Here is a 72,089-nt window from a genome sequence, read left to right as displayed (position 1 = left end):
AGTTGTGAAAAGGGAGTTTAAGTGTTTTGTTTGTTTGGTTTTTGTTTTTGATTTTTTTTTTTTTTTTTTTTTTTTGGTTGCTTTGTTCTGGGTTGGAAGCTCACAGGCTTCTCGAGATATCGCCCGTAAACGAAAGTGTTTAAAAAAAAACCTCAGAAATTTTAAATTTATGACTTTGACCTTTGGACCTCAAAATCAATAGGGGTCTTCTTTAAGCCATAGGCAGTTGTTAAGTTAATATGCATTGCAAAAGCTCAAAGGCTTCTTGAGATATTGCGCGGAAACGAAAGTGTTACAGACAGACAGAAATACAAACAGACAAACAGACAGACCCAAATATCCTCCACTTTCAGTGAAACCGGGGACAAAAATGTTACTTATGTTTACATGTTGATTTAAATTATTTTCTTCTTGTACACGGACTGGATTAAAAAGCCAGTACTTGGCAAAGTCCATAATCACAAACATTGCATTCTGGTGTTGAAGAATCCAAGTATTGATATTGCTTTAACGCATTCAAATATTTCATTTGAAAGTTTCAATGAAACATAGTAAAGGTTTGTATGAAATATGTGGAGATAACGAACAGTATTCGAGCTCAGAAGTCCATTAAACATTACAAAATAGGAGCAGAGCAAACACGGACCTCTAAGACATCAGAGGTGGGATCAGATGTCATGAAGGAGTGAGCATCCCCTGCCCACCGGTCACACCCGCTCCTTGTCATGACCGGGAAATAACTGGAAAATCCGTCGACAAATTCAGTGTGTAAATAATGGCCTAACAATTAGTATGAAAAAAGTCAGTCAGCATTTGACTTAATGATAGATTGTATTTGCTGACAAGGTCAATGTATCGACCATAGAACCTACGAAATGATGACTTTAAACGAGATTGCTGATATTCTTTTTCATCAACTTGTTTGTCAATAACATAATGAATGTGATGTTGACCTCATTATTAATTATCATATTGAATTAAATTTTCATGTAAATTACATGTAGTTTAATCTGATGGAACCAGCATGATAGTAGTAGCAACAGCCAACATTGCTTGACGAGAGGCGGTATTCCAAAAAAAAAAAAAAAAAAAAAATTGATGTGCATGATCTTTGCACGTACGTTAACCGTTTAATGTATTTGCATAAAAATTCAGCATTATATTAAAAAACTGTATGTGGAAAAGAAAAACATTGACCATTTTAATCGCTCTAAACCAATGCCAACAGAGGAGCAGCCGCGGTTGACATTTTCTTTTATATGAAAATTTTTAATTCAATAATAAGTTATGTAAGGTAAAAACAAATCAAATCTGACATCGTGTATGGTTTTTTGTATGATTTATGTAACTACAATGTATGCTGACATCTCGGTTCATTGTTGAACAATCCCATCACATTCACATTTGCACTTAGTGGGATGGAAAATTTCACACATTACCAACATGGTTTGTTGTAAACATAGTTTTCTGATCCAGTATTGACCTTTCGTTGTTTTAAACAAGTTAAAATTTGACTTGCTAACAACATTCGAAAACAAGTCAAACATGATTTTGGGACTATGCAAATAGAAGATGAGAGGTAAACATTTGAACAATCAAATGTTGAGAGATCTAAACCTGGCCTGTGGCGTGTACTGATAAATGATAGGCTTCCGAATCCAGGCCTTATAGAAAATGTGTATCAAAATACCAACCTCACTGGACGAAATTTTCATACTAAAATTTGAGTTATTTTGACTTGAAAATCGTCAAACGTTGTTTAGACCCCGGTAGTTCACTCGGTGGAACGCACGCTCTGTGATCGGAAGGGCTTTGGTTCAAACCGAAGCCGAATTGACTAAGTAGATAAAAAATAGATAGCAATTGTTCCCTCGCCAAGCGCTCGGCACTTTGAAGTGAAAGTGGCGGGTCTTTTGGATAGCCCCGTGTCTCGGCAGGCATTTGTACGATAACGATTCCTCACTGCTTCATGGCCCTGAGTCTAAATGTGGAGCCCTTCACAGGTATAAGGTGAATTCTCTTTATGAGTGATAAATTCTCGAATGGGACGTAAAGTAATATACAAACAATCAAATCTATGGACTCATTTATGATGGTTCACTGTACAAAGAAGGTTTGAAATAAACAATGGAGGGTCATCAACATCTTATAAAATTTCATTCTATTCTTTCAGTGAGTTAAAATTTTGAAAATAAATACTATCAAGAATTATTATGCTTCCTGTCAGTTTGTCTCTATATAATCAATACCCAACTATTTTCGCATAGTGTTCTAAGGATTTATATAGCGTAAGCATACTATGCCGAAATAGTGCACGGCTGTCTTTTCTAGAGAAAATGTAATTAGCACCCACGCTGGGGATCGAACTCACGATCTGGAGAACGTCAGTCCAACGCGTTACCGATTACGCCACAAACACCGCTACTTTTCGGAATGTATTTTCAAGTATATAAACGTAGTTTTTATACATTTGTCACAAAACAAGAAATAAATGAATATAATTTCTAAAAGACTGATATTATTGATAAGGATCTTAAAGAAAAATTCTCTAACAAATAATCGAATTTATCAGTAACCAAAATTGCAACGTAACATGAACTGGTTCTTCGGAGTCAATAAAACGCTTTTTGATATAACGCTTGCTTAAAGAATGTTCAAGAAAATTTTCATTTAGATTTAACGTTTGCAAACAGGTTTGGGGTTGAGAATTTAATTAAATTGTCGTATACAAACAACAGTCAGCATAATAATTATAATAGTGTTATTATTTGGATGTACTATGCCGAAATAGTAGTCAGGGTTTGACACATAGTGCACTCGCCTCCGGCTCGTGCACCATGTGTCAAACCCTGACTACTATTTCGGCATAGTACATCCAAATAATAACACTATTATATAAATAGACTCACTTTAAGTACTCCATTCCCTGGACAGGCCCGTAGGAAGCGATTTCAGTTTAAGGGGGCAAAGCCATACATTTTCAGTTGAGGGGGCACTACCAAAAATTTCCCGACAAGCAAAAAAAAAAAAAAAAAAAGAAAAGAAAAGGGCATCAACTACCAAAAATTCTTTAACAAGCAAAAAAAAAAAAAAAAAAAAAAAAAAAAAAGAGGCATCAGACGTTTTTATTGATGGCGCACAAGCCTATAGTATCTAAGTTTACAATAGTAATCTATATATCGGCAAAATTATTGGGGGGCACCCCCCCCCCCGTGCCCCCGGTCCCTGCGGCCATGCTGGAAGTCTAAAGAAATAAATAGGTGAGGCTTTTTTATAGGTGAGGTTTCTATATAGATTATTGATTTGTCATTCAGGACAACCAGAACAAAACTTTCTTATAAATGTATGACAATGCACACATTAGATTATGCTAACAGTGAATTGCTAAAATATACAATTTACATAAATGTAACAGTATTTAATTGTGTAATCCGTCAATAATGAAATATGAGTTGTTTATATAGTTGTTTAATATCATACTGACATCTGCTCTTAGAAATCGTTAAATTACTGCTATTAAAGACCACTGTTGCCCATCTTTGGCGATTACGGAGACTGGACTAAGTCTAGCTCTTTCTGCTGTACTTTCCTTTTTATCGAAGTGTAATCCAGTTGTTCCGCGTAACCTGCTGAACTCGATCATGATTCTGCAGAGGTTCTTTCCCTGACTAATTATTTGACATTTCTTTCTGCGAATTTTTGCTCGTCACAGCAGAATATGGAGATAAAGAACAGTAATCAAGCCCAAAAGTCCATTGAAACAATACAAATCGGGAGCAGAACAAACAGGGACCTATAAACATCAGAGAAGGGATCAGGTGCCATGGAGGAGTAAGCATCCCCTGTCGACCGGTCACATTTACTGTGTGCTCAATGTCATGATCTAGCAAATGGAAAAATCCGTAGACAATTCAGTGTTTAAATAATGACCCAACAATTAAGAGCATCAGTCAGCATTTGACATAATAATATATTGTATTTGCTGACAAGATCATTGTATCGAACAGAACTTGCATCATGAATACTTTGAACGAGACTGTTTATGTCCTTGTTTCATCAACTTGAATGTCAAAGCTTGCCTTGTTTTAGAAATTGTTGGTACGTAGAGCATGCTCTTGTGTATCGAATCAACTGGAAGATATCAACCCCATATGCAGGTAAAAAGGGTAAATTGCCACATAAGCAAGGAAAGTTGACGATAGAAAAAAAAATGAAGTCATCACTTTAATTATAAAGTTTTGTTGTTAGGTTACCATTAACGTCTTTTCTGGTAAAATATCCATATATGAAACAGATGTGATAGACTCTTTGGTATCTTTTCAAGTTCACTGGATTATATCTAGTCGATATATGAAAAGAAATAACTATTGGTAATTGATAATACGTAGTCGATATATCTAAATGTCGAGTTGAAGTCCACATCAAGTGTTTTCTTCTCATGTATACGATTTTTATATAAATTCTGCTTCATATAAATACAAAAATAGGTCTGCTTATAACGGGGTGCAACATGGCACCCATTGGAATTCCAACAGATCGTCGGAAGACCTGATCTCTCAAAACAACATAGACATTGTTAATCAGAAATTCAAGAATCTTTTTATATTTACTTCAGAGTACTTGTGTGTACATTCAGAACGTTTTTTAACAATATAATTTTACAAATGACCAATGACAAGGTAAGTATATTCACGAGTTCCATTTTTATTGAAAAGGTAGCTGTCTATGGTGTCAAAAATCCTGGACTTTAATTTATCGTGGCGAATGGTTGTATAAAGTGTTGAAAAGTCGTACGTTTTGATGCTATTGATATCGAGAAGTGGTAAAATTTTCTAAAAAGTTCCTTCGAGTTTTTATGCATCCACATCTGATTTACACCACTTCTCGAATATACTGTTGTACAATACTCCTGAAGTTTCCTTCACTGCTGTAAATATTTTAGTGAGGAGTAAAGAAAGAAGTTTGGTAGAACATACTAGTATACTGGTACCTGCTATGTATCTTTGTTTGTAAGGATTTTTATTGAGTTTTGGAATCCAGTATAGGTTTCGTAATTCAAATTCATTTTGATTGTTGGTAATATTAAAAATATTTAAAACTGACATATGGTTTGGAGGATTTTTTTCCTTAGAAAGGGTGGATGGGTATAAGTTGGATTTTTCACTTTCAGAATTAAATCCTAGTTCCTCTGAAATACACTTCAAATAATGAGCCTTACAAACAAAGACAATGTTGTTACCTGCTTGCTCAGCGTGGACCAGTATATACTGATCGTGTAATCTATATAATTCTTGTTTCACTTCTGCATTGTCGAAGACAGAAGGATAGACGGTTTTTCATAATGCCCTTCAATCGCTTATAGCGCGATTTCACATCCATCTGATAATTTTAATCCATTTTGACAAAGTGTCAAAGTCTTCATTTTTCTATTTGGTCTTTCGTCTGGTGTAATCTATATCTTCTACTGAATTCATAATATTTATTAGAATTATAACGCCAGTTGAAAGATCGGGGTTCCCTAAACTTTGGCCCTCTTATAATAAGTGATTTAAGGTCTTCATTATTTACTATATTTACGTCGCCAGTAATGACGTGTCTAGCAGGACTATAGTTGTAGGCTGAAGAATTTGAACATGTTGGAGAATTACGTTTCAAATGTTCGATTTCTAGGCACTGAAAAGAATTTTTTTAAATAATAATAATGTTTGGAAGCAATTATCGATGTATATTTGTAAGAAATACAGGGTGTGAAATATGGTATAATACAAGACTGGACCTTTTTTGTAACTAGACCATTTGACTTAATCTCATTTAGAAACTGATGATGGTGATTTTAAGATTCTAAGCGTCTAAAAGGCATTATTCTTTTTTCGTTTGTTTCTTTGGTCGCCCGGGTGGTGCAGTGGTGAGAGCGTCCGCTCTAGAGTCGCGTAGTGAGCAGTTGATCTTTACGTCGCGGGATCGAATCCCACTGTGGGACGTGGAGACCGCCCCTTCGGATGAGACCGTATAAACCGAGGTCCCGTGTCGCAGTAGGTGCTGACACGAAAAAGATCCCTCGCTGCTCAATTGCCCTGAGTGCCGACAAGTGGTGGCGTCTCCATATGAGTGAAAAATTCTCAAAACAACAAACAAAATTATTTCTCTGATTTTATCTCCGTTTTTTCTAATGTTTTCAATGTTCTCTTGCAGAAAGTTCATGAATACTTTTGTATTTTCCTTTCACTTGACATACCATTCTTTTTTTTCTTTCTAGGCACTTCCTATAATATTTTCCGGAATATTTTACTTTTTCTCCTTCCAGATCCTGGATCATTCCGCTGTACTATGTAGCATAATGACTGGTATTTGACAATTACTTGCGTCAAAAACGGTTTTGCGTCGGGTTTGATAAGTAAAACACCCTATTTTTTTTCTTCAAAATTTATATATTTGTTGTTTCTATTCGCTTTTTCTTCTCTTTCGTGTCTTGCATATTGCAATCCGTGGCTGCAGTAAGTATTAACATAAAGGTACCAAATTTATCAATTGTACTTAAACATCTTTATTGGTAAAATCATTGAAATCAAATATACATGTAAAGAAAATATCAAAATATCATTACCCAAAAGATATTACCATCACCGACACACATGTTTGACAATGACCGTTGTTGTAGTAACAATATTACGTTAACGTTTTTAATGACATAAGGGGCAAGATAATTCTGTTCTGATAGCATTGGTAATAATTACTTGTTAACAACTTTATTTTGCGTTAGAAGGTTGTTTATAATATGCAAATGATGAACGCAAGGTATTGTATATCGTTCAGTAATGACATCGTAATAAATATAATAAATAGATTCGTGAATGAATTTTAAATATGTTAATAACAGAGGAGAAATTAGAACCTATAAGGGACAGGCAGGAAATGTAGAGGCCAGACAAGGTGGTTTAGCAATTAATATTTAAATTATACTTCTGTGTACAGTCTAATTTTGCTTATCACAAAAGAAAAAAATTTTGAATATATGTCTTCAGATTTTTTTTAAATATTACAAATAATTTCGTTTCTCGGAGCATAGGAACAGATTTATTGGTTAAGTTGAAGAATCATCCTGTATTAAATGTTTCCATTTTCCGCTGAACTGTTTAGAGTATAACAAGTGCATAAAACAAAGTGTATGTACTTTAAGAATACTTTTCTTGTTGGACATCATTATTCTTTATCAAGATTGAAATTTTACTTACATTTAAAAAATCTTTTGTGAGATTCAAGATGGAAAATATGATGGACACACCCGATTTTGTGCGAATGAAGCCATGTTGTGACGCAGGCACTTGAAGCGTGGTTACTGGATAAAATACATATCGTAATTAACGAGTCTCTATTTTCTCGAAAATATGTGATTTTTCCGTCAATTCCACGTTTATGTCAATCTGTGCAATCTGTTTGTAATTTTATTAAGGGTTGAGATTTGGCATTTACAACATTAAAAAGAAAACACACACAAGGAAAGAAACAAAATTTATAAACAAAAGGGGGATTCCCGCTTGGAGGCTGATTTCCAAAGTAACAAAAGTGTTACCTATTAAATTTTTTCAACCAATCTGCCATGGAGACGTACCCGTACTAGTGTCTTTTACTTAAGCCCCATCCGTAGTGTTTTATATGCTGTAATCGGACGATTCTATTATTCGGATAAATAAAATTTTAAAAATTGAAACGTCTAGTGTACGCCAATCTGTTTCGGGTATCTGATTGGTCAATAATTTAAACTATAATCTGTCGACCAATCAGATGAAGCGAAATGATTGATTGATTGACTGCTGATTTACGTCTCCTTCGAGAATTTTACACTCGCATAGAGACGTCATCATTTACTGGCCGAGCGCTTGGTGAAGGAACCTAGAACTTGCTACCTGATCGACTTAGGTCAGTCGGTATTTGAACCCACAACCTTCCGATCACGGAGCGAGACCTATACCAACTGAACTTCCGTGACGGTTGTGCGAAACGAATAGGTAACACCAAAACCTCCTTCATTGCTGTTAACGAAAATTATGTATCCTATTATTAATTGCCCGATTACGACATATAAAACACTAAGGATGGTGTTTAAGCTTAAAGGGTTTAAGTTAAAGAGACTGGTAGGACTGTCCCCCTATGAGTGATTACTAAAGCATTGAATTCTTATGATAATTTGTCGGCATGGACAGGTGCTGTTAAAGGACAGACGACATCCAAAAATAAGACTTTACTGCTTATATTTACATTCTCTAATTTTCTCTTATTAATTGTTAATTTCGTTCTTTATTATGAATTTAGCGCCTTTCAGTATAGATAACTATAAGTTGTGTTTCATGTAAATTTAAATAGCATTTTAAAGATTTGTACTTTCAGCTATGTTCTGAATAATTAATTGTTGTAGCAATTATTCTATTCCATCAGATAGAATAGAAACAATAATCAATGATATGCTTGTAAAGAGGGTGGTACTAATTAAGAAATTCCTATCTTTCTCATTAAACAGATCCCTATCTCTATCATTAACTGAGTTATAATCGCTTAGTCATATAATGTCATATCATACCAGGACATGACAATAAACCCAAAAGTTCCTAGGAAAGTGTTAAAATTTTAATTATGACATAAATCCAAAAGTTTCTACGAAGGTATAACTTTAATTATGTCATAAAACCAAAAGTTTCTAGGAAGGTATTACAATAATTACAGTTAACAATACTTTTTAAGACATTATTTTAACTAAATTCAGTGTGAAGAATACGATGTTAAAAAGATGCATATATTTGTTAATTTACAAGAAAATCGACAGTGTCTAAAAATCATATCAGTGTCTAAGAGATATTAATTGAATGTATAGGTGGGGTGTGTTATTAGATTTGTAGTTTTAGACACGTTTCTCGAAACCTGCGAAGACACACACGTGATGAAACAAATCGTGAACTTAACTGAGAACCTACTTAATACAGCATACTAAACGAATTAACACATTTTCTTACAATCGTGTCTGAAATGTTATTATATATCTCTTGAGTAGGCAGAAATATAAATAGTAAACATCTCTTAAAATATATTTTTACTAATAATAAACAGTCTACCACGGTTTGGGCACACTCCAGTCAAATGGGGAATGTACACTTTTTAGACTAAAAGTCTCTCAGAATGCTGACGTGCGTGATTAATATTTTCTGAAGAATAATCCATTTTTCTTAGAAATGTATGTCAAATTAGTAACTTTTAAGCCCATTCGCATTGAATGGATAATCAGATCAACTTATTTTAATATCCCTGATAAACCAAGCTTTGAATAACTGCTAATGTGGATACACTGTATGTAAATATTACTGAAACTTTCATAACAATTTGTCATATGTAGAATGATATACAAATAATTAACATGCATAAGATTACCTTCAGTGGGAATGATTTTGAAATTTAGGACTTATTTAATACAATTATCAAGTTACATACTTTACAATATTATTTTTAATGAAATAGGTGAAGATAAAGAAAGTGATAGATCTTAAAAAACCTAAAAACGAAACAAATCTTTGACCAGGGCATAAAACACGGACACCTGGAAATTCCAGAGGTAGGGTCAGGTGCCTAGGAGTAGTAAGCATAACCTGATGACCGGACACACCCACCACGAGCTCTATGTATTGATCGGGTGGACGGATTAATCTATAGCATCATTTAGTATAAAGACAAAGGCCTAACAATTGGTATGAAATATGTTAGTCAAATTACGACACAATCATAGGTTATATATGATTAAAAGGTCATTATAACGCCTATAGAATTTACGAAATGCTGACTTTGTTGAAATCCCTGTAACATCAACTTATTTGCCAGTAGCCTGCCTCAGTTTTAAAATTGATCGTACTCGGAACATGTATAAGGAAATGACGGGTTGAATCAGACACACATTCTGGCTGTAGGAGCCTGTGTTGGTCAACACAAACACTAGCTTGCTTTCTGCAGTTGAAGAATCTAAGTATAGAATAACCTGGCTCATCCTTGCCAAGTGACGCGGAGTGTACGAAGCAAAACAGGGACAGGGAACCAGGCTAAGTATAGAACTGATTGACCCTCTTTAAGTAACCCATTCAAAAATTTCATTGAAACCGAGTAAAGTTTAATGCGAATGTGATTCAGACCTAATTGTTTATTGACGTAAGGCAAAAGTTGATCAAAAGAGACATCATGTATATTTGTCTATTGTGTGATCGATGTTCATAACTCTGCCTATGTCTACGTGTATTGTTAAAAGTCTCATTACATACACACTTGGATATTCTGGGCTTTAAAGATTGTCTACATAACTTATGTGGTCGTTGCAACCATACGGAAATGCATTGCCTAGTTTTCTGATCCCAAATTGTTCTCCTTGTCTACGGAATGGAGTTCTTAAAGTGGAACTTTTAGTTGCATGATTTATTTTCACGAAAATTTTAAGCCTCATTGAAAATATAGAGTGGTCAGACGAACTGAAATATTTATACAGGTGATGATGGTCCCTATTATTTATTGCACACCTATGCCCCGACATTTTTCTTATTTAGTGAACCCTTTGCTTCCCCAATATAAAACAGTCGGCAGAGAATACATACTAGACAATGTTGAAAAGAGCTAGGTTCACATTATCCAATAAATTGTCCTGCCTCTGTACCAATTCACTGACCAAGTCTCAATGTCCCATTTCAAACATCAATATGACGTAGAGACTCAGTGCTTTCATTTCCATTAAAAAGTTTCCTCTGAGAGTCCAGTTATTGAAAAACAGGCTGTGTGAATTGCAATACTCTTGAATTCTGAAGAAAATGGGTATATTCGAGCAGAGAATTAAAATATGAGCCTACCCTTCGATCCAAAAAAATATAAATAAATAAGATAAAACATGGATTATATTCTTCTGAAAAAGTTCTTTTATCATATAATTGAGTATTTTGGATCAGAGGCTGTGCTCTATGCAAAATATTGAAAAGCAGCTTAAAATTTTGGCCATTTAAAAAAAATTCAGGTTTTGAGGATAATGACACAGTTCTTTACATCATAATACATGGACTAGTAAGAAAATTACGTCATTTTAATAGATATGCAGTCACCAAGGGACCAAGTGAAATTCAATGTATTTTCAACTCAAATTGAGCAGTTCAAGTTATGAATTTTCAGAAATTCAGAGGGCCAAAAAGGCCCATAGTAAACCTTGTTTTATACAAGCCGAGTTTCCCCTAGTCTTAGTATCAAATAGGTGCTATTATATCAAAGCACCACAAGTTTTACAATTTTGGAAATTGAACACATGGGGTCTGAAAAGGAAATTAAAAAAATATCTATTTTGAAACCTTACACTTTTTTTTTATTTAAGTGAAGGTAAACTGTATGGTTTGTTTTATACCAAAAGCTGGTTATATGCTGATTGTTTAAATGTCAAATTTATTTGCAATAAAATAATTTATAAATTATACGCTATTTAAAGAACTGACAAATGGACGCCGACGAGAATGTTAATACACTGGTAAACAATTATCAATTCCCATTTAATTTAAATCAGATTGATAGAAAATTGAATATTATAATGAAGCAAACATCATTTTTGTCACTAGCTTGAGAATGATTGATGTCACTCGAGCTAAAGAAGTTTTAGCTCCTTGAGTATTTATTCCAGGACTTTTCTCATGAGTTAATCAAGTAAAAGCAGAGAAAGGGAGTTGAATAGTCGGCGTATGCACATAAAAGGTTTTTGGTTACATAAAGAATAAACTTGATTGGTTGACTAAATATTTCCCAAATTGTACAAGGAATGAGAAGCATTACCATGGGCAAAGTTTTTCAGCATAAATTTGTTTATCTTTGAGTGATAAACTAAATTAAAAAAATAATTCTTAAGTCATTTTTCTTTTCTGAATTTTGTACTAATTACTTTTTTTTTTATTTATCAAGTAAAAGGGCTCCCGACGATTGTGACCGGTCGGCAGGGTATTTTTACCCTTTCATGGCATCTGATAGTACATCTGATGTTTTCAAAGTTCCACTTTTGCTCTGCTCTTAATCTGTATTTTTAATCGGCCTTTTGAGTTTCAATACTGTTCGGTGTCTTAACATTTCATTTTACAAATTTCGCCATTAACGTTTGTAGTTATATCTGCCAACCTGTTAGCACCATTAAATAGCAATAGTACAGTTAAGTACATGTATTCTTTTTCGAGAGTCTGTCACTCCATTTGAAGTCTAGATATTATGTAACTTTGCTGTTTTTCTGTTTTGCAGCTGTTAAATTTTTGTGAAGGTGTCGTTCTCAATTTAGTAAAGATCATCTCCCCTAACATGTAATTTTCTCTTAATCCTCATAGGCAGTGTTAAGTTCAAACTCACAATATTTCTGATATGAAAAAGGACATAAATCTATTTTTTTCATTTATGTGTCAAAAAAGATAATTTTCAGCCTTTGTGGTAGAAATTTCAATAATAAAGAAAAAAATACAGACGCTTTAAATGAGGTCAGGACTTTGCATTTTTTAATATGAATATCAACTTATGTACAGTTACATGAAAAACAAAACGTATCTATCTATCGATTGAATGAGATTATATCTAGATATATTTAACATACACTATTTCAAAACTGAAGAAAGACATGTTCATTTCTCGTCAAAATCGTTTGTGAATCGAATATAATCGTATCGTGTGACCATCCACCAATCGATTATGTTCGTGCGACTGCATTATAACATTGCACCTAACTCGTAACTGGTTTAACTTCAAATTTTCTATTTTTTTGTAATTAATATGGATTCATAAAAAGACCAGCAATCTCTCTCTCTCTCCTCTCTCTCTCAAACACCCGCTCTCTGTTACATGAAAAAAAAATGTTCTCACGGTTGGCTTGTACAATCTTTATGAAACTTCACAAATCCATTTAAATTTAAAAAAAATCCATTGCCACGGAAACGGTTGGACAAACTTTTTCATAGTTAAATATTAAATAACGTCTACAGTTCGAGTTTTTTTTCTTCCGGAAGGTAGAGAATCTGCCGTCACATGATCATTATGTATGGATCATAGTGTATGTCGATCTATTGCTCGCAACAGCATACATTCTAGTTTTAATCTTTTTTATCATTTGTTTCATATTTCGATATTTTACTGATTATAGACGTTTTTGGCCAACTATCAAACGCAATGACTTCAGAATCGGTAGGCAAAAGTTTTGATTTTTTTTTTTTTACGAAATGGAAACACAAAAAATCCTGTCTCACCAGTGAAATAAATTCAAATTCAAGTGGAAAATATTGAATTTCCTGTTTATAACATTTTATTTGATTTTTCTTTGTTCTATCTTTTCGTAACACGTGGTCAAAGTTCAATATTCATTAGGCAATTCCTCTTACGATAAAGTTTTCTTCAAACATTTAACATTAAAACAGGCAGAGTGCAGCGTAAATATTCACGGTGTGACCGTTATAAAGTGTAGGTAAATTTAACGAGAGAGCCATAAAATGATTAAGTGTGCACATCAACCTGTTAGGGATAGAAGTCGTCCTGCCTTGTCTCTTAACGAACGCAATGTCATTCATCAGAAAAGGTTTGCGAGATCTTCTGGCGGTGTATAAAACCTTAATTGTGTTAATTACGCCATTAATTCTAATTGTGGTACCGATTACATGGAATACTTCGGTAAGTGTCAGTAAATTGTAGCAAATTCTTGAAATAAAACTATCTGTATACGACTAGTTTACTTAAGTAAACAGATACAGTGAGGATATCGTCACTGTTTCTCTCACAAACAAGATGATTTAGCATTGTCAACTGTCATCACTTCGTTATGTAGATAAATATGCAAGAAAATTCTTAACGTGCATGGTGCAAAAATGTACCTAAATAATTAAGTATTTAACCTGCATTAAAATGAAAATTGAAAACAGAAAATGTGTAGAAATAAAAGTAAACGGTGTGTAAAAGAGTGAAATGATACTTAGATTTGTTTATTGTAGAAAAATAATTATTACCTCCCAAAAATGTATATAAATTAAAAGAGAATATAAACAAGTTGAATTGGCATTTGACATTTGTTTGAATAAATACGGAAGATATGGGAAATGGCAATTACTTAAAAACACAAAACAAAAACTGCAATGAAATGAAATGACAGCTAATATAAGAAAGAAACGCGGAATATGACAGAAAACGTTTATCAGTGGTTCGGTGCACCAGCAGTTCTGACCCAAGACCAACAGCAACATTATTAACCTTATGCAAATTTTTTTTGTAATAAAATTCAAGTATTTCTTAAAGGGGCATAAACACACTTGCATTGACAATTTGTTTACAATTTTGGATTCTCTTGTTATTAAAAAATAACTTGTTATTAAAAAATAACTTTAATTAAATTAATTAAAATTACATATTCTTTTTTAATATTCAATGTAAACAGCATTTTTATAACCTTTCAACAAAAACATTTGATTGTAAACTTGTGTGGATATTAGCTCTATTATTGTTTTACCGGGTGTGTGCCCGATTTCTATAACACTGCACATATCACTGAGCTGTAAAAGATAGCACTGGTATGTTACTTTACTTTCTTACATTTCTATTTTGACTTTTCTTGGTTAAAGTATTAATATTTTTTTATTTAAACAGCACATATTTTTGCCTTTTCTGGAATGTTGAGGATAAATTTTAGCCGTGAAAGTGCAAGGATGTATGCTGAACACACTCGAAAATTGTAATATCCAGATAAAAGAAGTTTCATTGCTATCGATATGTATCCTACCAACTTACCAACTTACCTACCTACTACTTTACTACATGTGAATTATTATTCTGTATAAGGTTTGAGACCCCTTTAAGCCTGATTAGATTGTTATTTCCCGATCATGACAAGGAGCACACGGCGGGTGTGACCGGTCGGCAGGGGATGCTCACTCCTCCATGGCACCTGATCAAACCTCTGATGTTTTTGGAGGTCTATGTTTGCTCTGCTCCCGATTTGTATTGTTTTAATGGACTTTGAGCTTGAATACTGTTCGTTATCTCCATATTTCATTGTTGTAAAACCCGAATTAATACATTTATATTGCTTCCATTTATCTAAAAAAAAAGTTGGCATGGTACCACTGAAAAAATGATTATATTAGAATTTATGAGAAATAATCAACTCTTTTCATTGCTTATTTCCAATATTATTTTTGATTAAGAAAAAGAAATTACTTTCACCTTGTAATTTTATATATTTTTTTTTTCAAATAAAACTTTTAAAATCCTAATGTTTTATCCAGGAAATGAAAAAAGGAAAAAAAAACAATCCATGCAAGTACATACACAAGATTTGCGGAAAATGATGTCTTAGTGGTTTTATTTTTTCTTGACAGATATATGTTCATCAAGAGAAGAATTTAAAGTTAAAGTAACTGCCAATTCTGTTTTACTTTATCCGGAATATTTTGACAGATTTAAGCAGAATGACAGACAACACTGTTTGAATAACCTCATAAAGTGTATCGGAAAGTTTTTTTACAGACTTTAAGTTGTTTGCTATCTTTATGTATTTACCATTGTAGATAAATCCAATGTAATATTTATTGCACCATAAACCCATAAATTTTATTCTTACTAGGAAGGAAAATGTGCCTACGGACTTCTGCTTATGGCTATTTACTGGGTAACAGAAGCACTTCCGCTGGCGGCGACAGCTTTACTTCCGGTACTCGTGTTCCCACTGCTGGGTGTGATGAAAGCTTCCGAGTTAAGCAGCAACTACATAAAGGTTAACACTCTTTTTAAAATTTAGCACAACATGCATATAATAATGCTGTATTTAATATCAAAACCAATTTTCAGGAATTCATGTCAGTTGTAGAGACAGGGTATTTACAAATAAATTGATGATGCAAAGATATCAACAATCTCGTTTGGGTCGAAATTTCGCAAATTCTGTGGTGCAAGACCTTGTTTGCAAACACAGTCGATTCTTAGGACGAATGACTGGCGTTTTTCATATGAATTGTTAGGCTATAAATAACTGCTTCTAAAGTAAAGAAATACCGCAGTTATAAAGTAAGAAACCCCCCGTAGAAGGATCCCCCCCCCCCTCCCCCGGAAATTCTACTCTAGAGCAGACTTTTCGACGAGGTGGATACTTTTCTATAGTCATTTTCCCATTTATTATCAACCAAAGTGGTATTCTCCTCCTCCTTAACTCATAATAATATAATTTGATACATGTACAACTTGTGTACAATTTAACTGATAGTAATCAACTTAACATATTCTTTAAAGGATATATAAAAAAAATTAAGAAAATTTAATGCATTCTAGAATCTGTTGAGAACCCTTTTTTTTCTTTTGAGAGAATCCTTAAAAAAGCACTATTCAGGAATTAAAAAAAAACTCATCAATCTAATTTAACTTTGGATGAGCTGTAGCATGTACATTGCATGCATATATATTCACATGTATTTTACATAAAACACCAAATGCAATAAAAAAATATTACTGCATTTCTATGAAATATCTAAGTATTTAAATTATATATATATATATATATATATATATATATATATATATATATATATATATATATATATATATATATATATATATATATATATATATATATATTTATCAGTGTGTGTGTGTGTATGTGAAGGTGGGTGTGTGCGTGTGTGAGGATGTGTGTGTGCGCATATGCTTTTAATTTAAACGTGTAGGAAATCAATACACACTGTGCTTTTACAGGAAGTATATAGGATGTAGCAATTTTCATAGTTTCTATTTTGTAAAAATAATAATAATAATAAAAAAAAGACAGTTAATGTCCCTTATTTTTGTAAATCAGTGAATATCAAATGTTGTTATCTACATATGATATTACTCTGACTGATGGAAAAGACAACCTTCTTCTGCAGTCTCTACGACGTCAAAAAACTGGGTTTTTTTTATCTTTATATCGAAAATAACAATTGTACACAATTTTTGTACAAAATACTTTTACACATAATTATGTAAATAAAAATGGCGACACAGAAATAAGCCAAGCGAGGTCCCTCACTCACATACTATCCTAGACAGTGATTCAACAGAAAATATTATCTTAGAATTACAATGTCGTGATTGAGTCTCGCTCATACTTTTTTTATTTGTATTGGTAGATGGATCCTCGCTGATAACTGTTTTTTTTTTAATTTGTGTATTGCTTCGACGTTACAGAAGGTGTTGAGGAGTTCATATGATTCCTAAAATCCTAAAATATTTCTCTTTTGCTTCTTCTCAAATATCAAATTCAATTTATCCTTAAATTCCTGTGCGAAATACACACCCAATCTTCCACGAGGGTGGGCTCCACAAGCTTCACTAAATTAGCCTTTGTAATCATATAAATTACAAAGAGCTTTATATGCCCCCCGTATCGAAGATTCGGGGGTATATAGTTTTTGCCCTGTCCGTTCGTCTGTTTGTCTGAAAAAACGTTAACATTGTCCATAACTTTTGATTGGTTGCAGCTATGGCTTTCATATTTCACATGACATGTGTATTCCTTGTGAAAAGATCTTTTTTGGGGTACCATCATATTTGACTTTTTCCTTTGACCTTTCTATCTAATATGTCTATTTCTTGTGACAAGACCTTCCTTTGTAATCCATTGACCTTGACCTTGGAGTTTGACCTTCTTTTGAAAAACTTAAACCTTGGCCATAACTTTCGAATGATTGGTGCTACGGCTTTCATATTTCACATGTGTATTTCTTGTGAGAAGGCCTTTCCTTGGGCCTCATTAATTTTGACCATTTGACCTTGACCTTGATGTTTGACTTACTTTTGCAAAACTTAACTTTTTCCATATCTATTCAATGGTTGCTGCTAGGGCGTCATATTTCACAAGTATATTCCTCGAGACTAGAATTTACTTTTGGTACCGATATATTTGATTCATTTGAGAAAGTTTAACCTTTGCTGTAAGTTGCCATACGGGGGCATCAGTGTTTCACAAACACATCTTGTTTGTTCTTTTTTGACTTTAACTCTTAAAATTTAATGAATCTGAATTTATAATTGCTCTATCTGTAACTTTCACTGTCATCATTTACTAAACATAGAACAGCATGCTAGCAAGTTAAAAACAAGTTATAACTTTCCCAAGACACAGAATAATTTCCACATTTAATTCGATCTTCGAAAACGCTGTTTTCCTGACAAAGACTTTGGAGACTACTCGATATATTTTTAGGCGATAACAAAATTGGAAGTGTAGCTAGACTTTATCTAAGCCTTGCCCAACTAACAATGATTAAAAAATTTAAAAATCAAATTATGTGCGGCATGGTTACATGTAGTGTGTTCGAATTTTTCTTTTGTAAAGTTACTTGATTGTAGGGTATAAATAGTAAAGTCATGTGGTATCACGGCATCCTATGCTCGCTCGCTAGGAAGTAGAGATTCTGGTGTAATGGCTGATGCAGTGGAGTGTAATGACATGAAGAGTAAATTGTAGGCTGTATTCATGCTATTTCCCAAAGGTTTCATCCGTGTAAACACATATGTATTTTTTGTACGGAGACACTGTACACAAACTGTTTGCAACGACATTTAAATTTTTACTTAATTCCAGCACCGGAAGCCTATTGAACCTTCATACATGTTTTTATGCCCAACTTCAAAATTTGTTCAGCATTCACATTCCTTGCACTTAGATAATGTGTTAAGAAAAGTGTACACTATATGATAAAACCAATGGAGAGTACTGTACAAGTCTTTGCTGAGGTGAAAATACATAAAAAGTGTCAGACATTTAATACCAAACTTACGAAAATAGATATTGAACATGATCTTTATGAAATCCCCTCATCTCCGTCACAAAATAAATTTCCAATCTAGCGTCAAGAATTTGAGAAATTGTTAGCAATGTCAATAGTATCCTATACGTTATTTTGTATCTATTCAAAGTCAGGGGAAGTGGATAGCTCGAATCAAGGATGTTTTAACAAATTGTTCCATCGCAAATTTTTATCCGATATAATTGGTGATTATTTGCTTCATTACCAGTTTTATCGGCATTAATAATTTATCAGCGTATGCTGGTTGTCCATAGAACACAGCACTAGAAGATTGGAACACTGGTACTTCTGTAGATATGTCACAATATTAAAGATTCACTCCCTGTCGAGATGATGCATCAAACAGAGTCGCACAGTCGCAGGATATTCAATCTACTTGTGACGAGTACTTTATCAATACATTTAGTCTAATTTTTATATGTACTATTGAATCATCTCCATAAGATGTAAGAATATGTCTCTGGAAAAAGTACTATAATGTGTTTACTTAGGCTCTGAAGAAAATTATCAACTTTCTACGAAGTAGATGAAAGAAATGTCTCGCATTTGGTAAAACGTATACGGTCTAGAAGAAAGTCTTAAAAATATGAGATTATGACTCTTCTAGAATTGTTTAATGAGGTTCAAATTAAACAAAAAATTTGAGTTTACAAAGCATGCATTGGCTGAAAAATTTACAAATAATATTGAACTTATACTTAGTTTATTGTACAGAGAAAAATTATTGCTGAAGTCTACAAGATACATGTATATATATAAAAAAAAGACTTTTATCCCTTTCATTATCCTTTGAGATGAATTTTGAAACCGAACATTTTGCGGAGAATTCTAGAATCTAGATCCAAAGGTTCAGGTGTTGCTAAAGGGGAATTTTAGGATATAGGTCTCAAAGCTTTAGGTGTTGCTAAAATGGAATTCCAGGATCTAGATACTTAGTAACAAAACCTCAGGTGTTGCTAAAGGGGAATTCCAGGAACTTGATCCGAAAACTTTAGCTGTTGCTTATTTAAGCAAAAGAAAATCTCTTTGTGTCTGAGGTCAGCTGAATCAAGCAATCATATATGAAGATAATGAACAGTAATCAAACTCAAAAGTCCATAAAAAAAATACAAATCAGAGCACAGCAAACAAAAATAAAACATAATAGGTGGGATCAGGTACCATGGATGAGTAAGCATCCCCTGCCGACCGGTCACACCCGCCGTATGCTCCGTGTCATGATCGGGAAAACGAAAAAAATCCGTAGACAATTTAATGTGTAAATAATGGCTTAACAATTAGTATGAAAAACGTCAGTCAGCATTTGACTTAATGATAGATCGTATTTGCTGACAGGGTCATTGTATCAACCATAGAACTTGCAAAATGATGACTTTAAATTTCGGTTCATCATCAGTACTATATTTAAAATTTTCAAAAACATTTTCAATATGTATTCTTTGATGGTTTAAGAAATGATTCTAAATAGACGAGCCATTCATAATATTCAAGAACCATTCTTTTTAATGACTTAAACTGTGGGAGCCGTGGCACACATAGTTCCAGAATTTATCAAAAATTCTTATGATAAAATTGTTCGATACTATAAACTTAAATTAAAAGAAAAAGATTTAAACATGTCCCTTTATTGACGTTTGTAGCAATGCAGAGAGTGACAATGACTGTTTCCAAATGTTGAAGACTTGATGTCTTATATGCGTTATAAAATATTTAGGAAATCTACAATGTTATACCGTGGAAACAAAAATTTAACTGAAAAGCAATAATTTTTCATTTAATTCATTTATTTTGAATAGCATACACTTAAAAAAGGTAACCAATTAAAGTTTCGAATGAACTCTCTGCATGTTTTCATCATTCATTTTCTATATTTTTAACAGTGCATATTTCTAAATGCTTGGAAATCAATTTCTAAAGTCAATGATTTGCACATGTCCAAAAATGCAAAATGTATTTTAGAAATAGAGCGTTGCTAATGAAATTATAGAAAATATTTAATTTTAAAATTTGTTTGTCCGAGATAAAACTACAAATAGTAAAATACTTCATTTGTACATAAAGCTACTGGTTCATCGATAGGCGTGGTTAAAAATTCACGTGCGGAGAGGGGTAGAGAGAGACAGAAGTTAACGGGGCTTGTAGCACGTGAATTTACGGAGTCAAGAGCATGTATATATAAGGAATAACTGTCGGATTTTCTTTTTTGGTTTCATGACGATGATCAAGCGATTAGCTTGAGTGATAATTTCATGTAAAACGCCTTCGGTATTTTTGCAAATTATCAAATTGCAAGCCAATCGCTTGATCAAATCATGAAACCAAATAATTAGACAGTTATTCCTTAAATATATGTAAAAATGTTATTTTTTTCTCAGATACGTACCTTGCATGTACAGTAGATTGCCAAAACTATTTTGATTGATATCTATATTCATAAACAACTTATCTGACTTTCAATTTTGTCTATCACACAATCTTTAACTGAATGCAAGAAGCTAAAACTAAGAGTTGAAAGTTAACAAACTTAAACATTTTCCTTTCTTGGACACCATTACAATAAATACTTTTATCAAAATTGCTCAAAACATCAAATTCAATTTTATTTCTAACAAATTAGTACAAATTTAGATGATTAAATACTACATACATTTTTTTATGAAAAGGTAACTTGATTCATAAAGTGGCAAGAAATTATAACTTTAAATACTGCTTTGTTGCCTCTATAGTTACACACTGATGTAGCACTAACTTTCGTATTTTCTTCATGCTATCTGTGTTACAAGGTCTCAGTATATTTTATTCAGTATTGAATCTCAATGACTTTTGCCTGAGATGACAGTGTAAATAAAAACATTGTACTACAATGGCAAACATGAAATTAATTTTTAAATTATATTGATGCTATAAACCACAGATATTTAGGCTAAATAATTTCATTATTTTTCTACTGTTTGCATTGTGTTAAGTTATGTAATACCTTTCATTAGTTAAGGTGCGTTTTTCAAAGCATTATAATTTGTATGTATAGATTGATACTACCTATAATTTCTTTAAAGAATATGACAAGGTAAAATGTTTTTAGTAAATGGTCAATTTGGTTTTCTTATTCTTTATTTTAAGAAGGCTCAGTAATGATTAAAGGGAACTGAAAATCACATTATTTCAATTTTGCCCTTCGCTACCACGGCAACCTTGATACACTGCAACCAGATTTGCTTCTGGTGTCAAGCTACAATATTGGGCAAAATTTCATCTAAATCGGTGACCTTGGCGTCCCAAATGGTTGAATTAAAAACCCACGTGAACAAAGCACTTATTTGTCCGTTTTTTAACAAAGAAAAATTGACTTTATTTGAATACAATTAACCTTCTCAGTGTTTTAAATAGTTGTGTAAGATTTTTAACGTCAATAATTATTCTATACGGAGTTATTTCAATATGCCGAACATACTTGATCAAACTACTCACACAATACGCTGTATAAGTTTGCAATGAATCAATAGCTTCATGTCAAGATATTGCAATTGATCTTAGAGATTCAAAATTAACTTCTTAAAGAATACGTAAATGAAAATATATTACTAAATTGTCTGGAAAAATGAATAAAGCCTTGGAACTATTCTTCGATACCAGACCCCAAGCAATAAACTGAGACAAGTCAACGTCTATTGAGTCAAAATTTAGACTTACACTGTAAAATTTCTGTTTTATGTAACGAACATACTATGTATGATATTCTATAACAACACAAGATGAAAATTTTGCTTTACTTTCAAATTTATTCAAAATTTTGACTTACGTTTGTTCTCAGTTTATGATCTTAAGGCCAGATGACATGGTTTGATAAGTAAAAATGAAATATATTGTCAATGTCTTGGCATGACAAGAATCTAAAAGAGCAGTGTCTCCTACAGGTACTAAATTGGTTTGTAGAACATTTATAAGGAATAAACCATTGCGAAATAATGTAATATGACTACTTCCCTTGCTCACTCGCCTCGGTGATAGCAATGTCCGGTATTAATAACACATAGTCGTTATCTTACGTAATTTTGGTTTCACTTTCTCGGCTTTAAATCAGATTTCAAAGGTCACTTTTGTTAACCAGTTTTACCAATGAGAGAACTGACGAGAATTATGTGATACTTTGGGTAAAGTTTCTTGTTCGCATTTGTTGGAGAGTTCATTTATATGTTAGAACTCGATTTAACAAAATTATTTCCAACATTTAATTCTTATGCAGGAAATGAATGCTATTATTTTTATCTTTCCACTATAGTATATATACATGTACTTGTACACTTTTATTGATTGCCTTTCATTTCGATCTGAATTGGGGAATTACCTATATATTTGAACAAATGGATAATTTTTTGAAGAGGAAAGAGTGAAAATAAGCTGGATAAAGTACTAAAAATGAGGCAAAACTATTTATCACTATTTATGTGGTTCTGAAAAATAACTTGCGTATAACTCACTCTCAGGGGCTTGAAATTTTAAGTTAATGTCATTTAATTGATTTTGCTGCATGTTTCGCCCCAGACATATGTAAATAGAAAGCTACACAACTGCACTTCCGGAAAAGCAATTCCATCAAAAGACCTTAACATCTACATCAAAATGTCAGGGAATTTTGAAATTTAGATTACGGAAAAATGGATGATTTTTTAATTTGCTTTTTAGGAATCTTCGATGTTTGGACTTGGTGGGCTCATGATCGCTATCGCTGTAGAGAAGTGGAATTTACATAAAAGAATCGCACTTCGAGCACTCCTAATGGTGGGATCAGAACCAAAGTGGTAAAATTATGAAAAAAGGGAGTTTAAAAGAGTGTATTCATTTAAGCCATGCTGCATATTGGCATGAGTGACTCACATCAACTTCTACAAAATAAATTAACAAATTCACTAATTTTAATCTAATCTTGAAAATTGCTTTATGCTTAAGATGCACACACAAATACACACACACACACCCTCGCACACGCGCACACACCCTCTCACACACACACACATTTACTAATGATAGATTTGGAAGTGCGTATTGTGTGGTGTTCTAAAACCGTCTCAGACTGGTTTCTGTTACCTTTATATAAAATAGTTTTACAGTATTTACAATTGTAATTTATTCTGTTTCACAATTTTTTGTGATTTATAGATGTAGATGTAACGCTGTTGACGTGGAAGTCAATTTTTTTTCAATCTCCCAATGGTACTCTTTAAGATCATTTATGAACAATAGACGCATCAGTAATTTGATTTACGATCTATACTTAAACTTGTGGGAGTAAAACATCATACTTAGAGACATTCCATGTTTAAGGATCTGGCAATTCTATTGATAACCCGACTATTTTCTGAACACATTAAAAAAACATATAAAACAAAACATTCACTATTTACAATTTTCATTTCATAATTATTTGAATTGCACCGTTGGTGTAAATGGAGGTACACAGTCATACAAATTAATATAACTATAAAGATTAAGCGCCAAAGTATGTGAATAAAATATAGTATAGAATACAGTACACAATTCGTCTCTTATTTTTGATTTGCAGGCTTATGTTTGGCTTTATGCTGCCCACGTGGTTTTTGTCGATGTGGGTGAGTAACACTGCCACCACTGCCATGATGATTCCAATCGTGGGGGCGGTCCTACATGAATTTAAATTGGTGAAAAAAGCATCCCATGCAGGTAAATATTTGTGTGCTTAAAATCTAATTATTCCGTCGCAAAAGATATTTTTCATATATTTATCATTCTTAGGATAAGATCGTTTATTATAGTATCTATAATGGGTTTTTTTCTTTTCAGATAACGTTAAAATGACGGAGGTTTCCAACGGAGTTGTTAAAACGACAGAAATCTCAATAAAAGTTCAAGGAAATGGGTATGCTTATTTGTTATGTAATTTTCCTCAAACAATGATTAATTAATAATTAAATTCTTAATAGGCAATAAAATATTTTCCTTTATCAAGCTTTTTATGACGTAAGTGCTGATCGGTTGAAAGTATCTTGTAATTTACTATTATAATGAAAGAAAAACTTGCGGTCAGCAACGTAAATTTTGAGATATTGGTCAAAATATGCGATTTTCAGACGATAAATTTTATCTTGCCTTCTTAAATATAAAAGTTCTCAAAGTTTGTCGAGTGAATGTGTAAAAATTGTTTCAAAAATATTAATTGAAACCTAATTTTCCTAGCATATAATAAAGAAAATAAATCTCCGAGTAAAAATATGCAGGTTTAAAGTTGCAAGATAATAAATCAAACAAATGTGTATATTTGAATATTTTTTCTAAATATCCTTAATTGCACCACAAGAAAAAGCCCCCCATAAATTTTGTTACATAACAGTTTTATGAGCTGTTTTAGAATTGTATATTGCATAATTTGCATTTTTTAATTCAAATATATAATAAAAATTGAATTGTAATAAATAATTTTGAAGATAGAGGATCTGACCAAAATTTTTTCAAAAGCTAACGAGTGGCATACCTTAAAATTCAAAATATGCAGAATTAATTTGTTTACAAAATAATGTGTTTGCTCTATTGTAAACTAGGGAAGAAAATGATATTAATCACCAAACTGCCAAACCTAAAGAAATGGAGCACTATTCTGAAGAGAAGGTCGCCGAAAAATGTGAGCACAACTCAGAAAAAAATGCAGATTTCGAGGAAAATGAAGGATACAATCGAATGTGTAAAGGAATGTCACTGTGTGTGGCTTATGCTGCAAATATAGGGGGAACAGGATCACTATCAGGAACCGGTCCGAATCTTATAATGCAAGGACAGGCAGACCAGTAGGTACATATTGTAGCAAAGGCTTTAAATATGAAAATTGAACCTTAAATCTTTATTTACTTGTAGAGTCTGTTTATAAAAAGCTTACGAGAGTTTATTTTTTTTTTATTTAATAATATTTTTAACAAAATGAAAACTTATTTAAGCATTCAATGAATAGAGAATAATACATGGCAAAATCTGTATCACACCCCATATCAACCCGAGACTCCAATATCAGCCCTAGGGCCGAAGGCCAGAGGGCTGATATTTGTCGAGGGTTGATATGGGGTGTGATACAGATTTTGTCATGTATTGTTGTTTTTATTATATATTTGAAAATAGTGTCTAAAAATCTTATATAAACTTGTAAATTAATTACCATTTTTTAAATAATCGAATGTGTTCTGTTGTTGTTGAATTTCCGTTTCTCATTTTTTTTCCACAGGCAATGCTTTCAGCGATAAGAAATGAAATAATTATAAATTGAACAAATAATTATTTTGAATAGCATAAGATACCTGATGAAGTAAAATTACAATTTAAATAAACTTCATTAACAAATAGAAAAAGATCCGAGATACCCCAAATGAAAAAATACAGAAATGTTCCGGAAAGGTGTAATAAAGGTTGTGATAAAGGGTGAAATAAAGGGTGCTGATACAGGGTGTGTAATACAGGGTGCGTGCCTGTGTTCATATCAGGATGCAAAAATCCTAGGCCTGTATTATATAACAAATATATAATAATAGTTTCTTTGTTATGCATTTTGTTATAAATATCATAGGGTGTCTATACAATTTGATTAAAAAAAAAGATTATTAAACACATATCTAAAATTATTTACCATTTGATATATTTTAACGTTGTTTCATAACGAACAGTAATCAAGCTAAAAAAGTTTGGAACAATACAAATCAGAAGTAGGGCAAACAAGGACCTCTAAAAACATCAGAGGTGGGATTAGTTGCGATGGAGAAATAAGCATACCCTGTCGACCGGTCACACCCGCCGTGTAAACGGAAAAAATCCATTGACAATTGTAAAAATAATGGCCTAACAGTTAGTGTGAAATACGTCAGGTCAGTCAGCATTCGACAATGTTTCATCAACTTGTTTGTCAATAGCTTGTATCGTTTAGGAAATTGCCTAGTTTTTGTTCGTGATTGAACGAAATACACCTTCTCGAATAGTTTACCGTTTGTATGTTAGATCCTTTAAAAGATCGTGTATATATTTTACCAATACACTCAGACTGCTTTTCCGCTTATTTATTCAACACTATCTACATTTCTAAATATTTTCTATGTGATAACCTCTTTGAAGGTGAGGTGAGTTGATTTCTTGATAATTATAGCTGAATGTAAATTTCGCCAAGTGAACAATAGTTGGAAACATGGGATAATTTAGGCAAATCTGGGCTTCGCCCGTTATGCAAATTATCCCACGTTTCGAACTATCGTTGATACCCTGGTATACCAAAAAACTAGACAGTGATTCCTCAAGTGTAACTTAATAGTTGCTCAATCGGTAGGGTTTTTCCCTCGTGAGTTCTGTCTCAGAATAAACACTGTTTCTATCGCCGACATTACGTGACATATGAAGATAACGAACAATATTCACTCTCAAAAGTCCAATGAAACGATAAAATTTGAAGCAGAGCAAACACGGACCTCAAAATTTAGAGGTGGGATCAGGTGCCATGTGTAATTTACAGCTTATTTTGAAGAAACCTAAACCAGAAGTTTTTGATGAGACTTTAGCTGTATTGATTTTAACTAAACAAAGGTAGAGAAAAGTAGCACATAAACTTGAAACTTTGACAACACCAAAAACTAAAAATAATGATCCTTGGTTGAGTTTTTTTGTGTCCAGTTTAATTGCAATTAGACAACAACAAAAAAAAAAAAAAAAAAACCGCAATAGGATTAGGCTTTTGAAAAGACTTAACTGGAATTTTTATATTTATTAACCATGGCAACACCATTTGTTAAAATTTAAAAAAAAAACTGAAAAGTTGTATCTAAGTGAAGTCTTTTTTTAATGAAATCGTATCAAAACTGAAGGAGGAGTAGCATCTTGAAAAAAATACTGTTAAATTTCTATTTCTAGTAACCATGGCAACACCATTCATCGAAACCATTAACTGATATACAGAGTTATTTGTCTGTGTAAAGTCTATCTGTGTAAAAAAAAATTACTGGAAAAGAAAAAAAAATGTAGTAAAGTAGCTTTTAAAAGAATTTCACAGAAATTTCTATCTTTAGTAACCATGGCAAATCCATTCATCAAAATCAAAAACTGATTCCAAGAATTATATTAGTTTAGTCTTCTTATGTAGGTAGTTTAATTGAAATCCGGCAAAACTGCAAGGAGAATGAAAGCCTTTGAAAGAATTTCATAGAATTTTCTATTTTTAAAACCATGGCAATGCTATTCATCAAAATTAAAAACCAATATACAAGTTAAGAACATTAAATCTTAGTGTAGTTATTTTATTTATGAGCCCAATTATGTTGAAATTGGACTAAAACCGTAGGCATTTTGCAAGGATTTCACGGAAATTTCTATTTTTAGTAACCATGGCAACACTGTTCATAAAACCAAAATCCGATAAAAGAATTATGTATTTTAGTGTAGAATACTTGTGTACCAAGCTATGTTGAAATTAGAGTAAATCTGTTGGAGAAGTAAGCATTTCGAAAAAAATAAAGTCACAGACAGACGGACAGACGGTGGACACCTAATCATCGCATAAAAATGAAATTATGACTCGCATATGACTAAATTGTACTGTATACAAGTATAACACTAAAGATCAAAGCCCGTTAAATTGCATATTGTTTTGTTATAGTCCATTTAAAGTAAAAGCTTTTTAGCACAATTAATTTTTATATAAGACTTGTAGGCATTTTGGAAGGATGTAGTGTAAGTGTGAAAAAAAATATTTTGGGTGTTTTCTATTTAATTCATTTAGTAGAAAAACAGTTTTCTTCATGAACTTTCTTCAAATAGAATCTAAACTGACCATTCCTTTTTAAAAATTTTAATTATTCTATATATTCTATGGCAAATATACCTTTTCTAAACATATAATTATAAAATACTAAAAAAAACAGGCACCATATACAGTACCATCGTCGGAAACCCACGGGTGATCTCATCTTTACTCATCACCCGTGGGCAAACTCGCTGAAATATCGCCGTAAAATATGCTTATTTGTTGATTATAGACAACCAATCAAAAAGTTGGAACTCTTCAATTTTGAAAATACGTTTATTAGTTTGCTATTTATGGCAAACATTTTGACGCTCATTAAAACGTGCGAAGTTTGTTTTAAAACGATTAAAGTCAATTCGTACAGGTCACTGACATTAAATACCAGTCAGAAATTGTAAGGGAGTACCTTTTTCGAACTGCAAAATGCACCGGTGAGTGGATTTTTTTAGCAATTGGTGTGTTAACTAGGGTCTGTTGACTACGTAATAGTTTTGGCATTGCCGAACATACACACATAACCTGATCTTTAATTCGTTGATTTGCCATCGCGACTCTGTTCAGCAGCCAATCAAATGACCCACGCATATTAATTACATACGACGATTTTTCGGCGAGTTTGCCCACGGGTGATGAGTAAAGACGAGATCACCCGTGTGTATCCGACGATGATACAGTACTACAAATGCCAGAACTTTCTCTTTAATTTCAAGAAATCAATCAATCAATCGAACACTTTATCACCCTTTGGTCTCCTTTGCGTTGCACTGAAATGGTTTTATTTAAAAAATAAAGATTTACACTAAAAAAAATTGAATGAAAAATGTAAACATGCATGACATCTATATAATGCTGTTCCCGAATGTGGATTATATCAAATTTGGAATGCAGAAGCCAAATCACATACTGTATCTATAATACTGTGGAATCATTTTAATTCGTGGGGGTCAATGTTCGTGGGTAAGCAAAATTTTGTTGGTTGTGGGGACGTAATTTCGTGGGTAACTCGTATATACAGAAGATTCAATGAATAAATACGCTGACAAAATAATTGTTCGTTGGGATGTAAATTCGTGGATAAGAATGACCCACGAAATCCACGAACATTGGTCCCCCACGAACATTGATGATTCCACAGTATTCAGTTGTGATGAATTCTGTCATAAGACTGTGGATATTATTTGGCTTTAACTGAGTAAGCGATGTCACCGACATGTCTCTTAATAATGACTTAAGAAGAAGCATATAGGTTATTGAAAATCATTAACACACAATCAAAACGGGATAACCTTGAAATAATTTATAAACTTTTAAGATAATTTAAACCGTTTTTGTATTTTTTTTAAAATAGAATTTTCCAGGAATATGGAATGCAGGACTCTGGAGTGAACTTCGCTAGCTGGATGGTTTTCGCCTTACCAGGGTCGATGATATGTGTTCTCCTAGCATGGCTATGGTTATCTTTCTTTTTTCTTGGTTGGAGGTATAATTTTCATTATAGCCCTTTTATTGCCCCATCTGAACTGAATGCTCAAGTGAGCTTTTCTGATCATATTTTGTCTGGCGTCCGTCTGCCTGTCAGTCTGTAAACTTTTCACATTTTTAACTTAATCTCAATAACCGCTGGGCCATTTTGAACCAAATCTGTCACAAAACATCCTAGGGTAGAAGGCAATCAAGTTTGTTCAAACAACGGCCTTACCTTCCTTCATGGGGAGATAAAGAAGAGAAAATTTAGTGACATTCTTAAAAATGTTCTCTTCAAGAACCGCTGCGCCAGAAAAGACAAACTTTATGTGAAAGCGTCAATACGTAATTACATAGTGTTGACTCAACTTCGTTCAATTCATGTCCCCTGGGAGTAGGGTTGGGCAACTACAGAAGATGAACGTTTTATATAAGAATATATAGGAAGAAATCTTTTAAAAATCTTTTTCTCAAGAATAGCAAAGCTATGATTAGTCATATTAATAAGGAGGTATCCTCATGTCGTATATATTTAAGTCTGTTCAAATTACAGATGACACCGGGGGTAGGGTGGGGCCACAATAAGAGATATTAGTTTTACTTATGAATTTGTAGGAAAAATCTTCTTCATGATTGAACATAGTAATATGGGAGCATCCTCAGGGAGTGTAAATTTGTTCAAACCAGGACCCCTGGAATAAGTCGAGGCTACAATAGGTGATCAGATTTAAACAAGAGAGTATATATGTAAAGGGAGAAATCTTTTGGGAAGACAATACTAAATCATATTAATAAACAAAACATTTTTAGGTTGATTGAAATCATTTTGTTTTTTATAAATTGTGAGCCCTAACGTTAGGATAGGGCCAAAATCAGAGGTTGAAATTTTACATAATGCAAGAAAAGAAGCTTCTCCAAAACAACAGGGCCATGTTTATCGTACTGATAGTGAGGCATCCCAATATTGTGTGGATTCAAAGTTTAAAATAATGGTAGCTCCCTTAGGGCAAGATTTTGTTCCACAATAAAGATTTTTTTTTCATGAAATCATAGAAGGAACCTTTTATAAAAATCTGCTGATATTGTACACCAAGTGACTCAAATGAGCGGTATGGACCACTGCCCTCTTGTTTAGAATCGTAAGAATTATTGAAATACTAATTATTCTAATTTTCTATTTATGATCATTGTTTTAAAACTCAAACTAGTATTTCATGTCTTTTGTGAACATAAAAACACCCTTCTTTAATCAGGAATTATTGAAATATAGGCTATCCTCGGGATTATCACTATTATTTTGTTACTTTAAGAAAAAATATTCTTAATCAGGGGTATGGTTTGCAAAAGACGTAAAGAAAGAAATGACCGGGTAGAGGAAACAATACGGAAATCATACCAAGAACTTGGATCGATGTCGTAAGTGATAACAATGTACTTTATTACCTCTTGTTCACTCCTGAAGAATTGGTATACATTAATATGCATCAGAGGGACAGTATCTACTTTGCTTATCTCAATGAATATTTTTTAGCATTGATTTTGACTACTTGTGTATTTTTTAAGTTTTGCAGAAATTGTTGTATTGATCCATTTTGTCATCCTTGTGATTCTGTGGTTTTTCCGAAAGCCCCCATACATCGATGGCTGGGGCTCTTTCTTTAAATCCGGGTAAAGTTTTCAAAAGTTCTTTTAATGTAATGATTTTATGGTTTACAGGCTTACAAAGTACTCTTCATCTAGTGATTTATATGGTTTACAAAGTATTCTAAATCTAATGAGGTACATGTATCAATTATATGGTCTAATTACAAAGTACCTTAAATCTAATGAAGTACATGTATTTATTATAGTTTACAGAGTACCCTAAAGCTAATTATTAAATACACATTTTTATTTAAAATTTGATCATTTTCAGGTTTGTTGGGGATTCGGCCGCTGCTCTCCTTATAGTGATGTCATTATTTACATTCCCATCCGTACGTCCTGCAGTTTTGTGTTTTCGAAGGAAAAATCGTATGTTTGCGAATATATTTTTAATTACATTTTAAGCAACTCTTTACTGATGATTTGTTTCATCAGTTTTGATTTAAAACTTTCAATACCTTGTAGAATATTTGAGAACGTAAAACTCTTTAATGAGATATTTAACAAACATGCACTTAAAAAAGAAAATGTAATGTTAGGCAATGATTCATATACAAGACGTTTCCTACATAAACAGACTTTTATCAAGCACACCTGTAAATCTAGAGCCTGCATTACATATATAAGTTTTTTCATGTTAACAAAGAAACCCACACAATTCTATAAATGAGTGTTATTATGCATAGAACTTGATGGAAAAATATCAATGGTTTGCATAACATTGTTACGTAATTAAAAGCATTTCCTGGAGATGACAGACCACGCAGTTCAGTTCCGGCTATTCTTGACTGGCCAACCGTGGAAAAGAAATTCCCTTGGGGAGTCCTTCTGCTGATCGGAGGAGGTTACGCTCTAGCGGATGCTTGTGAGGTATTTTACAGTATAATTCTTTCATGTAAATTACTTGAATTTGATTCATCGAAAAACATTTGTTAAAAAACACTGTTACCGTAATGACGAAACCACGCCCTCCGGCGCGATAGAACTTAGCAACAGTCAACATTGCTTTACGACGGGTGATATTCAAAAATGGAGACTGCGCGGAATCTATGCGCGCATGCTTCACCTTTCTTTGCATTTGTATAAAACATTCAGTATACATGTAATTAATACTGCATATAGTTGAGGGTAACATTGTGAGGCTGAACCTCGGTCGACAATGGTTTTCTTGGGAAGAAACTTTTCAATGTTACCCTCAGCAACATGCAGTAATTTATATAATAAGTGTTTGCTTTTGATTGCTGTCATTATTTCCTTTTCAAATGTATGTTAAATTTATTCATATAAAACTGGGTATTAGAGATGATATCTTAGAAAATTAATGACCGATTGGACCTAACCTTTCTAATATTGGACGGTGTAAGTATATAAGACATTAAAGGGACTGTAAGTGCTAAAACTAGTTTTTGTCATACAGAAATTTGATTTGTCACCACTTATATAACAGTACTCAAAAAATGTTAGGAAAGCCATTACCTACCTATGTATTACATAGATTCTGCATTGAGGAAACAATACAGGAAACTTCAACATCAAGTTTCATCAAGTTTCCATATAGTTTCAGTTTGCTCTAGAGCCACGGTGTAAAAAATTGATCGAATCCCATTGCTCTTCCTTCGGATGGGACTCTATAAACCGAAGTCCCGTGTCGCAATAGGTTCTGGCACGAAAAAGATCCCTCACTGCTCAATGACCCTGAGTGCCAAGTATAGGTCTAAATTTGCAGCCCTCCACTAGCAAGCGGTGGCGTCTCCGTAAGAGTGAAAAATTCTCCAAAGGGACGTTAAACAACAAACAAACAAATACTCCTTCTTATCAGTAATTACCCCTGCTGCTGATCATGGTAAACAATGGAACCCAGTTATTTTAATGAAAATACAAGTTTATTTAGATCTAGTTTGGATACTTTTGGGCTTTCATTCTCACAAGGAAATTCAAACTTAACTTCTGACAATGAAGATTCATAAATTGACGTACAAGTGCCAGTGTGGTGATAAATAAAGACCTCCATAGAATAATGATCGGGGCCATTTTTCGACGTCTAAAATTGACCCTTTTGCCTGTAGAAAAAGTGGCATCAGCCTAAAAATCTGCAATCCACGTAAAGAAAAATGATCCCCGTAGAATAAACCCTTTAAAAGCTTGTAGATTTTTGCAGACATATACTTGTATTTTTCTTTTTGGGTTAAAAATATTAAGAATTATAAATCAAAAGACCCGTAGACCAAAATGCTCACCTGAGTTATGCATAAAATGAGGATACAGGGATGATACGTTGGTCTCATTAAATCTTTCGAATAAAATACATGTACATGTAAATGTCTTTAATGATAAATTGGCAACATTGATAGACTTCAATTAACACTATTTTGAAATGCTTCCATTTGATTCCAAATGTGAATTATTGTTTTTAAGAAAATTTTTCAAAATGTTTCCCTTATATATTACAGAGAGAGAGAGAGAGAGAGAGAGAGAGAGAGAGAGAGAGAGAGAGATTGTTTATTATGTCTAATACCGGTTAATCAGGTTTCGTTTGAGTGCATGTATTTTTAAGTCAATGATTTTAACAGTGAACATACATAAATTTTCGGACAAATAGCAAAAATGTCTTACAATTTAAATAAGAAGGATTGCATGATGTATTAGATAATTTTGGTACATTTTCAATAAAACCAAAAGAACAAGCATTGATTAACAATCCATTGTATATGGCAAGCAAAACTGGAGATGCAAGTAATTTTAACCTAAACTGCAAGTAAAACTTCCATGAAACCCAAGAAAGCACAAAGGAATGGAGTCAATAAAAGAACTTGATCGTGCAGATATCCCTAATTCGTCCCCAACGTGGAATTCATCCATGTGCTTTATACTGTAACATCTTTGATTTTCTAAATGCTCTCCTTTATCAGACAAAATTAATGATAAATCTTGTATAAAGAAAAAAAAAACATCAAATCTGTTCGAACAAATTTATTAAGCAAATATACAGTTTGTCCGAACAATAGCGATAAAAAAAACAAACAATTTAATCTACTTTATTTTAAGAGTATTTAAATTGTCCGAAGAACAACTTACTTGTCAACACAATTATCTTTTTCGTCCGAACCAAGAATAAACTTTTCAGAACTATTACCTAATTTGTCAGAACATATATGAAATTCGTCCGAAAATTGTTATATCTTTTGAGGCTTCAACGGCACCATACCATTGTATTATATTCCATATTTATAAAAGTTAGGCCTTCATGGATTTTTAAAATTTGTGAAATTTATTATGATTCTAAAATTACAAAATTTAAAACGTTACAAAATAAAACAAAAACATGAAAAATAAATCTATTTGCTAATAAGGCCATTATAATGACCTAAGAATTTGATTGAGAATGTTGAAAACCCTGAAACATCGACTTAGTTGTCATAACCTGTCACTGTTTAAAAGTTGATCGTACACAGAGCATGCTCTAGAAAACCAAATAAGAAACTTAAACACCATATGCAGGCGATAGTGGAATATAATTGACCGGCACAGAGAGTTTTCCACAATATTTTATTGATTTTGATTCTGATTACTAGATTTATTTATTGCGACGTAATGATAACGTTGCGACTTTCAAAAAGCATAACGCCACATTTCTTTTTAAAAAGGTAAATATCATTTTAATTTGAAAAAGTCAACGTGCAGATAATGCATGGGATGCAAATGCGTTATTGATTGTTAATGAAGGAAATCAAAATACTATTCTTTTGATTTTTATTTGTTTTTATATATAACAATTCAAAACATCGCTCAATATCGCATCCCTTTGGGGCTAAGAAAATCAATGCTGACCTCATTCCAAGTCAATATTTATACATGTTAATTGTCCCAAGAACTAGGAAAAATCATCAAAGACAGCGATATTATAAATTATCATGCATATAAAATGATTCAAATGTAAAATGGTTGATCTAATTTAAATGTTTGATGTTATTTATTAGTCCCCTACCGGTGAAACCGGAGGGGACTATAGGTTTCCTCTGAGTCTGTCTGTCCGTCCGTCCGTCCGTCTGTCTGTCTGTCTAGCTGCCTGTCTGTCAGTCTGTCCCACTTGGTTTTCCGCACTTTTTCCCTAATCGCTTGCAGATATTGAGCTGATTTTTGGTATGTGAAAGTACCTTGATGAGTTACAGATCAAGTTTGCATTTCGTTCCGCTTCATTGATTTTTGACGGAATTACGGCCTTTTCAATTTTTAGGGTTTTCCGCAATTTTCTTCTTAACGCTTTCAGATATTGAGCTGATTTTGGTATGTGACTTTACCTTTATTAGTTATAGATCAAGTAAGCATTTCGTCCCGCTTCATTGATTTCTGACGGAATTATGGCATTTTCAATTCTTAACAGGAACCAGATTATACTTGCCGGTAGGGGACTACTATTGCTAATGCAATACTCTCAGAATGCTTGTATTTATATGCATTAAAAATAGTGTTAAAAATATAATTACAGAAATCTGGATTGTCAGCTTTCATTGGAGAACAGCTTGAAGTCTTAAGTAGCATGCCTCCCTGGGCAATGAATCTTTTACTTACACTCATAATTGCAATGCTTACAGAAGTCACAAGCAATTCGGCCACAACAACTCTCATTCTTCCTATATTAGCGAATTTGGTATGTTTAAGTTATATTATAACAATGCAAAATACCTTTGTTTTTCATAATGATTATTCAGCTATGTGGTGAAAAGTTGAATAGTATGATATGGAAATGGAAACACTCTAAAGGTAGTTGTCGAGTCTTCCCTTGCATCATTTTTTTTTTAAAATTAGTATTTTTCTCTTTTTTAGGCTCTTCGACTTAATCTGAACCCACTTTACTTGATGTTTCCCTGTGTGATAGCTGCATCATTCGCGTTTATGCTTCCAGTTGCTACACCTCCAAATGCTATCGTATTTGCAACAGGACATTTAACAGTGAAAGATATGGTAATTTCATTTTTGGTCGATCTGTATCAAAATACAAAACATAGCATCATAATGTTATAGTGCTACAATTAATGCCATGCAGAGAAAATCCATGTTGTTCATATTGAATGAAATAAATAAATAATATTTTTGAACATTTCTTCTAGGCCAAGGCAGGATTTTTTCTGAACTTTATTTGTATTGGAGTTCTTGCCCTTGGGACCAATCTTTGGGGAGAGGCTTATTTCAAACTTAGTGAGCTGCCATCAGGATTCAACAAAACGAGTCTAAATACAACACAAACTTTGATCACAATTTAATTATAGACTTTATTTTCTTCATTGTTCTTCATAGTCAAGTTTGTACAAAGAAAGAACTTATTTTAATTAAAACAAAATACATATATACATAATTGAGACTTAATTTATTGTAAACATTTTGCATATACCCAATAATTTTAGTAAAATAAAAAAAAAAATTATGATAAAGAACAATGATCTATCTCAAAAAATCTTTAAACAGTACAAATCTGTGAATATGGCATAAACCATGGATTCCTGTAAACGCATCTAATAAAAAAAAAACATTAATTTTTTTTTTCCAGATCACCTAAACAATCTAGCTGTGTTGTTAACATTCTAAACGAATTAACCATTTCAACCTTACTAACTTTGAAGTTTTCTTTCGTAAAGAGAGAACAAATTTGTTTAAATAAAGCTATCAATTTAAAAATTCTCTGTCTATCATGCCATGTTGTTCAATTATTCCTTGAGCATAATATGGACAACAAGAAGTTAAAAATAATAAAAGGTTTAAATGGAAATACATATTGAAATAAAACTTCTTAGCAATAACAAGGTTTTCATTAATACACATGTATTCTATATATAATATATTTAATGCATGTACTGAGACAATGATTGAAGCGCCATAGTGGGGTCTGAAACTTCTGAAAAAAAATGTAATAACATGTAGATATTTTTTTTTTTGTTTTTTAGAATATGATGACTTACTTCCCATGACAATGGTATGATCTTGTAGGATTTCTGAGAAATCATCACAGACAAATCTGTTTTCTCGTTCAAATTATACAATTCCTATAACTTTATTATCCAATTAACATGTTAACTTTATACAGAGCTTTCAAGAAGTCGATTACATACAGCCAGGAAATTGAGCGTATGCTTAATTAATATGTATCACCTAGAGAAACTAGATGCTGTCATGAGACGGTAATACCCGCACTAAGGTGTTTGCCTCTAAATGCACACTCCTTTATATTGGTCTTACCAAGGAAAAGGTCAAAATAATTCTATAATTTACACAGTACATGTACATGTATTCGTTAATTCGAGCATAAAATGCTCAGGTGACCATGTGACCTATGAGTCTCTTATTGCTATTTCCTTTACTTAATTCATTACCAGTCTGAAATAACAGAATTTAATTAATGATGTAAATTAAGTTTTGATAAAAGGGGGATATAATTTTTTGGCCCATAATTGGAACTTTTTAAATTTATTTTCTCAACAACAAATAATATTATTTTAGTAATAGCGTTTTTGATGAATTTATCAAAATGTGCAAACTTTTTATTTAGTATTTGATTAGGCAAAAACCTCCTTGAAAATCCATACCCAATCAATTTTGTCCCCCCCCCCCCAACACACACAAATTGCCTGTTTTTGGAAATGGGCCTAGATGGCTAAGTTACGTTAAAACATTGTTTGTTATGATAATTTAAGATTTGTTCTTGTACTGTACATATATGTGAACACCTCTTTGAAAATTTCTACATCACATTGGGCTTGCATCACCCTACTAGTACTAGTTTTACCATTATCATTGCACATGGTGCAGTGTGGTGTAAACGTCATTACATGTATATCAGTAGAAATTAATTCATTTTGTGTTTTAATTGGATTATATTTCATGAAGCTGACAGGACCTAAGTACAAGTTTAAGTATTGAGTGGGGTAAAATAACCGAAATGCAAATGGTTAGGTAAAAGTTTAAAAAGGATCAAAGATCATCGGATGCCACAGTAGACGAATTTCACATTCTGAAGAGTTATCTCCCGTTGTTGACATTACATTCAGTTACAGGCACAGATCCAGGAATTTTTTCCGGGAAAAAAAACAAAAACAAACAAACAAACAAAATAAACAAATGATGGTGGGGTCCATGTTTTTAAAGGGGGGAGGACAAAGTCATTTTTTATTTGCTTCTGTAAATCAGTATATAGTCCTATTTCAATAACTGCAAATTCTAACGGGGGGGGGGGGGGTGTTCCAATCTCCCTAGCTGCTCCCTGTCCCTGAAATGACAAATGATCAATGATCATCATCTACCAAAATAGTAGAAAACTTTTCCATTTGACTATACATAATTTTGTTTCTTGTGTTATTATGTTATGTACATCTAATGGTTTAAGGTTATAAACCCATGGAGGTCATCCCCACTCTCTTAATGAACTGGAAATGTTCACAATATGACTGCATCAAATTAAATAAAAGTGCATCAATGATAAGACTGCTTGACATTTCATTCATGAATTTGGGTCAACCCATGTAGAATTAGGAATGAAAATCATTCACAAAGATGGACCATTAAACTATTTGTATATATTCACATTTTTTTTTTATGTCAAAACAAAGTATTAATTTCATGAACAAACAGGGGAAGGGGCGAGGGGAAGGAGTTATCTCTTTACGTCTTAATTGTTGAAAACTCCTATAATGAATGTTAACATCAAATCCGACTTGTACGTCTTCATTAATTTTTAGTGGTGGTGTCTCTATATGAGTGAAAAATTCCCGAGAGGGACATTTAACAACAAACAAACATTTTTGACTTAAAAAACACAATATACATGTACATGTTTATTATTTAGTCAACGGATATACCTCTGGTCAAATCTCTAGCTCTAGAGTGGTATAAATATTTTAAGAATGATTAAGAGTTGAAAAGGTTGTGCATTTTAAAATTGACTTAAAATTCTGTGGTTGAATTAGCTATACCAGTTTAGCTTATTTTGCTACTCAAAGCACCTTGATTAACTATTTTTAATCATACTGTTTTCTGAAATGTGAAGTTTTCTTCAACATGGATACAAGTCATACCTTTTCAGCTTCTGTCAAAACAATGCATGAAAAAAAAAAGCTTTTCAAATACTGTAACTCTTTCAAAGTACTTGTGATCATAAGTTTTTAGCTCATTTGAGTTTTTTCTGGTTTTCTGATCACATTTTGTTTGTCATCCATCTGTCCGCCTGTAAACTTTTCACATTTTTGTCTTCTTTGCTAGAACCGCTGGGCCAATTTCATCCAACCCTGCCACAAAGCATCTTCGGGTAAAGGGGATTCAAGTTTGTTCAAGTGAAGGGTCACACCCTCATTCAAGGGGGGATAATCAAGAATTAGTGAAAATTTGGTGGTATCATTTAAAAAAAGTCTTATCAAGAACCACTGACTGGGTCCAAAAAGTTGAAACTTTCTTTACATAGACTTAGTGTAGATTCAAATTTGTTCAAATTATGACCCACTGGTGTAGGGTGGGGCCACATATGGGGATCCAATGATTTACATAGAAAAATGCAGAGGATTTTATCCATCATAAATCTTCTTCTCAAGAACAGCAAGGGCATTATTGTTATCCGTTTTCGCGAAAGGGACCTAGGGGACATTAAATCTCGTTTGTCTGTCAGTCTGTCCGTTTTTCATTCTGTCCATCTGTCACAGTAAATTTAACCTTCGTCAAAACTTTTGAATAATAAGAGATAGGGCTTTCATATTTCACATGTACGTTACCTACAAGAACTTTCTAAACATACTATGATTTTTGAACCATGACCTTGAAGTTTGACCTACTTTTCAAAAAATTTAACATTATTTTAAATTGATCATTTTGAAAGAGAAAAGATAGGGCATTCATATTACACATGTATATTACCTGTGATAAGACCTTTCTAAATATATCATGACTTTCGACTCTGTGACATTGACCTTGAAGTTTAACCTACTTTTCAAAAATGTTATATTTCCTTATAACTTTTGATTGAGAAGCGACAGGACTTTCATATTTGACATGTACATAACATGTAACAATATGTTTCCGAGCATGCTATGATTTTTTTACCCCTTGACCTTGATGTTTTACCTAATTTTCAAAAATTTTAACTTTGGTGATTACTTTTGAATGACATATGATAGGGCGTGCATATTTGAAACAATATGTCATAAATAATGGCATCCCATCCACGGAAAGCAGGGGACCACAATTCTTTGAATTTGCTTGTTAGTCATTTTGATATGGAAACATCCTCTTATAGTGTAGATTCAAGTTTTTTATGCCCTGCCATGAATATAGCCGAGGCATATAGTGTTTGTCATGTCCGACTTCAATCAAACGTCATATGCTGATACATACTGATGTAAAATTTTCAACTGCATCAACCTTTTTGATCTTGACCTTTCCTTTGACCTTGACCACTTTTCTTTTCTTAAATTAGTGTCTAGATCAGTTTTGAATAAACAATTCAAGATATATTTATCAAACTTCATACTGATATATACTGCTGATAGCTATCAATTGCATCAACTTTTTTGACCTTGACTTTCCTTTGACCTTGACCTCACTTTTTAAAATTAGTGTTTATCTACGTTTTAAATAAATTATTTATGATATTTTTATCAAACTTCATTTGCTAATAGTAAATACATACTGATGTAAGCTTTTCAACTGCATCAACATTTTGACCTCAACCTTTCCTTTGACCTTGACCTTACTTTTCTCAAATAAGTGTTAAGCTCAGTTTTAAATAAATCATTGAAGATAATTTTATCAAACCTAATATGCTGATATGTATTAGTGAGGGCTATTCAACTGCATCAAAAACTTTTCACCTTGCACTTTTCTGTGACCTTGTCCTCCCTTTTCTTTAATTTGTATTTTGCTTAGTTTGAAAGAAACAATCTAAGATATTTTTATGTAAGCATGCACTTATACATAATTTGGTGAGAATTTATCATCTATATCCATTTTTTTTTTAAAGATTTTAGTTTCAATTTTAAAGAAACTGTTTAAGATATTCTCATCAAACTTCATACACTCATACAAATTTTCATGTTGCATTAGTAATATACATTCGGTGGAGCATTTATGTCCTATGAACATATTTCTAGTTTTCAAATCATGACCTCCAAGGATAGGGTCAGGCCACAATAAGGGATCAAAATCTAATATAGGAATAAAACTAGGGATGTCAATTTTCGCAATGATTCATATTCGAATATTCAATGAAAGTATTCGAATATATTCGAATATTCGATAAAATAAATTAAATCTTTTTATTTTTAAAATGCAACATCCTAGCTACTCTCATGAAAGGTTTAGCGCAAGATATTGGAAGTAAAATTGTATGAAGACTTTTGTAGTTGTACAATAAGAAATTTGATATTTGTCAATGTTTGAAATAAATAATTGATTTAAATATAGAAAAGTATAATTTTAACAAATGAAACATGTGTTTTTATAGTACCTCCAACTGAAGAACCAGTCGTCTTGCCAAAGGCAAGATAATCGTAACCGTATACTGTTCAGATTTCAGTATTTGTAATAAATTACAATTATCTGCCTAATTAGAGATATAATTATAATCTTTGATACAATGTTTTTAAAATATAAACAAATATTTCCAACGACAATTTTCCTACATAATTAACTAATTTCCCGATAATGAATATGAAATTCAGGATTATGTACAACCCAATATATAATCATTTATTCTGAAATTGAGCCCTTTACAATATTAATTACAGTCTAATTCTATTGAACATTCATTTGAATGATCAATTAAATTTGTTTTGATAAGTATACGCTTCACGTCTTTTAGACATTCTAAGAAGGTTTTCATTTTGTTGTCCTCGATTCTAGATCCCATCGTATTTAACTAATAAAACTATGCAAGTACGTTTTGTATTATACATAAAGCATTATTGTACAATTCTTTAACACCTTACTCAAAACAAATTACATGTAATTTAGTAAATCTAAAGGATAAGAAAGTAGTGAAAGAAATCAGGCGATCGAAATTAATCGCTAGTAAATTAAACAGGGATAATTCCAGCACTGTTCTAACCAAACTTTATTAATCACAGTACTTCTTTTTAAGAAATCTGAAAAAACACCGAATATTCGAATCTTAAATTCATATTCGAATATCAACTCATCGAATGAATATTCGAATGTTCGAATATTCGTTGCCATCCCTAAATAAAACGAAAAAAAATCTTCAAAATTCTTCTTTTCAAAAACAACAAAAGCAAGATTAGTATGGAAACATTCCCAAGAAGTGTAGATTCAAGTTTGGACAAATCATGACCCCATGGGTTAGGGAGGGGCCATTTTTTTCCTGCCCCTATTTGCCCTCCACATGGAAATGCAAATTTTAAAACCATTTTACACATCCACAGGAGAAAATCAATCATCTTCCAAATGATTTAAGGCTAGTGCATAAAATATAAGGGAAGATCTGGGAACCAGGGTGTTTAAACATGTTAAATATTTTTTCCAAAAAATTTGACCCCCAGGGGGAAAATAAAAATTCAGAAACCTTACTACATATCTACAAGGACACCGCCAACCATCTCCCAAAAGATGATTAGGCTACTGTGTAAAATGTAAGAGGAGTTCAGGGAACCAGGGGCTTTTTGCATAAAAAACGTCATTTTCGACCCCCATTTGACCCCTAGGGTGAAAATGAAAATTCCGAAACCTTACTGCACATCTACAGGACACCACCAACCATCTTCCAAAAGATGATTAGACTACTGTGTAAAATGTAAGAGGAGTTCAGGGAACCAGGGGCTTTTTGCATTAAAAAACGTCATTTTTCGACCGCCATTTGACCCCCAGGGTGAAAATGAAAATTCCGAAACCTTACTGCACATCTACAGGATACCACCAACCATCACCCAAAAGATGATAAGGCTACTGTGTAAAATGTAAGAGGAGTTCTGGGTACCAGGGGCTTTTTGCATAAAAAACGTCATTTTCGACCCCCATTTGACCCCCAGGGTGAAAATGAAAATTTCGAAACCTTACTGCACATCTACAGGACACCACTAACCATCTCCAAAAAGATGATTAGGCTACTGTGTAAAATGTAAGAGGAGTTCAGGGAACCAGGGGCTTTTTGCATAAAAAACGTCATTTTTCGACCCCCATTTGACCCCCAGGGTGAAAATGAAAATTCCGAAACCTTACTGCACATCTACAGGTCACCACCAACCATCTTTCAAAAGATGATTAGGCTACTGTGTAAAATGTAAGAGGAGTTCAGGGAACCAGGGGCTTTTTGCATAAAAAACGTCATTTTTCGACCCCCATTTGACCCCCAGGGTGAAAATGAAAATTCCGAAACCTTACTGCACATCTACATGACACCACCAACCATCTCCCAAAAGGTGATTAGGCTACTGTGTAAAATGTAAGAGGAGTTTGAGAAAGAAGAGTGTGACAGACGGACGGACGGACGGACAGACATGAGTAACAACAATATACCCAAACTTTCATTAGAAAGTGCGGGGCCGGTATAAAAAGGCTTTTTTTGCCAAACTGCCACCGAAGCTCCTGTGTACTTTTTTTTAAATTCAGAAATACAGAACTAACGAAAAAGACAAAGTCTTTAAAGTTATTATTTCTTGACTAAATATTTTTTTCTTACATTGCCTTTATCCATCCGATGTTCTACTCTTATTCATGTGATATGATTAGTTTTTTAGATGTTGCATAAAATAAAAGTTAATTGATTGATTTCTCGTCCATCAAAAATCTAGCTTCTGAGCAGATAGATTTCTTCCTCCAATGCTGTCATTTCCTCTCTTTGGATTTTTAGTGCACTATTTTCTTCCTCCATAGACATTGCCTTGCGACCTGATTGTTTTTCAAGTGGACCGTTTACTTCCATCACAGATGACATTGCCTTATCGCCCGTTTGGTTTACGGGTGAGTCATTTTCTTCCCCTTTAAACGTTGCCAAACCAACTTTCTGGTTTATATGTGGACCATTTTCTTCCACCTTAGACCTTGACATATCACCTGCTTGATTTAGACGTGTATCTTTTTCCTCCACCGAAAACGGTGCCAAACCATCTGTTTGGTTTATATTTGGACCATTTTCTTCCGCCAAAGGTGTAACTGACAAACCGTTTGTTTGTTCCTGATCTACGTCATTTCCCTCAAGCTCCATAGCCTCTGTAAGGTTCGTTGTATCTTCATCGACACCAATACGAGATGTGATCCCCCTGGATATTTTGATGGAGCAAATCAAACATGTGATCTAAAAAATATATCAATTAAGTTCAAACACGAGAAAACATGATTCTTAGAAAAATATCAGGAATTTATTAAAACTTAGGCAAAGGAAAAAATCAACATCTATACAGTTTTGAAGAAACTCCTTTTCGGATATTACATGTGAACGTTATTCGCGTTTCATATTGCTTTTAAAAAATTATAAAAGTAAAGTAACTCTCAAATGTATTTTTTGAAGTTTTAATTTACCTGCAGAACAATTGTCGTGGCCAGGTACGATACTAATACCCAAGAGGACTTGAAGTATGCACCTTCAGTTCTGCAAACCTGTGTGTTCATATATATCATCGTGTTACATAAATTTGTAAGAAATTATTTTGGCATTGAAATAATCTTCATTTTTTCCCAGTGATCTCTATGATAAAAACTTTCCGTCAATTAACGGAATTCTGGAAACAAAACGTCATACTCAAGGTTTACGAATGAAATATATGGTGATAACGAACAGTATTCAAGCTCAAAAGTCCATTAAACAATACAAAATAGGAGCAGAGCAAACACGGACCTCCAAAACATCAGGTGGGATCAGGTGCCATGGAGGAGTGAGCATCCCCTGCCGACCGATCACACCCGCCGTGTGCTTCTTGTCATGATCGGGAAATTCAGTGTGTAAATAATGGCCTAACAATTAGTATGGAAAACGTCAGTCAGCATATGACTCAATGATAAATTGTATTTGCTGACAAGGTCATTGTATTGACCATAGAACTTACGAAATGATGACTATAACGAGACTGATGATATTCTTGTTTCATTAACTCGTTTGTCAATAATTTACCTCTTTTTAGAAACTGTACATACGTAGAGCATGCTCTTGCATACCGAATCAACTGAGAAATATAAACCCCGTATGCAGGTGATGAAGGTATATTGCTGCACAAGTAAGGGAAGTTGACGATTGAAAAGTTAAAGTCATCACGTTTATCATAAAGCTTGGTTGTTAGATTACCATTAACGTCTTTTTCAAGTAAAATATCCAAATATGAAACAGATGTGTCGGACTCTGTGGTATCTTTTATCTCAAGCTCACCAGAATATATCGTATCGACATAAGAATGGAAATAACCATTGTTAATTGACAATACGTCGTCGATATATCTAAATGTCGAATTGAAGGCCACAGCAAGTGTTTTCTTCTTTTCATGAATAAGATTTTGGACAAATTCTGCTTCATATAAATAGAAAAAAGGTATGCTAATAACGGGGCGCAATTGGTACCCATGGGAATTCCAATAGATTGTTGGAAGACCTGGTCTCCAAAAACCACATCAGAGTACTTGTGTGTACAATCAGAATGTTTTTTAACAAAATAATTTTGCAAATGACCAATGACAAGGTAAGTAAATTTACGAGTTCCATTTTTACTGAAAAAACAGCTGTCAGTGATATCAAAAAGCCTGGACCTTAATTTATGGTTGTGTATAAAGTTGAAAAGTCGTAAGTTTTTAAGCTGTTGATTTTGGTAAAATCTTGTGATTTCAAATTTTCCAAAATTTCCTGGAAATTTTTAAGTATCCACATCTGAGTTACACCACTTCTCGAATATATTGTTGCACAGTACTCCTGAAGTTTCTCCTTCACTACTGTTAATATCTTAGTGAGGAGTAAAGAAAGAGGCTTGGTTGAACATTTACTGGAACACTGTATGTATCTTTGTTTGTAAGGATTTTTATGAAGTTTCGGAATCCAATATACATATGATAATTCAAATTCATTTTGGTTATTTGGAATATTAAAAATATTCAAAACTGACATATGATTTTGAAGAATTTCTTCCTTAGAAAGGGAACTATTAGTATAAGTTGGATTACTACTTGTAGAATTAAATCCAAGTTCCTCTAAAATACATTTAATATAATGAAGCTTACAAACAAAGACAATGTTATTATCTGCTTTGTCAGCAGTGACCAGCACGTACTGATCATGTAATCTATCTAATTATTTTTTCATTTCTGGATTATTGAATACAGAAGGATAGATGGTTCTCATATTGCCCCTCAGCCTATTTATCAATAAATTTAATCCATTTTGACAAAGTGTCAAGGTCTTCTTTTTCATGTCTGGCCCATCGCCTGGCGTAATACTCTACAAGATCCATAATACATAAAAAAAAAAACAACAACAATTACCGAAAGGCAAGAGAGGCAATGTTGACTTACGGAAGCATAAAATCTTAGGTGATACAACAATTTAGGTACTAGCCATTCTTGCATATATGTCCTTGAATTCACCTTTAGTGACCATAATATAAGAATACTTCATACTTAATTATACTCTTGAAATAAAAAAAAATGTCTCATAATACATATGCTGACAACTAGCCTAATTGACTAGATCGTGATCGGGAGGTCGTGAGTTCGAATCTCGGCTGCGACTGACCTAAGTCGATAAAAAATGGGTAGCAACTGTTCCTTCGTTAGCGCTCGGCACTGAAGTGAAAGTTGCGAGTCCTTCGGATGAGACCTTAAAAACCGAAATCCCGTGTCACGGTAGACGTTGGCACGGTAAAGATCCCTCACTGCTCAATGGCCCTGAGTACCGAGTAAAAGTCAAAATTTGAAGCCCTTCACCGGTATATGGTGACGTCTCTATATGAGTGAAAAATTCTCAAATGGGACGTAAACCTACATACAATCAATCAATCATAATTGACTAGACACAATTGATAATTTGTGAAATAATACGAAAGCGATCAAGCCAAATGATGGAGTTCATGACAAAGCAATGATGAAAGCACTAGGTCTTTGTTTCAGGATTTTAATTAAAAGTCCTCAATATTTATTATCTCTCATTAAGTGATTAAGGAGCAATATTAAAACCATCAATCCTTCTGTCTTCAATAATTCAGAAATGAAATAAGAATTAGGTCGGCTGCTTGGCACAGTGGTAAGAGCGTCTGCTCTAGAGTCACGGAGTAAGGAGTTGATCCTTTCGTCGCGGGTTCGAATCCCACTTTGGGACGTGGAGACCGGTCCTTTGGATGAGACCTTATAAACCGAGGTCCCTTGTCGCAGTTGGTGCTGGCGCTAAAAAGATCCCTCACTGCCCAATGTCCCGAATGCCAAGTATAGGTAAAAAATTTGAAGCTCTCCACCGGCAAGTAGTGGCGTCTCCATATGAGTGAAACATTCTTGAGAGATATGTTAAACAACAATCAAACAAACAAAAAAAAAAAAAAAAAAAAAAGAATAGATTGCACGATCAGTATGTATTGGTCCCAGCTGATAAAGCAGGAAACAACAATTGTCTTTGTTTGAAGGCTCATTATTTTAATTGAATTTTAGAAAAACTGGGATTTATTCTGGTAATCCAACTAATACCCAGAGCTCTCTTTGTAAGGAGGAAATTCTTTAAAATCATACGTTAGTTTTAAATATATTTAATATTGTCAACAATCAAAATAAAATTGAGTTACCATACATATACTGGATTCCTAAACTTTATTAAAATCCTTACAAACAAAGATACATTGCGGGCTCTAGTAAATATTCTACCAAGCCTCTTTCTTTACTCCTCACTAAAATATTAACAGCAGTGAAGGAGAAACTTCTGGAGCACTGTACAACAGTATATTCGAGAAATGGTGTAAATCCACAGGCGCTTGACGCTTTTAACCTTTCTTTTCATAAATAAAAAATCCCCCATACTATAATAATAACAAGGTTTGTCATGGTCGCCATCTTGAATTTTTCAGTTCAGCTACTTCGCCTCGATTTTTAGTCTATAATGTGTTTAAAATTAACGGATACAACCGTTTCCATCAAGTACTTACTCTAACTATGCCTCCACTTTCGGGCAATTCAACTCAAATCACATTAAATCCTCTCTAATTCTTAAAATATCGCTTCAAACTCAGTCTACTGGTACCGATTCCGTAAAACTTAGAAAAGGGAGGCCGGAAGTTGATGTTGTTATGTAAATGGAAATTCCCTCTACTTAAATTTAATTGGTTAAAAGAAATAAGACGTTAGCGGGAAAAATCATGCAAAGACAGTGACAAACTTTTTCGACATGTTGAATGCTGAGCAAGCCGATGCTTTCCATACTCATCAGAAATAATATGTGAAAGATTTTTTTCTTTTATTTTGTTGAAGAAAAAAAATCATGAGGAAATAGAAATTATGCTTGGTCCTGGAATTCTGGTTACTAATTTCTCGTGTAAACCAGGCTCCTTGCATTCGTGCATAAATATTTCTTCCCTATAATGGTACTATTTTCAGTGTTTGGAAGCGATGCAAATTTTAAACTACATTGTACTTTGAGTTGTGTAATTCAAGGTCAGTCAGCCTAGATAAATCATTTTTAAACATTAAAAAAGAAGGATAAATATGAGTATATTTTATTTTTCATCACAGTGGTGAGCTGGTCCAGATCACTGAACCTCCATGTCCCCTCTTTCTACAGGCGCGTAGCTGTCTTTGCAAGTACGCAAGTGCGTTACTACACATCGTTTAAAAAAAATCTAGATCTAAGAGAGAGAGAGAGAGAGAGAGAGAGAGAGAGAGAGAGAGAGAGAGAGAGAGAAAGAGAGAGAGAGATTGTTGAGAGAAACAAATGTTAGCATCATCCAGCAAATATTTTTGCTTCAGATTATTAATTGTCATTATTTCGAATCAAATTTTATATTATTACGTCTATTTGAAATCTTTTATTGAATCATTGCCAAATCCAAATAAATCATTAATCTATTATAGTAAGTGTTCTATAACACATTAATAATTCTATAAGACCTTTGAGAAATTAAGTTTAATTATTGTCAAATGGCTTGATCAAATAGTACACTGGCGGATTTAGAGGGGGGACAGGGCTCCCCTTTTGTGTCCAAAATATACATAAGATTTAATAAAGCATTTTTTTGTGTGGCTGTGGGCCCCTACCCTGACCCCATACTGCACCCCCCCCCCCCTTACAAGATTCCTGGATCCACCACTGTAGTATATGATTTTAAAATTATTTTTATTACTAACATTTGAAATACTTATTGCTGAACATTATACGTAATAATTACAGAGAGCAGACGATACAAATGTAGCGGTAAAAGATTCTGCATGCCTCAAGTGCATTTACAAGAAGTTTTCGAGAAAGTTAAACTTCGTGTTAAAAACAATATTACTGTCTTGTCTTCCATAAGAAAAGCCAAATACTATGTTATTTCCTGCAAGAATGTGATTGAAATATTTGTACAACCCAGGAGCTTCCCCTCCCCCCCCCCCACCCCATTCAAGGGCTGGCAATTTTTTTTCAGCTTTATTTCCTTGTCAGTGAAGGACAATTAAATTTATTTTCAAAATATGCCAGACCCCCCCCCCCTTAATTTCAGAATTAAATTGTAAACGCTTTTATGTTTTGACAATATCATTGAATTTTTATTTGGATTTAAGCCCCCCTTTACTTTCAGGTGTGTAACTACGCCTCTGTATGTAAAATACAGTGTATACAATTCAGCCTAAATATTTCAATGTTTCTTAAATAGCAGTTGAAAAAGTACACAGTTTTAGGCTAAATATATATTTATTTGCAAACAGTTGAGGACTATAGATGTATCAATATATATTACTAAGTTATTTATATAATACGTACCAGTAGTCTAGAACTGCTTAAGCTCCATTTTCTTTTTTTCAAGTTTCAAACAGCTCTTTTAACCGCGATTTTAATATTAATATAACTCTCAAGATATCCACCAATCAGAAAAGGGCTTTCCCGGATTGTGACGTTCTAACATCAACTTCCGGCCTCCCTTTTCTAAGTTTTACGGAATCGGTAGCAGTAGACTGAGACTGAAGCGACATTTTAAGAATTAGAGAGGATTTAATGTGATTTGAGTTGAATTGCCCTAAAGTGGAGGCATAGTGAAAGAGGGAAACGGTTGTATCCGTTAATTTTAAACACACTGTAGACCAAAAATCGAGACGAAGTAGCTGAACTGAAAAATTCAAGATGGCGACCATGACGAACCTTGTTATTATCATAGTATGGGGGATTTTTTTATTTATGAAAAGAAAGGTTAAAAACGTCAAGCGCCTGTGTGTTAATCAGATGTGGACACTTAAAAACTCCACAGAAACTTTTAGAACATTTGAATTCCCAAATATTACCAAAATCAGTAACAAAAATCAGTAACAACAAAACGTACGACTTTTCAACATTTTATACAACCATTCCCCACGATAAATTAAATTCCAGGCTTTTTGACATCAAAGACAGCTGCTTTTTCAATAAAATTGGAATTCGTAAACTTCCTTCCCTTGTTACTGATTATTTGCAAAATCGTGTTGTTAAAAACATTCTGATTGTACACACAAGTACTCTGAAGTAAATATTAAAAAGATGCTTGAGTTTCTGATTGATAATATCCATGCAGTTTTTGGAGATCAGGTCTTCCAACAATCTGTCGGAATTTCTATGGGTCCAAACTGTGCCCCGCTATGAGAAGACCTATTTTGTATTAAATGAACCAGAATGTATTCAAAAACTTATACAGGACAAGAGGCCCTAAGGCCTTAAGGGTCCCTGAGTATAATACAACACTGTAATAAATCCATAGACGTATTAATTAAAACAAACTGAAAGATGGAAATTTTTGCCACAAAGCAAGAAATATAAGGATAAGGGATCAACAATTTAAGTAGTCTCTTGCTCTTTTATACATTTTAAACTAGATCTATTTAGTTTGCCTGTACCTGCTCCCATTTGTAACTATTATCTTGTAAACTAAGCAAAACAAAGGTGCTTGAGCACTATTGGTAAACCCATCTCATTCCCTCTTACACTGCCCTCTCTTGGTCTATGAACATTTAATGTACAAAAATAAGGTTTTTGTCTCATTTTTATTTATCTATAAATAACAAGTCTACCTGGCCATTTAGAATTATGAAAGTACTTTTTGTATAACATATAAAAATTCTTGTACAAATCTCATAAAATTGACTTTTCAGTTACATTATTACAGTGATTAATTATCATAGGTGAATGGCAAAGGGGAATAACTTCTCTCAGTAAAATACATATTAATAGAGCCCTGCCAAAACCAGAACACTTGACCAAGTTGCCGAGTTGACCCCTGACGTTGGGGCTACACATTTCATAACTATAACCCAATTAGGAAATATTCGTCAACCAGAGGAAAACGACGAAGAGAACATTCCATTTGTGATAACTCATAACCCACGTAACCACAATATTCTTAATTCAGCGAAATAATGTTTTTCAATATTAGAACAATCTAAAAACATGAAAAATCTTCTGGAGAAGTAGTCAATTATTAACAGCAGAAGACAAGCATCAAACATTAGGCGGATTTTAACCAAAGCAAAATTTTCCTCTAGCAACAAGAGAGTCGTCAAAAAGTGTGGTGACCCCCGATGTGGAACGTGTGACTTCATTCAGGAGGGCGAACAGATTACAAAAGGGAAAGTTTCAAAATCAAATACTAGTATGAGTTGTAAATCTTCAAATTTGATTTACTGTGCAACATGCCCTGCCTGTGGCGATTATTATATAGGACAGACAAATCAACTCAACGCACGAGTGAGGGTTCACAAACAACATATAAGGGACGAAACTCGCCGAGTGCTACCAAATAGGACTATTTTATAAGACTATTTAATACAAAACTAAATCGCAAATGATAGTTTATATATTCACAGATTTTATATTATTTCTATGCTTTAATTATGCATTGTATATTAACCTTTTGAACTTATCATAACTGTCTGGAAAGCCAACATGGCTGAAAGCGCTAACAGTAAAGATTCTATTAAATTTGGCTGTTGCATTCTATATATATATATATATATATATATATATATATATATATATATATATATATATATATATATATATATATATATATATATATATATATATATATATATATATATATATATATATATATATATATATATATATATATATATATATATTATACAACATTTGTTTGCTTAATACCTAGGAGCAGAGAAGATTTTCAAAGAATTAATGCATTTCACTATATTATCAATACCCCCCCCCCCTCCCCCTCCAACAACAGACATCCTGACCCTGGGGCCATAAATTTCATAATTTTGGAAGAGGCACACTTGCTCATCATAATTATGCATGTATTTTATCTGCTAAATATACAGTGGAAGTATAGAATCAATAATCAATGGAGCCCTACCCTAACTCTAGGAACCCTGATCCAGGGCCATGAAATTCACAATTTTGGAAGATGTCCCTTGTTCATCATAACTATATTTAGTTTGTTTGCTAATTACCTAGGAGCAGAGAAAATTGTTTTAAAGAATTAATGTATTTTCAATCCATGTATATATGCAATCAAACCCAGCCCCACCGCCATCACCAGAACCCTTGGGGCCACAAATTTCACAATTTTGAAAGAGGCACCCTTCCTTATCATAAATATGCATGTAAGTTATTTGCTAAATATACAGGGGGAGAGAGGAACATTTTTAAAGAGTTTCTGTATTTTCATCTTGTGATCAATATAGCCCCACCATAACCTCAGAATCCCTGACCCTGGGGCCATGAATTTCACAAGTTTTGTAGAGGGCTCAAAACTTATAACAATCATGCCAACAGCTTCACTGCTTGTTATCTAAGAGTAAAGAAAAAGATTTTTAAAAATAGCACTTATTTTGAGGGTTTAAGCCCCACGTCTAAGGCCCCAGGGAGGGCAGGGACAATGATATTCACAAATTTTGTTCCTTTTTTACAATAGATGCTTTATGCCAAAATTGGTTGAAATTGGCTCAGCGGCTCCAAAGAAGAAGATGAAAATGTTGGACGACGCACGACGACGGACAAAACCAGACTGCAATAAGTCACCTGAGTCACTCAGGTGACCTAAAAAGATTGACTGTTTGCATGTTGTTAACGTCCCATTCGAATATTTTTCAATCATATGGACATCAAATTTAGACCTATATTCGGCACTCAGGGCCATTGAGCAGTACAAGAGGGTTCTTTATCTTGCCAATGCCTACCCTGACACGTTTAAGGTCTAATCAGAAAGACTAATGACTTTTATTTCTAGTGCCGGGTGCTTAGCGAAGGAATATACAGGAGAAGAGGAAGACACTTGCTGTGGCCTTCAGCTCGACATTTAGATATATCAACGATGTGTTATCAATTAACAATAGTTACTTCCTTGTATATGTCAACTCGATATATCCCAGTGAACTTGAAGTAAAAGATACACAGCGTCTGGTACATCATATCTGGATATTTTACTAGAAAAAGACGTTAATGGTAAATTTACAACAAAACTTTATGATAAACGTGATAACTTCAAATTTTCTATCTTCAACTTCCCTTACTTATGTAGCAATATATATGTATACCCTTATCACTTGCATATGGGGTTTATATTTCCCAGTAGATTCGATACACAAGAGCATGCTCCACATACGAACAATTTCTAAAATGGGACAAGCTACTGACAAACAAGTTGACGAAATAAAGATATCAGCGGTCTCGTTTAATGTCATCATTTTGCATGTTCAATTGTCGATACAATGGCCTTATCAGCAAATACAATCTAACATTAAGTCGAATGTGGACTAACGTTTTTCACACTAATTGTTATGCCATTAGTTAAACACTGAAATATCAGTTTTCCCGATCATGACAATGAGCACACGGCGTTTCTGACCGGTCGACAGGATTTTCTTACTCCTCCTTGGCATCTGATCCCAACTCTGATGTTTTTAAGAGGGCCGTGTTTGCTCTGATCCCGATTTGTATTGTTTCGATTGACATTTGATCTTGACTACTGTTCGTTATCTCCATATTTCATTGATAGAAAATGTTAATGAAAAAAGTCTGGTAAACTGCTCTCCTGATATAGCTGGTTGAAAATACTCCTCAATTTTTATGCTCTCTGATAGAAAGGGAACATGCCACCAAAGAAGCGCAATATCCACGAGATAGGTGGGCAGTCTTTTTGTTTAATTTTTATCTCAAAGTGTTCTTTATAGTTTTAAAAATACGTCACCATTCATTAAGAAGTTCAAAGTTGATGAATTTGCTTACACGGAAGGCATGGTACTCATCTATCTATAACAACACTTACGTTTCCTAGGAACAAAACAGAAAAAGCCAGGAACACAATGTCCACTATTATGAAGATCACCATAAAAACAATGTACTGAAATAGGTAAAAGTTTTACATAAAACAACTTAATAACGCCATAATTTCAACACAAACTTATTTAACATAAGTTGAAATATTAATTCATTATAAGCCATTGGATTAACAATCTATTAGATTTATCATTGAAGAGGTATTTTAAATTTCTTCTTGATGTCAATGTAGTTCCTGATAGATTATTACATTTATTTTGAAAATTGATATAATAAAAGGACAACAAATGGGGAAAATGCATATTCACTGAACTCCACACTATATAATTCAATTGATTACCTTAAATGTTATGGAATTCTATTATTTATTCAATCATCTTTAAACGCTACTACTGAGGTATGATCACCCATAAACTTACCAATTTTAAAGCCATATTTTTTTGTTTTATCAAACCGATCATTCCAAAAAATTGATTTAACGAAGAAAGAGGAACAACTGCTATTAAGGCATAGGCCATTCCCACCACAATATCTTTCTTGCCTCTGGCTTTAATGCAGACATCGTCAGTGTGGATATATCCGGGAATTAATACCATAAGGATAAGTCCTATCCAAAAGACTGCGTTCATAACCTGTTGAATGATTTGTAATCAATATTATTCAACTATTTATTTAAGACGAAAGCATTAATTGTAAAGTAAATAATTATCCCTACGTACCTGCGAGAATGTCTGAACCCCGAAGTTTATCTTTTTCACAATGTTTTGCTTCCTTCTATTTAAAAAAAGTAATATTCATATCATGTGGCAAGGAGAGAGTTATTTTTGCAATAATTAAAAACCTGTCGTAATTTTGTTTGCATATAATCAATACTCAGCTATTCTGGCTAATTTAACAAAGGCTTTGTTTAGCATAATAATACTATGCTGAAATAGTGCACGACTTCTTTTTCTAGAGAAAATTCGACAGCACCAACGCCGGTGGTCGAGCTCATGATCCCGAGAACGTCAGTCCAACGCGCTACTGATTACGCCGCAGAAACCGTTACCTTATATACTTTGTTTTTAAAGTATATAAGCGTAGTTTTTATATTTTGGAACTTTTAAAGGAGTAATAACAAAAATATTTATCGAAATATGTCATGGAATATATAATGTATAGATAATTTGAATTTCCTTACTACAATAAGTATAAAATATCAATTTAAAGATAAAACAAAATATCAAAACAAACCAATTATTGATTATTTTAATTTATTGATTATTTTATTTTATCTTTTCCTATAGTTCGAGACAGTATTTTGATGGTTAGAAGCGAGAGGAAACTTACATTTCTAATAATCGTTTCCACAATCTTTTGGAGAGTCTATTAGAGTTATGGTCTTGTTGAACGTGTGGATACATTGCATCTAAATTAAGCATCATGCCGATCTGAACGAATTAAAGTTGTGTTATAAGAATCAACACCAAAGACTTTCTATGTATAGCATACGTACATCAAATTAAGGTTTAGTAAGAGTTTTCATTATTAAGAGATTTTTCTGGTGAGGAAGATCGTGATCTTTTTCTGATCAGGAAGAGCAATATTCACTAACGTTCAAAGTTATATGAAACACAAGATATCCAATAATGATTCCACATTGATTTAACATCTTAGAACTGTACTGGTTGCAAAGCTAAAATATATAAAATATGTATAATGTATTAACTTCGAATAATTTGTTAATATTGAAAATGGACTAAATAGTCATATCTATAATACATGGATACTAGAAAAGTTCATACATAGCATTCAGTATTCTAGTACTCACGGTACTTCGAGATGGTGCAACAAATATCCAGGCAATGGTTTTAAAAGAATAGAGAGAATGGAAACAGTCTTTTGCCTAAATAAATACGACATATATATATATATATATATATATATATATATATATATATATATATATATATATATGCATTATGGAAAGTCACATTTTCCATCGTTCTTTTGAAGGAGCGAACAAGGCATGAAAATAGAAAATTTCTATAGCTTCAAATGTATAAAAATCATAATTAAACAATGTTTAAATTGAGTATTTAGAGTAAAGTTCTTGTTATTGAAAGGTATGACATTATGACAAACAAAACTTTCTGCAGAAAATTCTTTGACCAAAAACCATTCTATGAAAAAAAATTAGATTATTGGGGTTTCCGTGTTGCCCTTGCGTTATTAATGTATTTCTCCCATCTTTACAGATCAAGTTGTTCACGACTTACTCCTCTAAGCTAAGCTTAAATTTTATGACCAGCCGATTTTTTTTCTGCCTCATAATCACGTTAACTGAAAACTCAGTACTTCACAAATAGACCAATGGAACTCTGCTTCACTTCTAGACAATATCTCTTAAACAACTGAAGATATGACTTTCAATTATTTCAATGTCTTCTAAACACAAGTTAATGGTGAGAGTTCTACATTCATCTTCTGCAAAAATAAGCATGAATAGACAAAATTCAACCAAGATAAATTCATTCAAGATAAATCAAATTACAAATTATATTTTACATACCAGTTGTAAAGTATACGAAGCATATCGCAATAGAATGACCTCTCCAATAGTCCAAAACAAAGATAGTCCTAATATCTAAAGACAATAAAAAAAAGATTCTCAGTTTCATTTTAAGATGTGCGTTTTACATATCTACATTAACATAGGTAAGCTCTTATGCAACAGTTAAGTAAGCCTTGCTGTGCCTAGGGCAACAGATAAGTAAGTTATATTAGCCTTTCTGTGCCTAGGGCAACAGTTAAGTAAGAAAGCCTAACTGTACCTAGGGCAACAGATAAGTAAGTTATGTTAGTCTTTCTGTGCCTAGGGCAACAGTTAAGTAAGCTATATTAGCCTTAGTGTGCCTAGGGCAACAAATTAATTAGTTAGTTGAGCCTTACTGTGCCTAATGCAACAGTTGTCCTCTTCATCAGAAGCCAACAGAAAGCAGTGATGTGAAGCCCAATAGCCAATGGAATTATAACCATGACGGTATAAGCCACGCCCTTGTATACGGATTCCATGTTGTAGTGATAGTAAGAAAACAAATTCAAATTTTGCAACATTTTATAACTGTCACCCTCTGTGAAGTAGTAGGCATAAATGGACACAGCAAAGGCTAATTCCAAGATCTAGACCAAAGCAAAAATAATCTCATGAAATTTAAATCAGTAATACAAAAAGTAGATTTTGATTCTTTAAAACAGTCTTAACAGTCACGTAAGAATGATGAAGAAAGACTCTAAAATTATCTTCAGTTGTGAGCGATTTCCATGGAATGTCAAGAAAGATCATAAACAATTACTATTAATACATTCCATAAAGAAGTAAAAGCTCTTCTGATTAATCCAAAAATCACTTGATTTTTTATTAAAAAAAAGAAAAGAAAGAAATGAACAGCAAAAAAGGTATTCCTCTAAATATTTTTTGTTAAGGAGGCTGGGGGGTCAACAAATTAACCACTAATTAACCACCAGATTTAACTTAATTTTTTAGATATGATATCTTAAGCTGTCAACTATCATTTGGCAAAGAAAAATTTCAAAAATTTTAGTTTTAAAATTTGATCATTTTCTATATCTTCATAAGGAGCTCTTCTTCTAAAGGAGATCAATATAGTCTAAAAATGGCCACAACCCCCCCCCCCCCCAGTCTCTTTAAGGTATTCAACCTCTAAGGGGACCCGATTCTCTATCTTTGAATATCCATCACATATTAAATATTGTGATATTAATTGAGAGCATTTTAGAGTAGAACAAGATTTACAGAGAGAAATTTTCAATTATTTCATTACCTTGCAGTAGTTAATCAATGAAGATTGCACTGAGGTTTATGTGAACAGGAAAATAAAAATTTTAACACTAAGAATACCAATAAATGCTGTGGTGGAAAGATGTATTTAAACCTTAGAAATAGAAAAACAATTAAAATAATTTTTTAACAAGATGACTTTTTTTAAAATTTATTTTTACTGATAAAAACCAAAGGAAGATAAAAGGAAGATAAATATGAGTTATGTCTAAATATACTTAGTATTCAACTCTTACATATGTGTCATATTTCTAATTTCATTAGATCTGAAGTGAATAGGTATGGAATACCTTAAAAACAATAAAAAAGAACAAACTCTAAATTGGCTTTTGTTTTTACATTCTTATATTTGTTTGTACTGAAGAACACTACCGTACGGAAGTCGATTGCTGTCAGTTGATTTTTTTGCTATGGCCTACGTACGAGATAATAAGTCGTACGAACAAGATTCTATGTCGTACGTACGAGATTATAACTCGTAATTACGAGAAAATATGTCGTACTACGAGATACTTGTTGTGCGTATGTAGAAACTTAGTCGTAATAACGAGATGAAAAGTCGTAACAATGAGATAAAAAGTCGTTTTAACGAGATACTTTGGCTTATTAACAATATAATAAGTTGTAATAACGAGATAATATGTCGTAAGAACGACATAAAAAGTTATAACGAGTACGTATACGTCCTAAATGATTAATCGTAATAACGAGATTACACCTACAGATACAACACACATAATGAAAAAGATGTTTCAAATTTGGATTCTTTCATTTACATGTACATTTTTGAGAGGATATTTAACCCTCCCCCTCTCCCTCGTAAAATTTCCTGGGAATTTTTGGAGAGGGGTTGGGTGAGTGGTGGTGTAAAAATCCGCTTAAAAAATCCGGTTCAGGAATTCTTTGACCAGAAAAAGGATAAATACATGTATAATATTTTAAATATTAATGTATAAAAACGAAAGATTATAAATGTAAAAAATCTATCCGTGGTTTGTGTTTAAGCGGAGAATAAGGGGGACAATCTCGTTGTAACAACGTTTTATTTCATCGTAATTACGACGTATGATCTCGTATGCGGGACTTAGTTTCTGGCTATATCGACTTAGCATATTTTTTTACGACTTTATATTCGTTCATACGACTTAACATATCGTTATTACGATTTATTATCTCGTTATTACGTCTTACTATCTCTTAATTTCGACTTAGAATACGTCGTTATCACCACTTATTATCTCGTTATTACGACTTAGTTTATGTCGTTATATTACTTATTATCTCGTACTTGGGACTTATTATCTCGTTTTTACCATATAATATCTCGTATTTACCACTTATCATGGGGTACGTACAACTTTGTATCTCCTACGACATACTATCTCGTTATTTTGACTTAAATGTTGTATGTACGACTTACTGTATCTATTACGTACGACATATTATCTCGTAATTACGACTTGTTATTTCGTAATTACGACTTGTTATCTCGTACGTACGACATGGTATGTCGTTCATGCTACTTAGTATTTCGTAAGTATGTCATGTCAAAATATATTTTCAACTGACAGTAATCCGCTTAATTCCGTATTGGAAAAATAAAAAAGAAATATATGCCATTTATGCACCATTTTGCAACCCGTAACATAAAAAATTGTAAATGAAAAATGTTGTTGATTATTTATTACATTAAGAGTAAGTGTGTATATTCATTAAAGCCCTTAACGAAAAAAATGCTTTATGGAAACATAAGAGATAATGGGGACTTACAAATTATTTTGATAATAAGGGTTTATAAAAATCTGCGTTGCATTTATGTTATTTGATGATGAGGGCCTAAATAAAACGAAATAATAGTGTATACTGTTTCAGCTAAAACACGCCAGAATGAAAAATATGCACTTAATGTATATCATACAAATTAACCATACAACCAAAATACCAGTCCGTAAGCAAAGTGTATTGCTACTGCAAGTCAATTTATTTGAAGGGCTGTCCATTTTCACATTACAAGAGTTGTCCATGTTGTATGTTGTTGCAGTTGAGGGTAGTGGAAAAAAATTAAAAATGTTCAACGAACGATACATAGCATCAGCAGGCAGGAAAGATAAAGTACCAGAGTGACACAAAATACAAACAAATAAGATTTACAGCATTTAACCTCATTTGAAAATGGATACACATTAAAAGTAATGCCAAATGTTGATTTACTACTCTATTATAATACCATATTGAATCCAGTCAGTACACAAAATATTCCAAACTGTTTTCTGTAATTTGGCATCGTCTTCTCATTGACAAATCTGTATAGAAAATAGTTTCAAATATAAAGTACTACGATACAGATATCAAATCAATCGATTATTTCAGCAAATCATTCTTTTTTTCAATTCGTTTCTAGCATACTGTAAATGCATTATATTTTGGTCAGAAACTCTATTTAGTGTTTTAGTGTTTTCTGAGGAAAGCTACTTCCGCTAAATCAAGTACATCAGTAAATGTCTTGTGAAAACATACTCTTATAAAGCACATTCACATTGTTGAAAAATCAATTTCGCCAAATATTGTATGCGCCAAAAAAAAAAATCATTTACAGTGAGTGTTTACGTATGAAAAAGTACAAATGTAGTTTATTACCTGTTATTTGTTATTTCAAACCACATACTCTTGAAAAGCTCAACAACTCCTTTAAAAACACCTAGGTGCCCATCAGACGATCGTTTATAGTAAATATATCCTAAAATGGTGCATACAACCTGATGGCCATTAAAAAAAATTGAAAAGGTTTAAAAAGTATATACAGAACAATTGTCAGATAATCATAACTCTTAATAGATAAACATCTTCACTGCTTTTTTTCTACCTGCATCGTAATTAATAATAGCGTGAATCCTAGCATTAACCAGGCCTCCGTTTCGGCGGCGTCAAAAACATTTGGATTTTTTCTGTCACAGAACTACAATGTAATTTGTTGCATTGATATAAACTACAATATGGTAGTTGTGAAATAATGTTCAAAAGTGTTTCACAAACGTACTTTCCATCAATAAAATAAGTTCTATTTCTTTATACTCACCAAATCACTAGCATTTCGATTCGTAGAAGTGAATAATCCATCAACAATTTCTACATAGGTAAAATGACAACTTTCCCTAGTGGCAATGCAGCAGACAACCTATTAATATCAAAAAACAAACAAAGACACAAAGACACAAAAAGTTAAAAATAAAAATAAACAAAAACAAAATAATAAAAACAAAATAACAAAAAAGCAAACAAACAAACAAACAAAGAAACAAAGCAAAAACAACAGACAAAGAAACAAAGTAAATAAAATCTAAGAAATGTCTCCTCATATTTCTTTTATTTTTTTAGGGGGGGGGGGGCTTTTGATGAGCTCTAATTAGTGCATGTCCAGTTGACAAAATAACAACTTATCTCAGTTTAGTGCCTTTAAAATATACAAAGGTTGGTCATTTTGAATAATATTATCATTGAATGTTTATTTCAAAAATATTGTCACCCGGCCCGTTTAAAAGTTTTAGAATTGAAGAAAAATCACTGCAAAATGCATTACATTAATGACTGTATGCTGAACAAACAAAGCTACATATTCCAAAATATATTGATATTTAAATAACGTTAGAGGGTGAACAAATATTATATTTAAAAAAAAAAAAAGTTTGCAGGCACACGTATTCTCTCAGGTTTAGCGACCTATTATACATTAAGAAAATTCATTTTCTGATTGTTTGGTAGCTAAACGTCTTAGTATATAGTTACATGTAAAGTATATCATTGAAACAGCAAGATTCCAGTTCCTCAAGGCCAGGACTGTTACCTGAGGCGAAGCTGAGGAACATATTCAGGTGGAGGGGAACTGGATTAATTCTAACTCCCTCAATGATATACTTTTTAACTGTTTTAATATATCAATAGAAATTTCGAAGCAGGGATAATCTCACTAGACTAATGAACGGCAAAACAGGGATTAGTCCATTCACATCGATTTCTAGAGAATTATTCACATGAAATATATGGAGAAAACGAACAGTATTCAAGCTCAAAAGTCCATCTATTGATTTAATTTCTTCACAGAAAATCAGAAGAAGTGTTATCATATAATTTATCATACTTACCAGCTTTACCTGAACAGATATTAATCCAAGAACCGCAATTAATAGAGCAACAACAACAGCTTCTTTCCACAATATCTAACGAAAAACAATTAATCTATTTCTATTTACACATTCAAAATATTTCAAGTAATTGACTAATGAAAGCGTAAGGATGTAAACATTGATATTTAATCTATAGTCTTTTTGTATCAAAGAGCAAAATAATCCGTAATTATGAATTAATTTGTTATTTGCATGTGTCAAAGATTAAGGATTCAAATAAAGAAGCAAGCAGATTACTACTTTTTTAAATAAAAAAATGAGAATTGAGAATTTACCAGCAATGTAGCCTTCGGCTTTTGCAAACCAAGAGAAATGAATTTTCCAACTTGTAGAAAAAAGGAGAAGCCGGCCACAGCTAGCGTCATAAGAATGATGTTGTCTCGATTAGTGGACATGTTTAAAGGTCCGTGAGAAATAGCAGCCAGAATATTTCTCAAAAGTTTGTAAGAAGAATAACCGTATCGTATAACTAAAAGTCCGCAAAACATTATCACATCCACTACCTGGAAAGGGGGGAAAAAACTTATTTTCTTCAGAGAATATCTTAGATCATTAAGAGATATTTCATACGCCGAAATATATAATACTTGCAGTTATAAGAATTGAAAGCCCGATAATGGTAGCAATCAAGGGATGCCTATAAAATAATATTAAAAAAAACTTTCTTTAGGCAATTCAATGATAAAATCCAATATCCAATCTTTATTATATATATGTATATATATATATATATATATATATATATATATATATATATATATATATATATATATATATATATATATATATATATATATATGTAAAGCACTATAAACCAACAACACTGTATATCCAAAGTGTCGGATCTACTAAGTAGATACAAGGTCACGGATGGAAATTTATATAAAGCACTAAAAATGACCAACGACACGAACAATAATAATTGTCAAATTTTCGGGACGACCTGTCCCTTCCTCAGGACAAAGAAAAAAAAAGTTAAGAGGTCATAAAAATAAAGGAAATAGAGGAACAAAAACAACTAGCACTACTACTAAACTACCAAACACTAAATATTTACAGTGTTACATGTTTAATTTGAAGTTTATAAACAGTTGTGAACAAAAAATTCCGGAGCGCTACGAATTGCGTCCGGTCTATCGGGTGTTATTATGGTTATTGACCATAATCCGAATTGGACCGATGCTCAGAGAAAAAGCAAGGAAAAGTTCTGGATGCACAGACTGAAGTCATTCCGCCCTAATGGTATCAACAAACTAAATGACGTCACCAGGATGAATGTGAACTAGACCCAATTCCTGATTGTAACAAACAAGTTTATTCTCTCTATATAGTGTTAACTTTACCGTTAATTCGCATTATCAATTCTGGAACAACCCACGCATAGATTTTTTGCTTACACTTTTGTCTATTATTTCTTTTATCCGATAAACAGTTCTAAAACATTTCCAAATGACATTTATAATACATCTAAATTATCTTTCTTTGGTTTCTTTTGGTTTCTTTTTATCATGTAAGGTTAAGCTATTTTGAGAGAATGAGACAATGTACGATTTACTGCTTGGCCGTAATTAATTAGCGATAGATAATTCGTTCAATTATGTAAATCGCACTTCACCAGAGTACACCCGAAAGACCGGACGTATTTCATAGCGGTCCGGATTTATTTCTTTACAACTGATTATAAAACTCAAATTCAACATGTAACATTGTAAATAAATAGTGTTTGGTAGTTTAGTAGTAGTGCTATCCGTTTTTGTTTTTCTATTTTCTTTGTTTTATGACTTCTTAACTTTTTCTTTGTCCTGAGGAAATTTGACAATTTCTATTGTTCGTGTCGTTGGTCATTTTTAGTGCTTTATATATATATATATATATATATATATATATATATATATATATATATATATATATATATATATATATATATATATATATATATATATATATACTTAAATGAATAAAAACAGAATGCTATAGTCCAAATTAAATAAAATCTTTACTGTTAGCGCTTTCTGCCATGTTGGCTCTTCAGACAGTTATGAAAAGTTCTAAACGTTGTCAATAAACTTTTTCAACGCAGTTAAAATACAATGTATAATTAAATCATAGAAATGGTATAAAATCTGTTAATACATAATCAATAGTTTTATATTCAACAGTCTTATAAAATAGTCCTCTTTGGTAATACGGGCGATTTCATCCGATGTCCACATTTATAAGAATATATCTATCTATCTATCTATCTATCTATCTATCTATCTATCTATCTATCTATATATATATATATATATATATATATATATATATATATATATATATATATATATATATATATAAAATTAAATTTGGTTGTAACTCGTCACATGATTGGATAAAAAATAGTTTATACCATATAACCTGTGTTGCCTACGTCACAATGACTTCCGTCAAAAGCATATCAATCCGCTCGACGTTACAATTAAAATATGCATTTTTGAAAGATAAATTGTCTTATTTTCTTCGCTTAATGATTTAAAATTAAATTATAAGGATTGAATTGAATATCTACCCAAGTTATTCTGGTATAACCTGTGTTGGAACAGTTTACGCTTTGATATATATATATACATATATATATAAAGATCTCTTAATTCAGACAACATTGAGATGCTTTAATATCATTATGACTTTCCAGGCCTTGCTAAATTTATTATCAACACAACCTCAGGATGCTTTCACATGTTTCATCTCATCTGGTCCAGTTCTTGAGAAGAAGATTTTTAAAGATTTTTTTCCTATATATTTCAATGTAATATTCTGATCTCCAGTTTTGACCTTACCCTACCTCTGGGGGCCATAATGTGTATCATTTAGAATTAATAGTTCCTTAGAAAGCTTGCATTTTAGTTTGATCTTTTCTGGTTCTGGGGTTCTTGAGAGGAGGGTTTTGAAAGAATTTTCCTATTCAATTCAATTTAAAACTTTGATCCCCTATTGCGTCTCCAACTAACTTTCGGGGACCATGATTTGAATAATTAAGGATCTACACTACCTCAGGATGCTTTCACGTAAGTTTCGTCTCTTCTGGCCAAGTTGTTCTTGAGAAAAAAATTCTTTAAAAAGAATTTTTTCTATATATTTCAATGTAAAACTTTGATCCCTTATTGTAAAAAGGAAGAGGGCTTAAAGCGATTATAGATTCATGCATATGTGTATATGAATTTATTTTAAAAGGCAGAGAGTAGATGTCGTTGGGGTGTTTTAATTCTTACCTTTTCATTGAGGCAAATATTGTAAGGAAAAAGCCAGAGTTCTCCATTGGTACGTCACCTTTTTTCATTTCAATTTTAGACAGGGAATGCTTGTAAACACGATCCGCCATTCCAACTGTAAAGATCTAAAAATTAAAAAGAAAAAGTTAGTACATTTTATGATATCTACTGCAAAGTTATTATGAATTTTACCTTTAAAAGAATATGGAAGATAAGTATTCCAGTCAAACACCAGATAAACCGTGCAGCATTGCTCCAGCTTGTGGTGCACATCTGTCAATTAAATATTAAAATCAGTTTTATATCACATTACAACATTGGGTCCGTCTCCCTGAAAACATTTTTTTAGCAAGCCCCCCCCCCCCCCCAAAAAAAAACAATAAAAAAACGTGTTTGCAAATTGAGATGGTTTCAATATGTTAGATGTATTTTGACCCTCGACTAGCTTTCTTAACTTATAGCATTTTTGTCTGTTATTCTTTCAGTTAAAATTTTATAGTAAATTTGTCCTTTTCCATCATGAAACTTACACCTAATATTTTAATCTTACCGGAATGGGTGTGGTATCTCCATAGGAGAACTGACAGGTATCAATATTATTCCAGAAACAGCAATATAACTGAAAGAAAACTAGCAGAGTATTGGAAAGTGATCAATTATAAAAGTTATCTTACAGGGATTTTAAAAGACAATAAAAGCAGTAATGATAAGGATATAAGTACAGCTCGAGTATTGGAAAGTGATCAGTTATAAGGGTTATCTATCAGGGTTTACGTCAGTTAAAGCAGTAACTATATGGATATACGTACAGCTCTCAGAAGATATGATGAAAAAATTAAAATGACGCACTCAGCTGTCAGTAAGAGGAGATCTGTAATCATATTCTGTAATAAATAAACCTTATTATAGCAAAAATAAAGAAGTTAGAGTAATATATTCATAAAATTTGGAAATTTCGCTTGGTAGGATGCAAACATAAAACATACATGTATAATGATATATAGTGATGAAGAGTATCTAGAATGCATACTATCACAAACAAACACTTCCTTTTGGAATATATTCCAATAAGACACAAAGTTTTGGCAATGATTGACCAGACGAGGAGGCAAATGGCCGTTATCAGAAGAGCATCTTTAAGATAGCCCATGTTAATGTGGTATTCCCTGGTTACTCTATAGAGTTCTGTTGTCATTGTTAAGTCGTAATGGTTGTATCTGATGAATATTATGGCCAGGATCATTCCACCCTCCAATATCTGAGAATTCGAAAAAGATCTCCATTATTCATTCTTTGTTTCAGACAACCTGAACTTTTTACAGAAGTCAAAATTAGGAATATTTGAAATACAAATTTATATGAATGAGTGATACAAACCATTGATAGGAAAGTTAGAAATCCAAAATAAGATGTTAGTTTACTTCTGAAAAGGAACACAGAATCAGTTGTTTAATCAAGAGTTTGTCTTTTGTGCATTATAAAATTAGCATGTTCTAGGTGTAAAGATAAATAGGCAACGAATTTGCCCTTGTGTATTGCAGAATTTGACATTCTTTACATTACACACCTCACTTTAACTAGACGGTAAAGATTAGCACAAATTCCATTTTTTATTTTGTGCATTTCCGATTTTTCAATAGCATTCCCCGGGCAGCGATCGTTCTTCCCATGTGATTTGGCAATTTGGAATCTGTGTAGATATTCTGTTCCAACGATCATGATTACCTATAAGTAAATAAATAACAGGGGAATGAAAAAATACAAGCGTTTTTATGTTAAATGAAGAGGGATAAAAATACCCACAAGAATGAAAGATAGTTTTATTATAAAGACACAACTGCCTTCCTTTTTCGATGCTATACTAATAAACATACAAGCGGTTATACAGACATTCTAGAATGGTGGCTTAATGAGTTTTGAAAAGAATAGTATCTTTGACTGCATTTTTTATGGAATAAACGTAAAATTGCAAAACAAAGATAAAGACTCTGGAAATAGTTTTACTGACATCATTTTATATCATTTTTTTCTTTACTCAAAAACTCTCATAATTTAAAATTAATTGTAATTGTTTTAAATAAAACTTACTGACACAATGATGTTAGTGACAAGGACAGCAATGTAAGAACTGCCATAGGTATTTATAGTGTCTGCAATGTAGGAAGCGCAATCGATGTTGTATAAGTACGAGCACAACAAGGGAGAAAACGTATCAAATCCACAACAGTGCATCTGAAATAAAAAGAGAAAAAAGAAAGAATAAAACATGACAAAAAGTTTCAAATCTTAATGTTTTCCATATATTCATAAGAAATAGAAAAGAAAATAATAGATATTATTTTTAGTCTAATTTATAGTCTTTATATAATCTATCCAAGAAAAAAAAACGGTTTATAAAATTACTTATTCACCGGATTTGAGGTCGTATTCACATGAGTGTGCAACGGCGATTGTTATGCCACAAACGACATCTTAAACATCATTATAAAATTTGGCTGGAAAGGTGGAGCCAGCTGTGTTTTTGAGTAGGAAAAACGTTTTTTAAGCGTATATCGCTGGGTTATTATATAAACATTACGACGGGATTTGATGTCCTACACTAGTTATGAAAGGAAAACATGGAAGTTATAAAAAGTACTCTCGACATTTTTAGCTAAACTCTACGATTTTGAGATGAGCTTATGTTATAGCCCCAATATTGGCGTCTCGGTTAAAGTTTTAGGAGAGGGTCTCATTCCCAAGTACCATAAGCCCTAGCTGGACGAAATTTGCCTATATCGTGCATCATTGAACTTGCTTCCGATGTAGGATCTAACCTGTACATTTCCTCTATGAATGACCAGATTAAAGTTTTAAGAGCACTGGTTAGAGTTTTTGGAGCAGGTTAAAGTTTAGGAGCAGGTTTCATGTCAATGTCACGGTAAGCCCTATGTTGACTTATCTTGCATCGATAATGCGTATAGGGATTTATATTACCAGATGGATTCAGATGTGTGATCTGACCTACATTTTCCAGATAAGTGAACCGATTAAAGTTTTTGGATCAGGTTCATCCATCAAGTTACTATATGCTGCATGGTCACCAAACTTTCATTGATGATGCATATAGGGATCCATACAACCAGACTGGCTTCAATGCTGGATCTGACCTACATTTTCCAGATGAGTGATCAGGAAAGTTTAAGAGCAGGTTTATTCCCAAATAACTAAGCATTACCTGGGCCAAACTTGCTTGGATCATGCATCTAGGAATGCAAACTACCTGTCTTGCTTCAAATGCTGGATAAATTGACGTTCATGTTTTGGATGAGTGAACAGGGTAAAACCTACCTAAACTAAACTTGCATCGATGATTCATATAGAAATGCACATTTCCAGACTGGTTGTGGATTCTGAACCTGACTTGGATGAGAGACTAGGTTAAAGTTTTCGGAGCAGGTTCATCCCCAAGTAACTATAAACATACAGTGACCAAACTTGCATTGATGATGCATCTTGGGATGCAAACTACTAGAATGGCTTTAGATGCTCTATCTGACCAACAATTTCTGAAGGTGTGAACAGGTTAAAAGTTTTGGAGTAGGTTCATTCCAAAAGAACAGTAAGCCTCCTGGACCTATGTTGTATGGTTGATGCATCTAAGGATGCATACTACCAGGCTAGCAACAGATGCTGGATATATTGGCCTATATTTTCCGGATGAGTACACAGGTTAAAACCCTACCTAGATTTAACTTGGATGGTTGGTGCATCTAGGAATGAACACTACAAGATTATTCCCCTGAGCCACTCTCTGCTTTTTTTTAATTTTTCAACCCCAGCAACATAGGAGAAACTGAAAAGTCTAACATACGAGAATTACAGGCATGGTTATGTTTTTCCTTGCCACAAAACTTACGTGAATCACACTTAACAGTTAAAGTGTATTCCAATATAACTTAGTATATTTATTGTTATCAATACATATAATTTATATTATAATTACGTAACACACTCAATGCATTTACAATTATTTTGAAACTTACAGCTGAATGAAACAAGTTATTATCTTCATTGTACCTCTGGCGTAGTGTTGCAAGGATTCTGGAATAAAGCTACAAAAAGAGTTTTGATTTTTTAAAAAAATAATTAATTTATATCATACGGGGCCGCTTGAGGACCAAGTAAAATATATTTATTTGTTTGGACGAAATAAATAATTGTTCAGTCGAATAAGGTATTTGTTCTGACAAATTAGAAATTTGTTTCGATATTAGATATTTGTTCGGACGAACTAGAAACTTGTGCGGACGAATTAGATGTTTGTATGAATTAGATATTTGTTTCAAAAATTAGAAATTCGTTCGATCAAAGAGCCTGGGCCACGAACCATCAAAATGTGCCTCAAATTTTAAGCAAAATTCAAGTCCGAAATCACAAACCCAGTCACATGCAATATTGTGCAGAATGACATACTGCTCTTATTACAAGATACATTATTTTGCCACACAGACCACCGTCTTTAGTACATGCTCAGCATCAAATATACCAATGAAGTTATAAACTCCTTAAAAAATTGCTTTTACGGTAGTTATTTCAAAATTTGAATGTAGGAACACTAAAGAACCCATTCCAAACTTTGCAGACAGAAAAATATTACATATATTCGTCCTTACGCAAAATACTAGTAAAAGTGATTATTTACACTGGTTGTTAAGTACGCGTTTGTGACTGTCAAACATTACGCGTGGGTGTAATATACGCGGTCGCACGAGTAAAATAGAAGTTGAAGCAATGCCCTCCATTTTAACAATATGCATGAGCTCATTATATATGTAAATAGCCGATATATAATAACTACATAAAACCTAATATGCCAATTATTTCGCTCTACCAAGCCTCTTTCTTTACTTCTCACTAAAATATCAACAGTAGTGACGGAGAAACTTCAGGAGTACTGTGCAACAATATATTTGAGAAATGGTGTAAATCAGATGTGGATACTTAAAAATCCCAAAGAAGTTTTGGAAAATTTAAAATCACAAAATTATATCAAAATCATTAACATCAAAACTAACGACTTTTCAACTCTGTACACACCCATTCCCAACAATAAATTAAAGTCCAGGATTTTTGACATCATTGACAGACGTTTTATTTCAATAAAAATGGAACTCGTAAATTTACTTACCTTGTCATTGGTCATTTGCAAAATTATTTTGCTAAAAAAAAACATTCTGATTGTACATAAAAGTACTCTGAAGTTGATATTAAAAAGATGCTTGAGTTTCTGATTGGCAATATCTATGTGGTTTTCTGAGACCAGGTCTTCCAACATTATGTTGGAATTTCCATGGGTACCAATTGCGCCCCGTTGTTAGCAGACCTATTTTTAGCTCACCTGAGCTGAAAGCTCAAGTGAGCTTTTCCGATCACCCGTTGTCCGTCGTCCGTCCGTCTGTCCGTCCGTCTGTAAACTTTTCACATTTTCAACTTCTTCTCAAGAACCACTGGGCCAATTTTAACTAAACTTGGTACAAAGTATTCTTGGATGAAGGGGAGTGTAAATTGTTAAAATAAAGGGCCAAGTTCTCTTACAAGGGAAGATAATCAAGAAAAGACAAAAATAGGGTGGGGTCATTAAAAAATCTTCTCAAGATCCACTGGGCCAGAAAAGCTGAAACTTAG

At 32.9% G+C, this 72,089-nt stretch overlaps 1 protein-coding gene across 1 annotated transcript; it reads left to right on the top strand.

Annotated features, from left to right (window-relative positions):
• The first annotated feature begins 13,552 nt into the window (after nt 1-13,552).
• LOC133189706 (Na(+)/citrate cotransporter-like) lies at nt 13,553-37,081 on the top strand. Its single transcript, XM_061325104.1, has 14 exons — nt 13,553-13,686; nt 15,629-15,778; nt 23,529-23,644; nt 24,406-24,542; nt 24,663-24,738; nt 25,418-25,660; nt 29,990-30,121; nt 31,435-31,521; nt 31,669-31,773; nt 32,021-32,118; nt 32,489-32,619; nt 36,236-36,397; nt 36,574-36,711; nt 36,858-37,081. The coding sequence occupies exons 1-14, from the start codon at nt 13,576-13,578 to the stop codon at nt 37,008-37,010; spliced, it is 1,839 nt and encodes a 612-aa protein (XP_061181088.1). The 5' UTR covers nt 13,553-13,575; the 3' UTR covers nt 37,011-37,081.
• The last annotated feature ends 35,008 nt before the right edge of the window (nt 37,082-72,089 follow it).

Source organism: Saccostrea echinata, unplaced genomic scaffold (genome assembly GCF_033153115.1).
Source record: "Saccostrea echinata isolate AGI-Se365-2 ecotype Australia unplaced genomic scaffold, CSIRO_AGI_Sech_v1 ptg000019l, whole genome shotgun sequence".
NCBI lineage: Eukaryota > Metazoa > Mollusca > Bivalvia > Ostreida > Ostreidae > Saccostrea > Saccostrea echinata.
This window is presented reverse-complemented; position numbering and strand designations above follow the sequence as displayed.

Bases quoted from the DNA above. Each gene is read 5' to 3' on its own strand.
- LOC133189706 (XM_061325104.1), top strand. From the start codon at position 13,576: ATGTCATTCATCAGAAAAGGTTTGCGAGATCTTCTGGCGGTGTATAAA. The intron at 24,739-25,417 runs GTATGCTTATTT...ATTGTAAACTAG, and splicing joins ATAAAAGTTCAAGGAAATGG to GGAAGAAAATGATATTAATC. The intron at 36,712-36,857 runs GTAATTTCATTT...CATTTCTTCTAG, and splicing joins ATTTAACAGTGAAAGATATG to GCCAAGGCAGGATTTTTTCT.